The 70,698-nt window shown below is 32.5% G+C and overlaps 7 protein-coding genes and 1 long non-coding RNA gene across 23 annotated transcripts in view; 6 read left to right on the forward strand and 2 right to left on the reverse strand.

Moving 5' to 3' along the window:
- Positions 1–11,021: 11,021 nt before the first annotated feature.
- Positions 11,022–18,124, forward strand: LOC112762532 (CBL-interacting serine/threonine-protein kinase 3). 12 transcript variants are annotated; one of them, XR_011875543.1, is made up of 18 exons: positions 11,176–11,521; positions 11,990–12,118; positions 12,225–12,317; positions 12,602–12,835; positions 13,037–13,099; positions 13,739–13,810; positions 14,091–14,198; positions 14,316–14,396; positions 15,157–15,210; positions 15,313–15,438; positions 15,527–15,616; positions 15,814–15,892; positions 16,084–16,206; positions 16,297–16,407; positions 16,590–16,703; positions 16,797–16,853; positions 17,075–17,149; positions 17,712–18,124. XR_011875543.1 is itself a non-coding variant. In XM_072223337.1 (17 exons), exons 4-17 carry the CDS (start codon positions 12,665–12,667, stop codon positions 17,790–17,792), a joined length of 1,326 nt encoding a protein of 441 aa, XP_072079438.1. In that variant the 5' UTR covers positions 11,072–11,521; positions 11,990–12,118; positions 12,225–12,317; positions 12,602–12,664; the 3' UTR covers positions 17,793–18,124. The 12 variants fall into 12 exon arrangements, 8 of the variants coding, with proteins under 8 accessions (XP_029150183.1, XP_072079441.1, XP_072079438.1 ...); XM_072223337.1 differs by lacking the exon at positions 15,814–15,892 and having other exon boundaries at positions 11,072–11,521; XR_011875544.1 differs by lacking the exon at positions 11,990–12,118 and having other exon boundaries at positions 11,220–11,521.
- Positions 18,125–29,112: 10,988 nt separating this feature from the next.
- On the forward strand, positions 29,113–32,595 carry LOC112764804 (protein TRIGALACTOSYLDIACYLGLYCEROL 2, chloroplastic). Of its 3 annotated transcripts, none has more exons than XM_025810594.3 (7): positions 29,113–29,279; positions 29,447–30,006; positions 30,495–30,824; positions 31,358–31,473; positions 31,661–31,751; positions 31,843–31,969; positions 32,077–32,595. In XM_025810594.3, the coding sequence occupies exons 2-6, from the start codon at positions 29,458–29,460 to the stop codon at positions 31,933–31,935; spliced, it is 1,179 nt and encodes a 392-aa protein (XP_025666379.1). In that variant the 5' UTR covers positions 29,113–29,279; positions 29,447–29,457; the 3' UTR covers positions 31,936–31,969; positions 32,077–32,595. The 3 variants fall into 3 exon arrangements, with proteins under 3 accessions (XP_025666379.1, XP_072079442.1, XP_029150241.1); XM_072223341.1 differs by having other exon boundaries at positions 29,156–29,279; positions 29,434–30,006; XM_029294408.2 differs by having other exon boundaries at positions 29,242–29,325.
- Positions 32,596–33,465: 870 nt separating this feature from the next.
- Positions 33,466–37,381, reverse strand: LOC112766241 (oligoribonuclease). The gene is made up of 8 exons (XM_025812138.2): positions 37,081–37,381; positions 36,129–36,326; positions 35,681–35,757; positions 35,511–35,592; positions 35,223–35,278; positions 34,686–34,778; positions 34,343–34,433; positions 33,466–33,823 (listed from the first exon to the last, which is right to left on the reverse strand). Exons 1-8 carry the CDS (start codon positions 37,199–37,201, stop codon positions 33,705–33,707), a joined length of 837 nt encoding a protein of 278 aa, XP_025667923.1. The 5' UTR covers positions 37,202–37,381; the 3' UTR covers positions 33,466–33,704.
- An 837-nt stretch (positions 37,382–38,218) lies between these two features.
- LOC112766608 (calmodulin) lies at positions 38,219–40,452 on the forward strand. Its single transcript, XM_025812506.3, has 2 exons — positions 38,219–38,561; positions 39,709–40,452. Exons 1-2 carry the CDS (start codon positions 38,486–38,488, stop codon positions 40,080–40,082), a joined length of 450 nt encoding a protein of 149 aa, XP_025668291.1. The 5' UTR covers positions 38,219–38,485; the 3' UTR covers positions 40,083–40,452.
- A 2,260-nt stretch (positions 40,453–42,712) lies between these two features.
- On the forward strand, positions 42,713–44,937 carry LOC112766607 (calmodulin). The gene is made up of 2 exons (XM_025812505.2): positions 42,713–43,187; positions 44,166–44,937. The coding sequence occupies exons 1-2, from the start codon at positions 43,112–43,114 to the stop codon at positions 44,537–44,539; spliced, it is 450 nt and encodes a 149-aa protein (XP_025668290.1). The 5' UTR covers positions 42,713–43,111; the 3' UTR covers positions 44,540–44,937.
- Positions 44,938–46,930: 1,993 nt separating this feature from the next.
- LOC112766609 (uncharacterized) lies at positions 46,931–47,553 on the forward strand. The gene is made up of 2 exons (XR_003184443.3): positions 46,931–47,053; positions 47,167–47,553. It is a non-coding gene; the product is annotated as an uncharacterized lncRNA (long non-coding RNA).
- A 373-nt stretch (positions 47,554–47,926) lies between these two features.
- LOC112766605 (SNF1-related protein kinase regulatory subunit beta-1) lies at positions 47,927–53,265 on the reverse strand. 3 transcript variants are annotated; one of them, XR_011875546.1, is made up of 5 exons: positions 52,622–53,265; positions 49,840–50,018; positions 49,561–49,723; positions 48,460–48,926; positions 47,927–48,378 (listed from the first exon to the last, which is right to left on the reverse strand). XR_011875546.1 is itself a non-coding variant. In XM_025812504.3 (4 exons), the coding sequence occupies exons 1-4, from the start codon at positions 52,814–52,816 to the stop codon at positions 48,609–48,611; spliced, it is 855 nt and encodes a 284-aa protein (XP_025668289.1). In that variant the 5' UTR covers positions 52,817–53,265; the 3' UTR covers positions 47,927–48,608. The 3 variants fall into 3 exon arrangements, 2 of the variants coding, with proteins under 2 accessions (XP_025668289.1, XP_072079443.1); XM_025812504.3 differs by having other exon boundaries at positions 47,927–48,926; XM_072223342.1 differs by lacking the exon at positions 52,622–53,265 and adding an exon at positions 52,104–52,289 and having other exon boundaries at positions 47,927–48,926.
- Positions 53,266–61,807: 8,542 nt separating this feature from the next.
- The window catches only part of LOC112762663 (uncharacterized), a 9,828-nt gene continuing 937 nt past the window's right edge, over positions 61,808–70,698 (forward strand). The window contains exons 1-8 of the mRNA XM_029294217.1: positions 61,808–61,898; positions 63,897–63,971; positions 64,174–64,314; positions 64,675–64,899; positions 65,280–65,718; positions 65,825–66,753; positions 66,943–68,160; positions 68,295–68,892. Of these exons, the coding sequence (XP_029150050.1) occupies positions 61,808–61,898; positions 63,897–63,971; positions 64,174–64,314; positions 64,675–64,899; positions 65,280–65,718; positions 65,825–66,753; positions 66,943–68,160; positions 68,295–68,892 (3,716 nt within the window). The remainder of the gene's footprint in view (positions 61,899–63,896; positions 63,972–64,173; positions 64,315–64,674; positions 64,900–65,279; positions 65,719–65,824; positions 66,754–66,942; positions 68,161–68,294; positions 68,893–70,698) is intronic.

The following is a 70,698-nucleotide window of genomic DNA, read 5'->3' on the forward strand; positions in this document are numbered from 1 at the left end:
GCTCGATAATGTTCCAAAAAAAGACAATGAAACTTTAAACATCCAGCATAGAGAAGATGACGTACATGCTGCAAAAGGGGTTTCGATCTGAACAAGTTGCCATGGTTTAGAGATGACTTATCAGATCCTTTATCACTTCACTGCAGTAGATTTTTGACAGAATTTTCTGGCCAGGTCAATACGATGTTGATGAGAAATTTTGACTCAATACTTGTTTGTCTACTTTAGTAATTCTGATTTTTATGCTCTATTGAACTTTGTTTGAGTTTATGAATTCGGGTGTTCACTTGATTTTTTTGTTACCGTTTATGCTTGAATACAAACTCAAAATGCGCTGATAGTACAAGAGAAAACCTGATTCGTAAATTTATTTTTTGTTGTTGATTTATAATATTTTTTTAATTAATGAATTATTTTTTATGTAACACAAAATTGAAAATTTATTTAATGCATTAAGTTGCAGTGTTTGAAACATGTTTTCAGTAAAAAAATAGCGAGGACTAGAATAGTTTTAACAAGCCAATGTTTAAACAAAAAAAAATTCAAGTTAAAATAATATTGCAGCGGTTAGTAATTAACCGCTGCAAAATAAGTATCTAAGTAATCACCAACTCGACATTTTGCAGCGGTTACAGAAAAAATCGCTGCAAAATAAAGATCATTTTAGCAGCCCCTTCCAAATCCGTCACAAAAACCGCTGCAAAACGAGATCATTTGGTAACCCCCTCTAAATCCGCCACAAGAACCGCTAGTAGATTCTATTAAGCAGCGGTTGAAAAAAACCGCCACTAAATATCTGCCGCTATCTGCCGATTTTCTTGTAGTGGTAACGTATGCATTTAAAATAGACATAATTAAAGTAAAATTATTCATGACGGTTGATTAAAAAAAATACATATTTATAGTAGTAATTAAGTTATAACCATTGTAATTTTGTAATATTATTTGATACTTTTATTTTTTCTGTTAATAATGAGAGCACTACGCCTAATTAAATTGATATAATATAACTCAAATAATATAATATAATAATGTTATGATGTTATTTGATACTACTTTTATTTCTTTCATTAATAATGGGACACTAAGTCTAAATTAACGTAATAAAAATATAAAATATAAAAAATTTATATGATAGGTGTACTGTTTAGGACAATCATTTGGGTTTAGACTTTAGACTAATTAAAGGGCCCACTTTATATATAATCGAGAAAAAATATTGTTAATTATTTAATATTTATAATTTTTTTTATCACACTTCCCTTTTAATATTGAATTATTGATTAATAACATGATTACTTTCTTGATTAAAGAACTTTCCAATCAAAATTATTATTATTATTATTTGCTTTCATAAACAATTTTGAATTGAATTCAAAGTTTGTTATACGTGGCGATTAACAAGTAACAAACACTAATTATTTCAACAATTTGAAACTGTTATTGTTCATCATACGTACAAGGGTACTACTAATACGTACAAATTACGTGGCGTATATAAAATGAACTAATAATGCAGATTAAAATCATGTATGTGATTATTTTTATTTGGATATAATATGGTATATGGTTCCAACAATATTAATTATGCAATATATAGTCGGCAAAAACATGCATCATATAAAATTTAATAAATCCCTTTTCTTTTAGTAAATTAATAACTTGCTTATTTTTAATACACACAAACACACAATATTTTTGAAAAACAAAGTGGTAATCTTATCTTAAATATTATATACCTTGTAATGTAAGATATTAGATGCAGTAAATTTAATTTTTATGTGTTTTTTATTAAAAAAAAATATTAAAAAATATATTAATGTATTAAAAAAATTGAAGTAAACTGTATTATCTTAAAAAAATCTTACAGATACAAATTTATAATTTTTAAATAATAGTAGAAATAAAGAGCTTTTAGTATGAATTATTAATACATATTAAGTAAGCTCATGAATATTGATATTTTTTCTTTGGTTGTCAATAAGATAGACGTTTCTTAAGTAATAGAGGAATTTGTTTAAAATAATATACTCGGTGTAAGAATGATACACGTGTTGGGATAACCTTGCTTAAATGGAATTTGTGTACATGTTTATCTATTTATTGTTAAATTATTTTGTACATTCCAATATTATATTGAACAAAATATATCTTATTTTAAAAATTTCTCTCTATAGCGACAATAAAATATATTAATTAGTGGATATAGGTCAATTTCTTGTTCCACAAACCAAGCAAAAAAAAAATTGTGATGATATTATTTATATTGTTGTTTTCCACTTTTGGGTTTGTATTCTCTTGAAATCAAACCAATAAAATATGGGTTTTTTTTTTTTTTTTGTAAATGTATGTGTGTTTATTTTTACGTTATGCATTGTAAACGTGGGTTATAATATTTTGAATATAATGAAGTTGTGTTAGTCTAGTAGTTAGTTTATTAGTTTATTTAAATAAGTATCGAAAGTTTAAATTGTGCCTTGTGTATGTAGTAACCCACTGACCGACGATAAATTTAAATAAAACTTCAATTTGCGACAGATTAGTCCTTACCCTGCCAGATCGAGGGATATCGTAAAAAAAATTGAATGTCATGCAAGTTTTGTTTGATATTTTTATATTTAATGAACATGAATAGATTTTTGCTTTTAAATCTACATTCAACTAAAAAGTAAGAAATTCTTATATTTGCGTTTAAACTAGTCTGTTAACAAATTATGATTGTAACCTTTTTTTTTTATCAATATTGTCTTTTCTATTTGTTAAAAAATATTTATTATTGTATTTAATTATTTTTTCACCTACTTTATTCTTCTAATGGCAAAAAAAAAAATAAAGAAAATAGCTCAAACATTTTCTTTTATATACTTTAATGTTATTTTGGAAGATTTTTTATTTATCTCTAAATAATGTCATTTTAATAAAAAAGTTTTTCAAATAATTTATTTTGTCATAATCAATTTTAATATCAAATTATCAAATATAAATTATATTAGTATCAACCTAATTTTAATCAAATTTAATTCTACAAAATCAAGTTAGACCAAACTCCTATTTTCAAACTCAAATCTAAACACACTCTATATATATGTATCTTTAATTTGTTATTCCATTGTAGAGTGAAAAGAAAAAAAGGAAAAATAATATATATATGCACTGCTCTTTTCTTGGATTTTTTTTTCTATAATAAAATAAAAAAAAATTAATATTTTCCTAAACATGATTTTTGGACTTTAATTTTTTAAATACGAATTTTTTAGCATTTAAGCAAGTTCGCTGGCGAACTCTATAAAAATTGGCAAGTTTCTAAAATATAGCTTATTTCGGTGTACCTATCTATTTTTAGAGACGATAATAATAATTGTCATTATTAAATATGACTTATTTTTTTTAATTTATAATTAAAAAAATCTTTGAAGAAGTCATGCTTGTTGTCCATGTATTTTTGTGTACTTCTATATATACTGTTTGTAGATATATATACTATTTTTAGATAGTAATATAGATTAAAAATGCGTGTTTCAAAAATTTGAGTGGAGTTCGCCGGAATAAGACAAACTTGACAATTTTCATAGAGTTTACGGGTCCGACGAACTTATCCAAATATAAAAAACAATCATATTTAAAAAATCAAAGTACAAAAATCATGTTTAAAGAAATAATAATTTTTTTTATTTTATTATTGAAAAACCCCCCACTTTCCTTCCTCTTACGAATATTCCTATAGGATATCCTATAATATCACAATCATTAATTTAAAATTTCAAAAAATTTGTAGGTGATAAAATATACTCGTGCAAAATCTTTTTTCTTGTGCATTTTTTTGAATGACAGATATGTGATATTATTTATATCATTTTTTAGTACATTTTTATTATAGCTTTTATATTTTAAATATAAACGTAAATATGATGATAAGAATCAAAGGAATGAATATGTATCATATCGAAAAAAAAAATATAAATTTTGAAATATTTCAAAAAGTGGTATAAAGATATATTTTTTTAATATCATCACCAACAATGCTTGCTGGTTAAAATAAGGGGTAAGTACGATTTTGGTCCCTTAAGTTTAGTGCCAGAATCGAATTCGTCCCTCTTGTTATTTTGCCATTAAAATCGTCCTTAATGTTTTTTTTCGTATTAAAATCGTCCTTTTTAATAAAATTTTTTATTTTATTCCTAAACTACCCCTATTCCTATTTTAATAATAATAATTATAAAATTAAAAAAAAAAACGAAAACACAGCGTTGGGGGGGGGGAAGAAAACGCGTTGGGGAGGGGAGGGAAGGGGAGGGGAAAGGAAGAGGGGGGAGGGGGACGGCGCCGGGAAGCCTCCGTTGTCGCCGCCATGACCTCGTCATCGCCGTGACTTCTGTTTCTGTTTCTGTTTCTCTTGAATTTCTGTTTTTTTGTTTCTGTTTCTGTTTGGGGGTGGAGGAGAGGGGAGGCGGAAAGGGGAAAGGGGAGATGGAGAGGGGGAGGGGACGCGTGGGGTGGGGTGGGGGGGGGGGAGGGAACAGTGGGGGTGGGGGGGAAGGGGACAGTGGAGACGGGGAGGGGGAGGGTACGCGTAGGGGTGGGGTGGGGGAAGGGGACAGTGGAGACGGGGAGGGGAGGGGACGCGTGGGGGTGGAGGGAAAGGGGAATGGGAGGCAGGGAGGGGGAAGGGACAGTGGGGTGGGGAGAAGGGGAAGGGACAGTGGAGACGGGGAGGGGAAGGGACAATGGGAGGCGGGGAGGGACAGTGGGGGTGGGGGAAGGGGAATGGGAGGCGGGGAGAGGGAGGGGAGGGGAAGGGGAAAGGGGAGACGGGGAAGGGGAGGGGGAGGGGACAGTGGGGGTGGGGGAAGGGGGAAGGGGAGGGGACGGTGGGGGAAGGGAGAAGGGGACGGTGGGGTGGGGAGAAGGGGAAGGGTAGAATTGTCATTAAAAAAAATTTTAATTACAAAGGACGAAGTTAAATACAAATGCAACATTAAGGACGATTTTAATTGCAAAATAATAAGAGGGACGAATTCGATTCTGGCACTAAACTTAAGGGACCAAAATCGTACTTACCCCTTAAAATAATATGCAAAAACGTCTTAATTTTTTTATGCACCCATAACAAATATTTTTATATTTCCACTAAATTTATTAACTGTTTTAGAAAACTAGTTTAGTAAAACTTAATCAATGATTAAATCTAACTTTTTTCTGGAAACCAATAAAGTATTCTCTTATTATAAGTAAATTTGTTTAGATATTGAAAATTTTATAAGAAATATTAAATTATTCTTTTACTTTAGTCTATGACAATAATAAAAAAATTTTGTGGTCTATAAATTCAACTTAACAGAATACATAAATTTAATTATAATTATAATTATAATTATTTTATTTTATTTTATTTTATCTTTAATTGTTCTTATTTTATTTTTATTTATTTTTATTTTTCTTAGTCCAATATTCTATATATATTTAGTTGTTCTTATTTCATTTTTGGATTTTGCTAGAAAACTAATTTTTTAACCAATAAAATAGTAGATAATAAATAAATTAAGAAAGAGAAAGAAAAATAAAAAAAAAATATTTTTAGAAAGAAAAAAGGTGGTTTCAATTTTTTATAGTCTTGTAAATTTTTTAAAAAAACGACGACATGTCATGCATGGTCCTAATAGAATAAATCTTTTGTTTATCTGATTAAAAATAATAAAAAATAATTAAAATATATATTATTCTCTTCTAGATTGAACGATAATTTCTTCGGATGAGCACCAAATTTTGAATAGAGACGTGAACAAACCTGATTTTGATTCCGACATGGTCTAATGTTTGTTGTTATCTTCTTCTTCTTCTTCTAAAATTCTTCTAACTAAATCTATGTTCTAAGACACTCTTAGTCACCACAAAAATATCGAAACTGTATTTGTACTTATTACATAAACATTTAATCATATATCACCGTATTAATAAATATATTTAATTTAATTACTTTCTAATAATAAGTAAATATAATAGTACAAAATATCGTTACATTTTTAATGTCATAAAATTTTTTTTATTGACATATCTAGACTTAGAGTTTGTTTGGATGTAAAACATTTTTTTTTTTCGAGTTGTCTTTTTTTAAAAGATCTTATGAAAAAGTAAAAGTAATTTTATGTTTGGGTATTTCATACAAAAAGATCTTTTTATTTATCAATTATGTTTGGATATAACAATATAAAAATACTTTTTTGTTTATTTATTACATGAAAAATATCTTTTTTTAAGAGAAAAAATTTTTTAAAAAAAGATGTAAATTACAATTTCTCAAAAAAAAAATATTTTTTTTTAAATTTTTCTAGTGCTTTTACTTTTACTATTAGAAATTTGTCAAACACGTTAAAAAATAAAAAAATATTTTTTCATTAAAAAAATCTTTTTTTATTAAAATAATAGTGCCCAAACAAGCACTTAACTTTTTCCTTCCCCATATTAAGGAATAACTCCAAAACAATTTTCATATCAAAATTTTCTGGCCTTTGAATATACGCTAGTAATAATAATTAAATCATTATTATTTTTTTTTTTTACCAAAGATAGGAGACTCAAACCCATAACTTCTTAATTAAATATGAAAAGATTATACCATTTGAACTATTACTCATTGACAAATTCATATTAACTTTCATAGCTACAAAACATACATAATTGATAAGATAATTGTTGTGCTCTGCATGTGATTGATAAGGTAATTAATTGATCTGCATGTGCATGTGATATTGATAAGGTAACTCTGAATTCGTAATAAGTTGAGATTCTTCCGTACTAATTTATTTGCAGTTTCAGATTTTGCAGACACACGGTGGAGACTGACACTTAATCACTACTTTTCCTCTCTAACAATTAATTAATATATATTCTGCTACAAATTTGCATGAATGTTTATTAATTAATAAATTTAATCTCATGCACGTGAACACGTGTAAGTAAAACTAGAAACTAAAAGTTGGATAAAATATATATATTTTAAAAAATTTGTAAAATATCTTAAAAATATCTTAAATTTTAATTTATTTTAATTTTGTCTTATAAATTTTAAATTTATATATATATCAAATATATTCTATAACTAAACTTTTAAAAATTTCGATTTAATTCAACAATCACTCTAGAAAGATAATTTTCAATATATAAACAAGTCAAATATAAATTTTTATCATTAATTTTTAATCGTCAAATATTATTGTTAAATTTTTTAAATTTTTTTAAAAGTTAATTAGCTGAAATATATTTGATATAAATAAAAAATTTTTAAGACAAAATTAAAACATCAAATTTAAAAATACTTTTGAAATCGATAAATTTCAAAAATATAAAAAATAATTATTTTTTATTTATATCTTAAAAAATAAATTAAAATTTCAATCATTTTCGGTTTTTATCTTTGCTTTACAAGTTGAAAAGAGCATATAATGAATATATTTTGGACTCACCAAGGATAATGTTGTAAAATAATGTTGCATTGTAAAAGAGCATATAAAACACATATTAAAATATAAATACACATTAAAAATAAATTAAATTATATATATATTATACATAAATACATTGATAACTGATTTTAATAGTTAATTTTAGTATCTAAATTTTTTTTTCCAGTTGACTGATTGAACAAACGTTTCTTTAGTTGACTGCTCATCATTAACATTATTTTAATGGAATCAACAAATCTTCATTAGATTTAGATCTAATTAAAAAAGAAATTAGACATTTTTTATATTAAACTAAAGCTTGACATTGAATACAAATCTCAGTTATAATGAGAGAGAGTAACGAGGACAATTTATTTTGTTAACTGGCTTTACAAACTTGATTAAAGAATTATTGATTTATTTTAACTCAATAATTGAACAAACATTTTTGAAATATTATATATTACATATATATTATATAAATCATTTCTATTTTAAGTCTTTAAATTTCAAATCATTTACTCAATTACAACTACAACTGATGACTTAAGGTCATGTGTTTGATTTTTTTGAAGGTATATTGTGTTTATGATGACAATAAAAAATGAGCGAATTTAATATTTTCAATACAATTATGCATAATTTGTTTTTCATTAAATTAGCTAAATATAAGAAGAGTTAAGATTTTTCATTTTTTTAAAAACAAATTTTTTGATTACAATATGATTATGGGTTTTAAATTCAGAACTTTTTTTGTGTGTTATTTAAAGTTTTCACTATTAAATTATTCTGTAGGTTATAAGAATTTACTTTTGATATATTTAAAATTAATTTTATTAGGGAGCCAATTAGAAATGAAATTAATTATAGTTAATTAATTAAAAAATAGATCTATTACAAAAAAAAATTAAGTGTAAATTTTTTGAATTTTAAAATCAAAAATAGAAAAAATTTAACTTAATTGACTAACATTATAATTAATTTTCTAGATTTTTTTTCAATAATTTTCTTTTATTTTATAATATTAATATGTACTCGATCTTAAGATACATAATAGATAAATTTTAACTATTATTAACATTAATTTAATCTGAACGCACGAATCCCTAGCCAGTACAATAATAGCATATATTCTCCTTAATTGTCATCTTAATATTGAACAATCAATTAAAATCTTATAATTTTTACTCTTTTGAAAATGATAAATATATTTGACTTCATGCATTTTGTTATAAATTATTCAAAAGAAAATGTTTAGAGAATATATTATTATTCGTTTCTATTTTTAGGGTAAGAAATCAAATTTAATTTTGGTTTGTGAAAATTGAATTCAATTCATAGGCCAATTTATTTATATTCGACTCACTAAAAATTTATGAGTTAACTCGAATTTACGAACTGGCTCAAACTAATAAGATCATAATTTATATTTATATAAATAAAAATTTATATCTCATCCTATCAATTATAATTTATGTTTTTATCATACTTAAGTTTGATTTACAAACTTATCAACTCAACTTATCGAACGGTTAACGAATTAAACTCTAATTAATTCATGAGCTGGCTTAATTTATTTTGAACTTTATTAGTCTCTAATATTAAAATTCCATATACAATAGAGTTGATTCTTTCATTTACCATTTGAATAATTGATTGAATTTAATTGGTATAAAAAAGTTTACATTTTAATGTATTTATTTTAGTAGGTGTCTTTAATACACATGTTAACTAAATTCTAATAATTATAGTAAATCTAACACACAATAAGATTGAGTTTATTACTAAATTAATAGACGATCTTTCTTTTCTATTATTTTTTTCTGCCGGCTACTCTGTTTCGTCGTTTTATAACTTTCACGTGTTATTGCCACTCATATCTTAAATTAGTAATAAGTAATTAATTGTTAATTACGTTACGATGTGACATAATTATGGCGTTATTATTAGTATAAGTTTTTGAAGTAAAAGATGAATAATATCGGGTGATAATAATTTAAAGTTATTTTATTTAATTAATTTAATATTATATATTTATTCCAACAATAATTAATAAACACAAACAAAAATAAAAAAATAAGTTATGATTACTTATTATAATATCAAAATTATGTTCTTAATATACTAATTAGACACCATGACAATAGATAAGAACTATTATTAAATAATAATTTAGTTAAATACGTTAAATTATTTAATAATTTTTATTTATTATTTTCACGTAAAAATAATTTTATAGTTTATATAAGTGGTTGCTATAAATAAAGTTCATAAATAATTAATGTTGTTATTGTTATTTTTATTATTATGATAAATTATTCTGTTAGTTTTAGTAATTTTTTAAAATTTATAATTAAATTTTTACTTTTAAAATTTTTTAATTAGTTTTAGTTTTAAACTTTAATTAGATAATTTTTAATAGTCAATATTATAAAAATATGTTCATTAATTTTATATTACTAGCAAATATATTTCAACATATTTTATTAAGTTAGACACTTTACAATGATAATAATATAATTACAAATTTAAAATTAATATAAAAATATAATTAAAAATTTTTAAAACATAAAAATTTAATTATAAATTTAATAAAACTAGATGCACTCAAAAAATAGTTTAATCCTATTATTATTAAAAAACATGGTAAGAAAAATGAAAGAAAGTTAGAAGAGAAGAAGAAGAGGGTCAAAATAAAAGAGCAAATTTTATGAGAGTGATCCTGCAAGAGAATTTGATTTAACAATGAAGGAGCACCACAACAATTAACTGTGAGATCTTGAAAGTTTTGGTTTTTTCAAAATTGAGAATGGGTGGCACCGTTGATTGCTACTGATGTGCATTATTATTACACTTATTATGAAATCAGCGACCACAACTTATTTCTATCCATGGAATGGGACATACCAACCTTAATGATTCTCCAGGACCATCCATGGTAATAACCTATTTTTTATATTCACTGTTACTTAGGATTTGTTTGGGTAATCTTCTAAGAAAAGATCTTTTTTCAAGTTATCTTTTTTAAGAGATCTTATGCATAAGTAAAAGTAATTTTACGTTTGGATATCTCATACAAAAAGATATTTTTATCTATCAATTATGTTTGGGTATAACAATATAAAAGTACTTATTTATTTATTTATTACATGAAAAACATCTTTTTTTTAAGAAAAAAATATATTTTAAAAAAAAGATATAAATTACAGCTTCTCATAAAAGATATTTTTTTTTATTTTTCTAATATTTTTACTTTTATTATTAGAAATTTGCCAAACACGCTAAAAAAATAAAAAAAAATCTTTTTTCAAAAAGATTTTTTTTATCAAAATAATAGCGTCCAAACAAACACTCACACACAGATATTTTTCATATAAAAAATAATAGTTAATATTATGTTAAAATAATTTAGTCAAATATATTCAATTATTTTATAATTTTTAATTATTATTTTTATTTTTTACGTAAATAGTTCTTTTATTAGATAAAAATTTAATTGTAGTTGTCTTTATATGAATTTGATGATTGAAAACTGTTAGATAATTTGATATATTTAATTAAATTATAATCTAACAATTATCAATTATCAATTTTATATACAGATAACTATACATAAATTTTTACTATCTTATTATTATTAGGCAATTCTTTGAAGTTATTCTTTCGAAAATAAAGACTAAATTATCATCTGATGTGTATAACTGCATGATAAATTTAATTATGCAGTTAATAATCTATCACATCATTTTGATCAATCTTCTGGGAATGATTAGTGGTGCAAAAGACATATGTTTTAATGCAAATAGATAACTGTAGATGAGAGTAAACTGCAGCATTAGGTAGTATCTAAAAATTGCAATTTGCTTAGATTTTGTCTGGTTGCATACCAGTTGTTTGATAGTTTGCCTCAGAAAAACCATTTCATAAATCTCTTACACACACACAAACACAAATACACCCTTTGGACATAATCAAAAGCCAAACAAAACTCAAAAACAGTAATCAATTAAGCTACCAAGCTTGGTCTTCATCCTTTTTCACACTGCACAATAATTCAGATATTCTTATCTGCATAGATTGAAGTATATCCTCTCTCTCTCTCTCTCAACTTTTAACTACCTTGTATTATTCTGTCTGTCAACTTTTTCTGAATTTTTTAATTCTCTTTCTTCTCTCTTTCATGTCTATCCATCTATTTTATGAGCGTCAGGCTCTTGTGTATATATATATAGCATGCTGCCATGTGCAGCTTGTGTGGCACTTGAATTTTGTGGTTTTGATCTGGGTTTGCTTTGTTTTTTTCTGTTATCAGCACCCCTTTTGGCCATTTAATACTTCCTTGAAGGGTTTTTCAGTTCAATTTTCCAAAATTGCTGAAAAGTTCCTACCTTCCTTTAATTAATTTCAGGGTGAATTTCTGGGGATTTTTTTTTTGGTTTCCCAGTTTAGAGCTGAAATTAGTTCACTTTGAGCTGAAATTAAGAACTGAGTTGTTTTTTTTCTGTTGAAAAGCTCTGGATCTTTGTGATTTAAAGTGTCTTGCTTTTTAGGTGGGAGGTGGGGTCCTAAGTTCATATAAGTGCCCTTTTTCTCCAACTGATTTGTTTTCCTTGCTGAACCGAAGTCCTTTTTGGAGAACTTTTTTGGTTCTATATGGTGCTGGAAAGCTGATATCTGTGGTAATTTATGATCAATTTTGCATTTTTTTCCCTCCCCTTCTAATTGAGGTTCTTCAATTTTGATTCTCTTCTTTTGGGGATATTAATGGTTTTCTTACAAATCTAGACTGCAAAGTTAGTAGTTGCCAAGAGGGGGTTTTCCATATTCAAGCTGAATTCTGGTTGTAGGTTTATCATTTGCCGGAAGACAAACTTTGAGGTTATTTCTTATCCTAACAATTTCTCTGTTTTTCTCAATATGTGTAACTTAAAATCAAGCATCAATGAGTAAGTTTAAGAAGAATATTTCTGCTGTGCTGCATTTCTGGTCTCAATTAGATCTCTAGGAATGTTGCAGTCCTTGCACCATGCATGCCTTTGATAATTTGCATCTTTGGCTTTGTAAATATTGGTTAAGATCACAAGCAATAGTAACATGTCCTCAATACACATAACATTGAGTTTACTTTTGAGTTAGGAACTGAATTTTGATATGCATTTCAGGTAGGTTCCTTGTAAGTGAGCTGAAGTTCCATTCATCACAAAAGTTTCAAGGGGGCATAGAGGATGAGTCAGCCTAAGATTAAGCGTCGTATCGGTAAATATGAGGTTGGGAGGACCATTGGAGAGGGAACTTTTGCAAAGGTGAAATTTGCAAGGAACTCGGAGACTGGTGATCCTGTGGCTCTCAAGATTCTTGACAAGGAAAAAGTTCTCAAGCACAAGATGGCTGAACAGGTATTGTTTGGAGAATCATTCACTTTGTTGAATAAGTTGGCCTGTTCTCTTACATTTACCCTGCATATTTCTTACAATGTCTACCTTTTCATGAACAAAATTTTTGGTGAAAAAGGTTATAGACTTTGTAGGAAAAGCTTGCTTTAGACCCTCACATTAATGAGGTTAAGTCTCTTAGATGTTTGTAATGTGTTTTTGCAGATCAGGCGCGAGATAGCTACAATGAAGTTAATCCAGCATCCCAATGTTGTTCGACTATACGAGGTCTCTCTCAGAAACATACATGAGAATGATCTTGTCTTCTCTTTAAGTCTAGAATTTTCTAAAATGCACTGACATCAGGTGCTTCCATGCGAGCCAAAGTGGTTAATTTCCGCATCTACTATCTCAAAAGGAAACTACTTTTGCATGCATGGCAGCGCTTGATTTGACGATTATTTTTAGCGTCAGTGCATTGAAATCAAACTTTTCTTATTATACTTTAAGATTCTCAAAGTATCTTGGCAAATTATTTAATGCCATAGGGAGCTTTTGGAGATTCTCTATAAAAATGAACTATATACTTGTTCACTTGAAGTTTTAAAAAATGTTGGATCATATCATTACATGCATAGACTACACTTAAATAATTCTGATGCTGCTGCTTTCTATCCAAGACTAATTGAGATGGAATGAATAAAAATATCTCATTATTCAAAGTACTTCTTTACTTGTACTTTTTTATATTGTTCAATGGAAGGCTGAAAAAATGAGTCCATCTATGTATCCTTAAATATTGTTCTTCCCCACCATTTTTGTCTTCTCTTCCAACTTTCATATTGTGTTTGAGAGCATTAAGACTGCATAACCCTTTATGTCAGGAGTCCAATCCCCTCTAACATTGTGAAACTTTTTTGTTTGCAGGTCATGGGAAGTAAAACAAAAATATATATTGTTTTGGAGTTTGTGACTGGGGGAGAGCTCTTTGACAAAATTGTGAGTAAATAAATTATTCTTGCCTATCAAAGGCTTCATTTCATTTTCAATTGGTTCAAGAACTTTTTGAGAAAAGTAAAACATGGCAACTTTTTGGATCATATTTGTGGTTCATCAATGCTGTAGTGCTTATGATACTGGACTTAGTCCAAGTTATGATACTCTTTCTTTCCTTCAATGAGCATTGTTTTATCGGCATTGTTTCAGACAGGATTCCTTTGGATCTTAGCACCTAAGTTCCATATTTATATACGTTCTAATGGAATCTATTGCTGTGAAGGTAAACCATGGACGAATGAGTGAAAACGAAGCACGAAGATATTTCCAGCAGCTTATAAATGCTGTTGATTATTGCCATAGCAGGGGTGTCTTCCACAGAGACCTGAAGGTAAGGCCCTTTAGCCACACTTGAGGGACATAGAAAACAGTTTAATTGAGCTTGATATTATAAGAAAGTAACTCTGACATATAATTTTTGTATATATTTTTTAACTTCTTCCTGCAGCCTGAAAATCTGCTATTGGATACTCTTGGAAACCTTAAAGTTTCTGATTTTGGGTTGAGTGCACTCTCCCAACAAGTCAGGGTAAGAATGATTAATCGCCTTCTGAATTTTACTTTGTTGTTTATCTTTATTCATTACATTGATCTTGCTTTTGTTAGGTGAATTAGCTGATACAATTATTATCATGTAGAAACATTGTTTTTATATTTTTGGTTTTTTATTTTTATTCTTTTTAATATGTTGAAGGAAAATGTACTAATAATATTTAAATTATACGAGTGTGATTCTGTACTGACCGTTTTCTTCTAGTGGATATAATCATATAATGGTCAATAATTTCGGATTTAGTTCTTGCCAATGTTGTTTGCTGTTGTAATTCGGATCTAGTGATTCTGACAGATGATTAGATAAATGACTCAGTCATAGAATTTGATTTGTGTAGCTTTATGGATGTTTAAAGGATACCGAAGTTGACAATTTTTTGGTCTAGGCTCGGCTGTGCTTCACTCTAGGTATAACTACTTAGGACCTAAGACATGGTATAAATTTTTCTTTTTGAGTCAGACTCAGGAAGCTATTCCCATACTAGATTTAAGCTTTAGGAATATAAAGAATTGTAAACTCAGAAAAATTCTGCTATATTGTTCATAAAATTACACTAACCCTATACAAGTACATGAATACAAAAACTGGATTATTCACATTGGTAACTAAAAAGGCTACACTTCAATTAGTAAGGAATATATAGCCGTGAAAATCAATAATTTGATGATGTAACTATCTATTTTGAACATATTCTTGTAATGTAAACCTATATCTTTAAAAATGTTTGTTATGGCAGGATGATGGACTTCTTCACACTACATGCGGAACACCAAACTATGTTGCTCCAGAGGTACAGAGAAATGTCATGTCATGATAGTTAGTTTATTGCGAAAGATATGCTGAATTTCATGCATCAGAATAATCCTTATAACTATATGTTTGTCTTGCATAGGTCCTTGAAGATAGAGGCTATGATGGGGCAACCGCGGACTTGTGGTCGTGTGGTGTGATTCTCTTTGTGCTGGTTGCAGGTTACTTGCCTTTTGATGACCCAAATCTAATGAACCTGTATAAAAAAGTGAGCACTTTTTAACTGTATTTCACAATTATGTTCGTTTCTACTTTTATCCCCCTCCTCCTTATTACCTTCATTTCTTGATCGACAGATCTCGGCAGCTGAGTTTACTTGCCCGCCATGGCTTTCTTTCAGTGCAAGAAAATTGATCACTCGAATCTTGGATCCTAATCCTGAGACTGTAAGGATCAGCATTTTACTTTATGACTGCTTCTATATGTGTGAAATTTCACTTCTGTTCTCAAATTGGAACTCATTTTACTTGTGAAAGTTTTAACCTGCTATTCTGCCTTGGTTGTTTCCAATGATCACTTGTAACTAATCTTCATCAGCTTGATATAATGATTATTTAAGACATGCTAATGTACCTTTTAAAAGGGTGAGCCTTGGCGCATGCCGCACGGTAAGATTGCTACCTTCTGACCCGGAGTAAGGCTGCATACATCTATCCTTCCAGGTGGGAGCCTCGTGCACTAGGCCGCCCTTCTTTATGAACTTTCTAGAACACATTTATCTAATCCCTGCTCTGCAGAAACGACCGGTGAAAGGAAAAGAATAGGAGCTAATGATTAATCTTACATGTCTGTTTATGTATCAGTACTTGTTAAATTATGTCTGCACACCTAAGTTGCCCTATCTGTATTGCAGCGTATCACTGTTGCTGAGATTTTGGAGGATGAATGGTTTAAGAAAGATTATAAGCCTCCAGTTTTCGAGGAGAAAGGGGAAACCAACCTCGATGATGTCGAAGCTGTCTTCAAAGATTGTGAAGTATGTTGATGAACTAGAGATGCTTTTGTGATTGCTTTTGTGTATGTTCTGGAATGTATTTTGTCTCATAGAGGATTTTACCTTTTTCAGGAACACCATGTAACTGAGAAGAAGGAAGAACAACCAACACCCATGAATGCATTCGAGTTAATCTCCATGTCCAAAGGGTTGAACCTAGAAAACTTGTTTGATATAGAGCAGGTAGAGACTACTTTGCATGATTACTTGATTACCTTGTTTAGGAATTAAGAGGATTATTAGGAAGATGATTAGGAGGATATATCGATTACTCGAGATGAGATATATAATGTTGAAGTTACTTAGTATGCTCATTCCATTAGAGTAGTCCTGTGTTTGCTTTATTCTGATGTCAGTGATTGCAGGGATTTAAAAGAGAAACAAGATTCACATCAAAATCACCAGCTGATGAGATAATAAACAAGATTGAAGAAGCTGCAAAACCTCTTGGCTTTGATGTGCAAAAGAAAAATTACAAGGTAAGCCATAGTTGTGCAACATACTGTATTCATGCTCTAGCTCCTCTTATTTAATGGTAATTTTTGAAATTAACACACCATTATCACCTTCAGATGAGGCTTGAAAATGTTAAAGCTGGAAGGAAGGGAAACCTTAATGTTGCCACAGAGGTATAGTATAGTACAAGTACATGATCCTCAATTTATTTTGACTACTCAGATGAATATGTTTTTATGTGTAGATTATAGTTGAGAACTGTTAGATGACAATTCAGTTAAACATATCAAATCATCTAATAGTTCTTGCCTATGTCTTGGTATGGTGAATATGATAAGATCACAATTTTTGTTAAGATATATTGTGTTAAAAAGTGCTCATAATTGTAAAACAGATATTCCAAGTGGCACCTTCTCTTCACATGGTTGAGGTACGGAAAGCAAAGGGTGATACATTGGAGTTTCATAAGGTATCCTTCATTCTTCCCCTTTTCACTTAATAAATTTACATAATCATTTCTTACATTACTTCCTCCATTCCCTTTTATCGGTCGCTTAATCTTTTCATACAGACTAAACCAAGAATATACCAAAAAGTGACCGTGATAGATTATAGATAGAAGAAACTCGGCCTCCTTTTCACCATGTTACAAACTTACAATTCTATTTAGGTTTAATTATTCTGTTAGTCTTTATAGTTTTACCAAATTTGCAATTAGATCTTTATATATATTTTTTTCTTTTTAAGTGGATTTCTACACTGTTTCTAATTTTGTAATTATGTCATTTTCATGTCAAAAATATTAAAATTAACATAATATTTCTCCTAAAAAACATATGATCAAAGATCTAATTAAACTCTTAATTATAGATGTCTTCAATTGGAGGGGGAAAAAAGTATAAAGACCTAATTACAAATTTGATAAAACTATAAGAACTAACCGAGTAATTAAACTTTTTATTTACTCACTAAAGTAAGAATATACCAAAAAGTGCGAAAAGAAACTGATACTCTTTTTCACCATTGTGCAGTTCTATAAAAACCTGTCAACATGCTTGGACGACGTGGTTTGGAAAACAGAAGAGGATATGCAAAAGAAAGAAGCCAAGTGAAGTGATAGTGATGTCAATTATGAAATCTAAGTGTAATTTAATTGATGTCTAGCTATGATAATGATCTCTTCTTCTGTAGCTTCCACCATATTTAGCAATTTCTTGATTTGTTATTTTGCTTGCCCCACCGGCATAGCTTCTTTTCTTTCTTGTTAGGTTTGTTTTGGACAAATGTACTCACATCACATACATGTTACTGTTGCGTTTCCATGCTATTATTGTTGGAAAGCATGCATGCACAGTTTTTATGTAAGAATGTATCCACCTAGAGCTTGAGCTATATATGTTCATTGAACAAAAAAAAAAAAAAAAACAAAAATTATATAAGAAAATTGGTAGATTGTGTATATATATATATATGAAATATATCTAATCTTCCTCGTCACTTATCCTTTAACTCATGCTTGTGGCCGGGCCTGTGAAGGTGTCGTGGTTTGGGGTGTTGTATGGTATTGAGAGAGGAAAAAGAGAAAAGGAATTATTTTTACTAATAAATAATTACAAGTTTTTAAATAATATCTATTATATTTATTATATATAATGGTCATTAGAGAAGAGTGTGGTGTATAATTTTGTTTTCTAAAATATATTTTATCATGTATAATCCATTAACAATTTAAGCTACTAAATCGTTGTAGGTAACATTGTAACATGATAATGTACCCTATAGCTATTATTAAAAATTGAAGATTACAAATTTGTAACGAGCACTGATTTAGGATAATTTGTTGATTTTGCTTTTGATTTAGGATGTTTGAAACCCTCATGATTTTGCTTTCGATTATTCAAACTCTATAAAATTCACTTCATTCTTCTATTTAAATAAACTTTTCTAAATAAATTTGTCAAATCGAGGAATGAAGTGATCATTTGACAAACACACTAGCAGATGTATATGAATCTATGATGCATGGATACTAATACGGACACGGGATATACAGACACGCGAATTTAAAATTCACAACTAGAAAATGACTTAATACAGATAAATTTACAGACAGATTTGGTCTATATTATAGACGGATTTTTGGTTACCGACGGATTTTGTCCCTCTGTAAAAGGCTCGACGGAAATTATTTACCGACGGATTTTTACCAGTTACCGACGGATTTTCCTTCTGTAAATTCTCCATCCATTTCCTGAAGCCGACGAACTTTCTGACGGATTTTTCGTCGGTAATTTCAGACGAATTTTCCGACGGATTTTTCGTCTGTAAATTACAGACAAATTTTTCGACAGATTTTTCGTCTGTAATTTGAACCTTGAAAAATCATCTCACACTCTGATTACAAACAGAAAATTCGTCTGTAAATTCGTCAGTAAGCTAAAATAGAATTTTTTTTTATTTTTTCAATTACAAAATAAACTTGTTTTCATACAAAATAAATATAAATTTAATACAAATTAGATGTATTCGAATATTTATAATATTACAAAAAATAAACAAATTCATCGTATTATAAAATTAAAAGAAAATTATTATAAACAAACAAGTCAATATAATTCAAAACGTAAACAAAGTGTATTATCAACTATAATCCTCAGTATATTGTTCAACCATACTAAATTTTACATAATTTTACATATATTCCACCTAATCTGTTAATTGCAATTGCAATTGCTTCATGAGTTTCTCTTGAAATAGCTCCAAGAGACATCCCACCAGTGCAGAACCGATGCACAATAGCTAAAGCAGGTTCAACCTTCCCTACAGGTATTGGAGCACGATCACTTTTGAACTCAAGAAGTTCACGAAGAACCTGCAATAAAAAACAGAGATATCAAATAACATTTTGGGTAATAAAATGCAAGATAAAGGCAGAAACTAGGAATTTTATTAGCTTTTCATCAACAAAACGATTTAATAGCAAAAAATTCAAAGTAAGGTAAGTTTTTTTTACCCTCCAGATGTATCAACTACTTCCTGAAACAGAAATACAAAAAGTGTAAGAAAATAAAAGAATGCCAAAATTAATAGTTTCCCAGGAAACATATCCAGTATAGATAAACAGAATCAAAGGAGTGGCTGTTAGTGGTTAAAAAAAGCAAATGAAAAAACCAGAGTTTTACTTAGAAAAAATGCAGCGTGGAATGAATGAGGCAAGAAAGAAACCCTTGGGAAAAGAAATTGAACGAAAACAAGTAGTGACATACCAGGTGAGTAGGGTTGAGTTTGGATTTCAAACAAGATCCAACTTGTAGTTTTTTACACTTCAAGTTCAAAGAAACTCTAGCATTGACTCTGCAAGGACACAAGGACAGAGGCAGTAGGAATTGACTCTGCAAGGCAAATCAAGGAAATGCCATACTAAATGAAATAACAGTATGTTACATTTAAAGAAAAGCTACAGCCATCACAACAATTTGAGGGTTATATATAAAGAAGCATATACTATCGAGAAAGGAAAGGAAAGAATTGTAAAACTCAAAAAAAAAAAAAAAAAATCACCTACGAGACAAGCATGACCTTGCTGCTAGTAAAATACATTCTGTGTGCACAAGTACCTGAACTTTTACAATGCGGTTGCATATTCTCGAAAAATCTTTTCTTCCCTTCCATCCGCGGTATCTCTTTTGAATCTTTAAAGCTGTAGAATGTAGATAATCCTCAAAATGACCCATCTTCTGAACCTTGTTCAAAGAATCAGCAACTTGGTCAAGTGCATCTTCAGAAATATCATTGCTATTCTTGGCTAGTTGTCTTTGACAGAATGATCTTGCTCTAAAGGCTGCTTAGATTGAAGCAGCAGCAGCTGATTTTTGAAAAAGCTACTCATGTTGGATTCAATAGGTCCTGGCTCCTGAACCCAAACAACAAAAGTGAGTCAGTGAAGAAAAACAAAACACATTCTTGTAATGTAATGTATCGTAGAACAAAGGGATAAAAATGAAGGTAAAAGACATCACAGTCATTGTATCAAACATGTGGTGATCATTACCCCAAGTGGTGCCAATACAGAAGGCCTTCTCCTTCTGCACTTCCAAACACTCTTGCCAAATAAATAAATAAACAGGGAGTTTAGAAACGAATTAGAATTAGTATTCATAATTTCATCTGAATCAGAAGTGAAAGCGTGAATCAGCTGAGGTGTTCACCTTGTCGAGATCCTCACGAGAACGAGAGGTTCTCGTAGTTCTTGTACTGCTTCAATCGAGTCTCGCGGTACTTCCGTAGCTGTGCTTAAGCTTCACCCATGGAATCCGTTGTATATCTTTCCCATGGAGCTTCAGTACAGCCACACGCAGGAGGAGACAGAGACCGGCGACGCAGGAGGAAAAACAGAGCGTTACGGGTTTCAGCCATGGAGGAAAGAGCGACGTTTGAAGGCTTACGAGAGAGTGAGCACGACGGAGGCTTTGAGACGGAGGGAGTGTCGATGGAGGGAGCGGCGAAGCAGGGATTGGAAGCGCGACGAAGTTCTGGGATTAGGGTTGGAGACGCGACAAAGCTCTGGGGTTAGGGTTGGATGCGGCAGCGGTGGGAGCTCGTGCGACGCAAGGGACGACGGAGAGAGATCTGTGACGCCAGTGGCGGTGACAGCGGCGAAAGAAGATGGTGCGACGGAGAGAAGAAGCAACTCAGTGACGGAGAGAGGAACAAGCTCATTTGATATGGGTGGAGTGTAAATGGATCGAGAGAACAGGGATAAGTTTAGGGTTAACTCAATATTTCCGACAGAAAATTTTAAATTACAGGCGGATTTTCCGTCTGTAATAATTTAATAAAATGCAGTATTTTGTTTATTTAATTATAGACGGATTCTCTTTTCCGTCTGTAATTTATGCTAATTCATTTTTTTTGTTTTCTGACAAAAAATCCCTCTGAAATTCTGTCTGTATTTCCGTGGGATAAAATCCGTCGGAAATATCCGTCTGTAATAACTAGTTTTCTAGTAATGATTTTTATAAGACATAGAGATACGACATATATATAAATATAAAGTATTTTTTAGATAAATTGAAATGATAGTTTAGTATTTTATTGATAAAAAATATAAATTAATTTTTAATATTTTTTTAATTATATAAAGTATTTAAAGTATATTTTGTTTTAATAATTAATAATATATGCTATTTTTAAACTCATTTTAAGAATACATGTTAAAAATAAGATTGGACATGCTGACATGTGATAGTTTTAGGTGTGTCCAAAACGTGTTCGAAAATATTTTTTTTATTTTTTATTAAGATACGGTTGGATGCAGAAGATACGCGTATCAAATAAATATCAATGTATGTCATGTTGAAAATATATCGAAATAAGCCTCAATGTAGTCCCTGAAGTTGCACTCGAGCCTCATAGTAGTCCCTGAACTTAAAAGTTCCTCAGAGTCATCCCCGACCTTGCACTCCGGGACTCAAAGTTGTCCTTCCGGTAATTTCTGGACACCTGGCGCAACTGGAAAGCTTAGCTGGCAGCGTTGGTGACACGTGGGACTCACAACGACTAGCTGATGTGGCAGAGTAAACTCTTCCGACTCAATTTGGTCCCTCAGGTGAAGTTAAAACCCTAATCCCCAAATTTGAAGGCCACATTGTTCACTCTGCTCTCTTCTCGTCGGTGCTGTGTTCTTCTCTTCTCTCTCTCTGAAGCCCGATGGTTATGGCTAGCACGAGTAATGTAGCTGGGAGCTGGAACAACCCACGATCATTTGGAAGCATCATGAGGAGAATGAAAAGAAATAGAGAAGCTCGTTTGCCAGAATAGTGTGCCTGCGGGTCGAGACCGGTGCTGCGGTGGTCAGGGACGGATTCTAATCCAGGGAGACCGTTCCTGGGTTGCCTAAACTACAATGTAAGTATTATTATTGTTGATTGCTGTATTTATGGATATAAATTTTTCTGATTGAATTTTCTTTGATTTGCAGACTGTGGGTAAGAAATAGTGTGGATTATTTTTGTGGGTTGATAAAGTTTTGGAAGATGTCATGCCATGTGATGATAGAACAAGACATTCAGTTGATGATGAAGAATGGAAGATGAAGATGGCTTGGAAATTTGGTAAATTAGAAGCTAAAATTAGGGTTCTAAAAATGGGGAGAATTTTGATGTTTGTGTTCATGCTGCTGATTGTAATTGGTGTTCTTGTATTAAAGCTGGATAGACAGCAGGGTCAACTGTATCTAGAAAAAAACAAATGACATGCATGTTATATGCATTCCTTGTTCATGTACTTGTTCCTATCCTTTTGTTTGAAAGAAATAGAAATTAAAGTGTTTGATTATATGCATACTTCTGTTCCTGGACTTCTTTTCAATGAAATAGAAATGGACAGGATTTGAACTACTCTTAAGTCTGTAACAGAGGATAATATATAAACAAAAGGCTGAGAAAACTCAATTCAATAAAGTCATAATTCATAATTCATATTGGTAATGTTTGATTCAAAAAAGGCATTATAGAGCCAAAACACCAAGTATATCAAAGTTGTTGACATATTGACCTGATAAAATTCAAATACTAAAATCTCCAACACTGGGACAATGTTTTAGGCATTGTAAATAACATCAGCAAAATAGATACAAAAAAACAGCCTGCTTTCCCTAAACATAATCATCCTAATCTTCATTTTTTGTGTCTGGGTGCCTTGAATCCAGGGTTGGGCACAAACTTCATGAAATTTGCAAGCCTTGTAGCAGTTTCCTGTGTTGCACCTTGCATAGGGTTAGGTGGGGGATTCCTTGCTGTATGACTACTTCCTGGTGGGGTAGCAGCAGGTAGGGTGGTTACTGGTGGATTGCTACTTCCTGAAGGTGGTTTTTCACAATGCTTGGCTAACTTTCTTTTTAGAGGGACCTTTGGCGGCCTAACAGGTGAGGGTAGAACCTATCAGCCAAAAAATGTAACATAGTAAACTAGGTTAGGATGTGAGTATGATAAATTTATGATCATATAAGCTCGTGAACCTGTTGAGAGTCATCAGGTGCTTTCAAGGGTGGTTGACTTTGGTCAAGATTGATTTCGGTTGGGGCTTCTGGGACAGGGGCAGCAAAGTTGGCCTGACCTTCACCACCATTAGCAGCAGTGGGTGGTGCTGCAGCAGCCTCTTCGGCAGCAGCTCTCTTTGGACAGTTCATTCTGGTGTGTTATGCTTCGCCACAACAACAACATCAACCTTTTTTATATATTCTTTTCATCTTTGTCTTCAACTTCTTACTCCCACGTAGCTCCTCATCTGCATCTTTTCTTCTTTTTTTCTTAAGTGGTCCAGGCTTGTTTCTAAATTTTGGTGCTTGTGGTCTGTTATATGGTGACTTTTCCCATAGTGATTGACCTGGAATTGGATTGATATGGAAGATATATGTGTTATTATATGCTTCCATGGTCAACCACTGATGACAATAGTCCTCCGGTCTCTTACCAGCCCTTGCCAGTGCAACACATGCATGCACACATGGCATCCCTAAACAACATTCACATAACAACGAAGACAACAACAGTAAGCCTACAATAAAGGTTGATAATGATAATAAGACTAAAACAATGAATTTAAAAAACATTACCACTCAATTGCCAGAAACCACATGTGCAGAGCCTCTTTCCCAAGTCCACAACCATGTTGGTCGGCTAGCCATGTACTTCAAACTTCTCATAATCTGCGTCACCAGACCACATCAGGACCCAATTTTTTGATTCCTTCCGTATCTTTTTTAACCTGTTGCGCTGTATAGGATGTAGAACTCCAGTGTTCGAATTCAGCTTCACCTTGTTCCTAGCTATCAACCTCATATCATATATTCTGACTTCTTCCAAGAGTGTGATAATAGGCTTAGCTCTAGCATCTTTGATCCTGGAGTTGAAGACTTTACAGGCATTGTTGCAGATGTTATCTATTTTAGGTGCATTACTTAAGAATGTCCGACTCCAAGAGTCTCTAGGCCACTTGTTCAAATACTCCCAGGCTTCCTTATTAACCCTTTCAATCTTTTTTATGATATCAAGGAAGCCATCTTAGCTAGTACACCTTGCACAATCCCAAAGTAGCCTTCTAAGCTGGAGATCCTTCCATTGCTTATTGAAGTTCTTCCACAGGTGCCAAACACAAAATCTGTGATGGACATCTGGAAAAACCTCCTTAACTGCATTTATAAGGCCCTTTTCAAATACCAAAGAAGGGGTCAGATAGTTGTTTTCGGGCAGTAAAACTGTCCCTACACTTATATAAGTGACATCAAAATAGTTCTTAGACTTGTTCAAGTGACATCAAACTAGTCCCTAAACTTATGTAAGTGACATCAAACTAGTCCCTACACAGCACTGTTACAAAACATTATGCAGAACAGAATAAATGAGTAACAATAGATTGATAGAACATTATGCAGCATATAATCAGTCCAGGATTAATTCTGCATATATAGACAGTAGCCCAGTGTATTAACATCATATAGGTAACTACAATAGATAGATTGACACTAAATAACTTAGAACTCTTAAGTCACAACTACTGTATAAATAAGTCACAATTGATTAATTCAGCATATATAGACAGCAGCCCAGTGTATAATCATCATGTTGAAACACACCCAATAGGTAACTAATAAGTAACAACCAGTGACTTGTTATAACTAAGAACTATTAAGTCACAACCAGTGTATAAACATCATTTTAAGTCACAATAGATTAATTCAACATATATAATCAGCAGCCCAGTGTATAAACATCATTTTAAGTGACAACCTATAAATATTGCATACCTTCTGTATATCTGAGATAAAACACAGTTTGTTCTTCTTATAATCCCCCATGTCTTGATGAAGTAATTCCAAGAACCATCTCCAGTTTTCAGTGTTCTCAACAGGGACAATTGCATAGGCAATAACATATATATGGTTGTTTGCATCTTGGCCAATTGCAGACAATATCTGACCACCATGCCGGGTCTTCAGAAAAGCCCCATCCAAGCCTATGAGGGGTCTGCAACCAGCCAGAAATTCTTTTTACATCCCTCCAAACAAACATACATCTTCTCAAAAATTGGATCATCATCAGGGTTGGGCTGAGGTATAATCCCAACTGTGACAGTGGATCCTGGATTGCTCTTCAGCAGTGTCAGCCCATAATCCCTCACCATGCCATATTGGGCAACTGCATCACCGTACACAACAGATCTAGCATCTCCTAAGGCCCTGGTCAGTGAAGACTTGTTTAGTTCCAAATCACATTTAGCCTTAAAATATTGTGCAGCCTCGGAATGTCTCAGATTCGGATATTTTCTTAGCTTCTTCACCAATTTGCAGGCTAGCCACTTCCTATTAGCTAGTCTGTTTTTGGTCTCTCTTGCACAAGTGTGGTCATCCATGAATGTCTTGATCTGCTAGCAATTGTTCTCAGTATTATTAGAGGCATACATAAGCCAGCCACAGCTCTCATCCTTACACACAGCTCTCATCCTCACGTTATCGTTCTTCTTAAACCAAATCCTTCAACCCTCTTGTATGCAATACTCACGCACAGCCTCTTTAAACTCTATTTTTGTAGTGAAAGTCATTCCAACCTCTAGTCTAAGCTCTCCAAACCTCCCTCCTTCTCTAAATGCAGGGAATACGTCATCTGAATCAACTTCCTCTAACTCATCCTCAGAGTTTGGAGGAGTCTTCATTTCTTCCGAGTGCCATGAGTCTCCACCATCAGAATCATTATAAGCATCATCCTGCACATCATGATAAGGAGCAAATGATGATCCAAACTTAGGAATCGGTCCAAAAATGATTTCATCATCCTCAGAATCTGAGTCTGCACAAACAAGATCATCATCTTCAACCATAACAGACTTCTTTCCTTTTGTAAGTTTCTTCCCTGGCCTACTTCTCAATTTTACATTACTCTTTGCTGCTGACCTATCCAGAGGCAAGTCTTCTTCATTGGACACTTCATCACTACCAGGCCTATATGCTTCATCCTCTGCACTATCATCACTGTCATGGCTGTCTGAGGATCCCTCTGAACTAGACAAAGCAACAAAGGCTGTCTTGGGCTATTTTCCTTTACCAGTTGTTCTTGCAATATTTTCAGTAGCAGCAGCTCTTGTCAGTGGCCTCCTTCCACATGCTGTTGCTATTTTTACATTCTTACAGCCTCTCTTTGTTTTAGCCTTCTTGATTTCTTTTCCTTTGGACCAAGGATTCGGAATTGCAGTGGGTTGGGACATTTTTTTTTGTGGGATTTTGGGCTTGCTTTTACTGGGTTGGGCCATTATTTTTGGTGGTGGATTGGGCTTAGGTCCAAGACTTACAGTGGGTTGGAGGGAAATTTTTTCTGCTTTGTTTCGGTTACCAGCAGCCAATGAGGTAGGTGGCTCCTTTGGTTTTGTGGATTCAGTAGTATTATTTGGTTCAGAAGTTGGATTGCATGGTGTTGTGTTGGGAATTGGTTCAGCTGTGGCATTGGTAGTGGGTTTTGGGGTGGGGATAATGGTTGGTATCAGCATCAGCTCCTTGCCAGAAACCACTTGTTCTGCTTCCTCAATATACACAGGCTCAGATACTCAATGTTCATAGTACACATGAATAATCCCCTTGTTCTGCTGAGCCAGGTAACACATCTCCATCAGCTCCTTATCATCTACTATTGCTCTTAAACCAGTTTGCATAGGCCGATTAGGCACCAGCCACCAAGTTTGGCTAACCTTGTCATACCCAATTTTCTTGTGATAGTCTTGGACGAAGAATACATCCAGCGTGTCTGTATCAATGTCCGACAACTCACAAATCTCTCCACCGTTATAACACATACTCCCATCAGCCACTGTGATAAACGACCCTCCATGGTGAAATATAATGGTAATTAACGGATCACCCATCTGCCAATATTTAAAAAAAAATTCATTGATCACACTCATTGTTTGAAATCAGACATCACTGCTAGTAATAGATTGGAAATATGAAAGTATAGAATAATCAATTATTGTCCACTAATAAAAAATGAATAAACATTACTGATGTCACATCAAGAAATCAGATCCAGCTATGCAGAGAAAGTGTGAAATCAAGAACATTATTTTGGTTTAACTAAGGATAGCAGTTCTCTAGACATTAACTTCAATCTTCATGGATCAAACCATTCAAATTTACATACCCTTTCTCACAACTAATCCACTAGTCCAGACCAAATTCATCAAACAACTTGACTATTCCAATAGCTAAGTTAACTTCATTAGCAATTGCAAAACTTACTTTATATTATTCTAACATATGTATGCAAGAATCCATTATGATCACACATTCAGTTTAACTAAACAGCATTACATATTACATTCAGTTTAACTAAACCAACCCGATACAAAGAAAGGCAATTAGGTAAATCAGTCAAATTCAGAATCCATTATCAGAGTTACAAAAAATTTCAACTCCCAAAAGATCTTTACTTCTACTGTGATCATGCAAACTCTGTTTAACAAATTCATTGATCAGAGTCATTGTTCTGAAACACATTAACAGTTTGGAAACTTCTCCACTAAGAGCAGTAAACCCTAACACATAAAGAACACGTTTTCATATCATCAAAACACAAGAAACACTCCTACTCTACAATTTTCTTGGCCAAACCACTACGAAAGCCAGTAGTGATCAAACCCTAGCACAGAGAACAGAACAGAGGCGTTCATACCCACCAATTACAATCGAAAAAAACGGCATGAACTTTTGTGAATATTAGATTAACAACAATATAAAAAAACAGAGGAACCACATTTTTTTTTCATTTTTGGCTTACCTCTTTCAGAGAAACCAGGCTTCCCAACTTTGTGTATGAAGAAGAGGAAAACAGCGATGCTCCAGAGCCAAAGTCTTCCACTGAAATCGGTGCGGTTAATGCAATCGTACATGCGCCATTGGAGATTGAGGGAGGAAGAAGAAGAAACCTCACTTTGTGTTGTGTTTGTTTCGTGTTTAGAGAGGAAAGAGACAATACATTATTGAAACGTTGAGGGAGGGACGTATTCAGCGTGAAACGACATCGTTTCATGTCATTTTGGTGCCACAGCCAAAACGGCGTCGTTTCTGTGAGTCCCACGTGTCACCAACGCTGCCAGCTAAGCTTTCCGATTGCGCCAGGTGTCCAGAAATTACCGGAAGGACAATTTTGAGTCCCGGAATGCAAGTTCGAGGATGACTCTGAGGAACTTTTAAGTTCAGGGACTACTATGAGGCTCGAATGCAACTTTAGAGACTATATTGAGGCTTATCTCAAAATATATCTGACACAATAAATTAAGAAAGTGTTTGTGGTTCATAGGTATGAATGCATTGTTCAATGTTCATGATTCATGTGTGATTTGTGAATAAATAATTGATGGGTTGAACTTTGAAGGGGGAATAAACTCTAGTCAACCAAGTAGTGCTGAGACAAGCACTCACACGAAGAAAGAGATTAACGTGGGCCCAATAGGCCCAAATTCATCACTCGCTCATTCACTCACTCATTCTTTGACTCGTCACTCAGTCATACGTTCATTCCTCTCTCTCTCTCTCTCCTCCGCAACCATCACAGGTTCCTCTCTCTTTCTCTCTGTCGCTCTGAATTTCCCTTACTATTTGTAAATCTCCATTTTCATTGCGATCTATGTTTCTTGTTCAATTCGTAGTTTATTCTCCAATTTCAAGATGATAACAACATTTTCCATGGTTATGGTTTTGATTTCAAGTTTCATTCTGCAGCACCAAAAGTTATGAAGATGGTGGTTGTGAACCCCACACTTGTTCGTGTTTCATCATCATTTCAAGCTTCTTCGCTGATTCCACACCACGGAACTTCCTTGAATTGCGTTCCAATTCTCCCATTTCGACATCGCAAACAGATAATAAACAAGATAAGGGTTACTGCATCTTCTGGTGGTGGTGGTGGTGATGCGCAACAATCATCATCATCTTCTTCTACTTCGGAATCGAAGAACCCGCTTTCGGTCGTTCTGGACATTCCTCGAACAGTTTGGAGGCAAACTCTGCGTCCGTTAGGTGATTTCGGGTTTGGTCATAGGAGCATTTGGGAAGGGGGTGTTGGACTGTTCTTGATCTCAGGTACTGTGCTTTTTGTGCTGAGCTTGGCTTGGTTGAGGAGCTTCCAGATAAGATCTAAGTTCAGAAAGTACACTGCGGTTTTCGAGTTTGCGCAGGCCTGTGGTATATGCACTGGAACACCTGTGAGAATCAGAGGAGTCACCGTTGGCAGTGTCATTCGTGTGAATCCTTCCTTGAAAAGCATTGAGGCAGTTGTTGAGGTGTGAATCATTGTAACAATCTTTCCATTGTTTTAATTGTTGCTTTGGTTGATGTTTGTTGTTTAAGCAATTAGTTTTCTTTCTACTTTTGTAGGTTGAAGATGATATAAAACAATTATGCCAATGTTGTTTTGGTTTGATATCTGTTGCCTTTAGTTGATTCAAATTTTGTAGGTTGAAAATGATAAAAAGGGAATTATTCCATTGTTGCTTTGATTTGATATTTGTTGCCTTAGTTGCTGCCTTCTAGTAATAATGTGAACTAGTTTATGATTTTTATAGGTTGAAAATTATAAAAAGGGAATTATTCCATTGTCGTTTTGGTTTGATATTTGTTGTCTTAGTTGCCGTCTTCTAGTAATAAGTGACTAGATTTCTATTTTTATAGGATAAAGATGATATATAACATTTATGCCAATGCTGCTTTGGTTTGATATTTGTTGTTTTATTTGCCTTCTATTAGTAAGCAATTAGTTTCCAATTTGTAGGTTGAAGATGATAAAACAATTATACCACGCAATTCATTGGTTGAGGTTAACCAATCGGGTCTACTTATGGAAACTATAATTGATATCACTCCCAAGGATCCAATTCCAACACCTTCTGTTGGACCTCTTGATCAATCATGTTCTAAAGAAGGTCTTATTGTGTGTGATCGAGAAAAGATCAAGGGTCATCAAGGAGTAAGCTTGGATGCATTGGTTGGGATCTTTACTCGCCTTGGGAGAGATGTAGAGGAAATTGGTATCGCAAAAAGCTATTCATTGGCTGAACGGGCTCTTTCCATCATTGAAGAAGCAAGACCACTTCTTATTCAGGTGTGATGTAATTTCATGATGCTGGTGTGCTTGAGGTCTCAAAATAAAATTTTCTGACCAGACTGTTGAACCGGACATTTCTTGTCAATTAAAAGTGGATATATGCATGATTATGAACAAAAGATTGGTATCTTCCATTACCCTTTATTGCATTTGCATGTACTTCTGTCATTTGTGTCTTTATCTTAATTTTATTGTCATTGATTATGGTATGATGTAGCAATTAGGACATGATTGTTTATTACAGACTTAGAAATAAACATCATGGAATATAGAAGGAAAGCATGATTCTCATGTTATACCCACTAAGCCTCTTTATATAGCATGGGAGAGTCCTAATTAAAATCAAATCAAGACCGTCGGGGACTTGACTAAGATAATATAGGTGTCTAAACGTGCATCTAAATCTTTCTGATATTCATATATCATCCCTCTGCAGTAGGTCCAGGTGTTTGCGGTTTTTTATTTGTAATACTTCATCAATTCTTGCATTCTCATGCCCAAACTTTCGTTTTGATTTAGTGATGCCTCAGATGCAAGCCATGGCTGAAGATGTTCAACCTTTGTTGGCCGAAGTTCGTGGTAATGGTCTGTTGAAGGAAGTTGAGGGTTTAACCCGAAGCCTTACCCAAGCTACTGATGATTTGAGGTTAAGGCTATTATTGTTCATATATATCTAAACATATAACCATGTAGCACATTGTTACTAGAATGTTTGGATAGACCCTGCATGAGGATACTTCACTGGGATGATAGAACAGTTGTAATTTGTATGATTATTAATGTAAAAACCTTGAACTGTGACAGCTAACAGAAATCACCTCCTCTGTTTGCAGACGGGTCCATTCATCAATTATGACCCCTGAGAACACTGAACTTATCCAAAAGTCCATATACACCCTTATTTTTACCCTGAAGAATATTGAGGTTTGACCCATGATATCTTGAAATTGCTGAGTCTAATTATTGTGAATTTTTACTTAATTCTATTGTTTGCTTTTTGGTTTCATTATTACAGAATATTAGCTCTGATATTCTGGGTTTCACTGGTGATGAGAACACAAGAAAGAATTTGAAACTACTTATCAAGAACCTCAGCAGGCTATTGTGAGATCAATTTTATCTTTTAAGTGGGAATATAACAGGTAATAATACCATAAACAACGTAGGTATTTCTAAGCTGGCATTACCTATGTTTCTTCTTGCACTTAGTTGTTACAAAAATTAAACTTCCTGTTTTCAATATGAGCAGAACAGTTATTTTTTAGTGAGAGAACCAATCGCTTCCTTGGCTTGGAGTCACTTGCTTCATGGTGCAACATGGACTGATTCTTAAATGGTTTCACTTCTCTCCCTGGATTTGATTGGTGATATTTTCAAAATGTTGGCAATCAGCATAATTGCAATTAGTGAAGTTACTTGTTGCAATCTTGTTCAAAATGTTTCATTGGTGATATTTTCAGCTTGTTGGCAATCACCATAATTGCAATTTGAATATTAACAGGATATTTTAGATCACTTAATTTTGACAAGTATGGTATTATAGGAAGTTGTCCATAGGTTACATAGTTGAACTTTTTGTTGTTTGTTTGTTTCCTCCTACTCTTTGTTTCGTAAGTAATGTGGAATGTGGAAATAGGCATTGTGATTGTAAACAGTATAATTTCGTTTGTTTGGGAGGTGCTGGAATTGATTTTCGGCAGGGAATCAATTTTGCGTTACCTCTATCCAAAATCAAGTATGGCCTCTAGATACTAGAGAAGTGCAACTATTTTTAGTTTCTGTCAGTATCATTTTCGAGGAATTACCAAACATAAATCACTATAGAATCAATTATGCACTAAATTTTACCTAGAATCAACTCTACCTCTCTAAGAGTGCGTGGATGGGGTAATTAAAGTGGGGAAAGTGATTTTAGAGAGTATTTAAATTTTTTAATGACAGAATAATGTGTTTGGATATTTTTTAAGGGGAATTCAAAATTAAGAGATTTTAATAAGAAATTTTGGTTATTAAAAATTAAGAATTTTAATTCCTTCCAAAAGAGAAGGAATTTCAATTTCCACTTCTCTCTAAAAATTGAATATAATTTACCTCGACCAAACAAAAAAATTAAAAATAGAAGGAAATTTAATTATATTACTTAATATCTTATATTTGAAATACACTAAAATTTAAGAATATCTAAATTTCAAACACTGTATTTGTCTGTCATGGTATAATGTTTACTATCGTTTACACAAATTTCGTTTGACCACTGTATGCACGGACATTTTTAAGATCTTTCTATTCCTTTTGTCGATCTAATCCTAATCCACCATTTTTACTGGATACTTTATCGACCTTCTCTTTACATATTCAAACCACTTAAAAACGAAATTTTACATCTCTTAAACAATGTTATTTTCATTCGTTATCCTGTCCTTACATGTATGATCACTTATCTATTAAAACATCTTCATTTAATACTCAATTACATACATTGAAATTTACCTGAATGTTTTAACGGTACTTTATTGTTGCATATAATAAGTCTTTTGTTATCTTGACCAACCTGCTTGAATCTTATAATTTACATTATCTTTTATTTTTCTATTGTCTTTAATAATAGAACCAAAATATTTAAATTGATGGACACGAATTGAAATTAAAACATTTCGTTTTTCTCATTTAAATAAATGTACATGAATTGACTTAAAGGAGTTAAAAAAAGGTTACAAGCGTTACTCGTGCAAAATCAATATTATGGGATTATACAACTGTTGCAAAAACATATATTGTATCCACAATCACAAGCCAGTTGTTACATCCCTAAAATCTTGTGAGGTTTACATGTAACACCTCTAAATATTCAAATGGTGCCTTTTGCTTTCAACTTCATCACTTCTTGGACTTGGGCTTGAAGATACTTGCCTTGTAGTATCTAAGCTCCTCAATGCTTTCTCTAATATCATCCATGGCCCTGTGTTTGTTTTCTTTTGAAGGTGCTCTCTTCTGATCTGCACAAGATGGTTCACAAACAAGGAAATCAACAAGGATTTCTTCACAAACCAAGAATCGATGAAAGATATTTTTTTTCTTTTTTTCTTAAATGTTTTCAACAAAAAAAAAAAATGGGCCATATCAATTGATAAATCATAATCACTCAAAGCTTGAAAACAACAACATAGCCTTTTTCTACTAAATGAGATTTTAACTATATGGATCAAACGACGCCATAATGCCTGTCATGGATCATATTTGCATTTAGGTTGAATTGGGTCTTGTATCACATTAGTTGTGAGTTTAGATTTGGAGCCAATTCAATGCATGCTTGGATATACGAGAAAACGAAAGATTCGTGTTCACATCTTAGATTATGCAAACAACGCAGATTATAGCAACTAGAACTGTCCAACAATCTCAAGCATTTAAGTTTTGTTTTTGGTGAATTTGAAGTTTATAAGTTTATTGAACATATTATACAATGCATAAAGATGAAAGAAATTGCATAAAATGCTAATTATATAATTTCTTACCCCTTGGATACCAGCGGATGCAAAGAGCTTTAACGCTACTAACATCAACAAGCACATGAGAGAAGAGAGCAGCTAATTCCGGCATGTATTTCTGCCAACACAAAGAAAATAAGAATCTAGTAAGCACTTGTTATATATATAACATGCAAATAACAAATATATATACTTTCAATAAGGCGTGATCATTGATCAACATACGCAGAAGGTAAAGGGATCGGTTTTCAATTCTATACATAGATTCTAAATTCAAGTATAAGATATAATCACTTACCCAGTAATGTAGTATAGTATAAAAAACAATTCTAACAAATCTTTGTCATGATGGTTATGAAAGAATTTGTACCTTTAGAAATTGAAAATCCACGTAAACCGAGTTTCCTGCCAAGAGAGGGGAGTAGGTGTATGAACCAAGATGTCTTTTAACAAATTCAATAACCTGTAATTTTCCAAGGGATTGAAGATTTACATTACAGAAATGATTTCGATAAAGTTAAGTGCACCAAAACTACTTTTTCAAGTTGCAATTTTTCGACATCAAAACTGTTTGGCAAGTATTTAGTTCCTTGGGGGGAAAATCACATCTATAAGATCAAATTTCTAGGAACAATCATAACATGGGATGAGAAAACACGAAGGCATTCATTATGCTACATCCATCTACCTATAAGATCAACTTTCAGGCTCCAATTGCAACATGGGATAGCACAAGACAAGGCATCCATTTATGATGAGTCGAATTGTGATATTGAGAAGGAAAACAAGTAATTTATGTTTCTTCACCAGCAAATTGAATATATACGAAACCACAGTTCTGATCAACTGGATAAGCATAATTTCTTATAAAATAGAGCTGGTACTATACTTACTAGAAAGTACAAACCTGCTTTTCAGCTTCTCTTTCGCTAATTGTACTTTTAAGCACCTTTTTTGTTAAACCTAAATTTATTGACAAGCATTAGTCAATCCCAAATCTCAATTCACTGGAAAAGAAAAAATAAAGCTAAATAATTGTAAATAGATAGTTACCAATCAACCATACATGAACAATATAGTATCAAATTTCTTCATATTCCCTCACCTAAGGATATCTATCATAGCCATGATCTTCCCTCTCTTCTTTTCTTTTTTCAAATCAAGAAAAATAAAGTTACAAAAGAATTCTACTCACCACTGGCCGCATGATGACTTTGACACCATTCTCCCATTCTGTCAAGGCACTCCTTACTTTGGTGGATGACCAAATCCGGACCCTAAAATCACAGAAAATTGCTTTCATAGACAACTTAATGTAATATAAAACCAACAATCATGAAAATGTGATATGAAATGAGAAACTACCTCCACCGATTTGGTTAAATTTCCATCTGTAATTATACAAGCAATCTCCAGTATTCTATCCACTTCAATATTTAAACCTACACATATAGAGAAGGTTTAATGCTTCAAAAATGAAATGTGTGCATGCACGTGTGTGTGTGTGTGTGTGTGTGGTGGGTGGGAGAGCATCAGGCACTAAATAATAAATACTACGATCTTTGGAAAGCATATCTTTATAGAATATTTACTTTGAAGTTGTCTAAAATTCTAGACTGCTATAAAGAAGGCTATCTTTCGAATTCTACTTTAGACGTAGAGCCATGCTGAAGGCAAATAACTGTAATGCTATGATACCAAAGTATCAATGTGTGTAATATATCACATAATGTTATTAGTTGCCACTGACTAATTTAGCAGTTTATGAACATCAATCACAAATGAAAAATATTCATTCGTTCTACAAGCTTACCGGTCATTTCCAAGTCAATCCAAACAAGAGGCATCTTGTATTCACATAAAGGAGCCGCTACATTGAGTTGGTTTTGTTCATCATCTTTCGCTACTGAAGAGTCAGCATTGTTGCCATTAACTCTCTTATCACTTTTTTGTTTCTCAATTTTTACCAGAGAAGTGTCACCATTGCCATTAACTCTCTCATCGCTATGACCTGCACCAAAGAAGTATATTGCAGCTGTTAGCTCTCACAATTCTAATCAGCAAAACACTCCTACCAAGAAGCAACTGTTGACAAAGTTTAGTAGCTAATACACATAATCTAATTAAAAATATCAAAACAGCATGGCAAATGTCTCAATACAACCGCCTTTTTCTCACTCGACCAAGAAGAGGCTACCAAAACATAATTGTTCGATCATCGGTGCAGCAAAATCCAGCCTTGACTAATGATCTTGTAGGTACTCCAACTTAGTTTCTTTTATACTTCTTACCAAATCAGTCTACTCACTAAACAAAACTCGAATTGGAGCTAATCAGGTGAACACTTTCCTTTTCTTTTACACTAGTGATTTTTATCATGTACAGGAACATTCATATAAACACACATTAATCACACAGAAGAAAAACTCGGCATGTGTTTATATCAGAAATACAGCACAATAAAGCTCAAATTTCTTCACCAAGGACAATAACATGATATCTAATTTGCTCCAAAGTAATCTCAATCAAAACAAAATCTATTACTCTAAAGTTGAAGAATGAGCTTACAAGTCACAAAACATCAACCACCCAATAAATCACAAGCATGAATAACTATCAAAGCTCACTGAGCCTCCCATTAATACCCAGATAAATCACAACAGCAAAAGTGAAACCCTAAATACCAATTTCAGCAGCTGAAAAATTCAATTTTTATCACATAATAATAATAATAATAATAATAATAATAATAATAGAAGTATTACCATGAGTGGCAGTGGAAGGGGAAGGAGGAGGAAGAGGGTTGACATGGCTATCATCAGCGTCAAGTTCTAACACCGAAAAAGAGTTTGCAAGTTTCTCCATTTTTCTTCTTCTGACACTCATTTGCTTCGTTTGCAAGTGCAGAGTGAAAAAAAAACGCACCTTGATTTGGAAAGAAAAAATATCACACGCTCTCCACTCTGCATTCAATTTTGATGGTTTTCTACTTTTATATTTTTGTAAGATACTATTTCTCTAGAAACAATGGAGAAGATAGGTTAATATTGTAAATGATTTAAAATTAAACTCTTAACTAAATGCATAATTTTATATCAGTAATGCTATATGTCACTAATAATTTACACTCATATTTAATTATTTACATAAATTTTTATATATAAATTATATAATTTATATTTATATTTACTAAAATTTATATATATAAATCAACATAACTTATATTTATATTTATTAAAATTTACATACATAAATTAATAAAATTTATTAAATATTTAATTAAAAAAATCATATTATTTTTATTTTTTATTAAATAAAAATATTATATATTCATATCTTAACCTAAAACATAAGCTAAATTCAAGGTAAAAAAAATTCAGACGATAACTATTGAGTAAGAGATTGAACAAAATACTACAAAGTGATAACTCTCTTTTGATGGAATTATAATTAATTTTTACTATCTCTCATTTACCTATTTCAAGAAGAGAGATCTCAACAACTTCTAGAAAAAAAAGAGACGGTTATTCACCACTAATATTGAAACTACTCTAACGGTAGTTATTGGTTCATCACTTATAAATACACTGACACCACTCAGATATACTATATAATTCTTTAAATTCATACTAACTTAAACATAAAAGTGTCTTGTAGATACCATTTCTCATCTCTCCACAAATAATTTAAATGGAGACCACCATAGTAGGCCTAAGTCGAAAATCATTTTTTAGAAGAGCTTCGACCTCACATTTAAATTTAAACTCGACCTTCATGTAACTCTCAAAACATTATATATATATTATATTTTGAATATATATTTTTATTTTAATATATAATTTATATAAATAATTAATTTAATAACTAATTTTTTATAGTTATAGACAAATTTAGAATGGAAATAACGAACAAATTATTGGGTTGACTCAAACCCAACCCAACAGAGACCCCAATACGAAGCTTGTAAGAACTTTAATTTTTACCACATAAAATAAAATAAAATAAATATAAATTGAGCATAATATTATTAATAAATAAATAATAATAATCCTCGTTACATATGATATCATTTTCTCTCACAAACACAGACACATTCATTTTCGTTCCGTTTTCTCTCCCAAACACCTCAAATTTTCTCGCTCCCCAAACACAACCCTTCTTCTTCCTTCAATGGCCGATCAACTCACCGACGAACAGATCTCTGAGTTCAAGGAGGCCTTCAGCCTCTTCGATAAGGACGGCGATGGTATTTTATCTCTCAGATCCCTTTTCTTTTCTTTTTTCTATGATTTTTTTTTGTTTGCACTCTTTTTTTCTTCCGTGTGTTTTAGATCTGATTTTGAATTCAGCTCGTTTTGCATGTGTCGAATTTTCTTTGATTCCGTGTTCTCAGAAATGGTAAAAAATAGAAACGTTTTTTTGTTTGTTGATCTAGGGTTTCTTGTCGTTTGACTTTTCTGCAGTTGATTCTTTCTCCGTGGATTGGGCTGTTACTATGTTTTGCCGTTATGTAATGTGGCATTTGATCCTTGATGTGATGATGTTATGTGTTAATGAGTTTGGATATTGTTGGATCATTGGGATGGTTTAGTAATTAAGCTAGTTGTAATTTATGCATTACTGTTATTCTAATTGTAGCTTGAGATTTGTTTGTTTGATTGATTGATTGTTTTGTTGTTTCATAAATCAAGATTGCATGTGTTTGGAATTGCAAATGTGTGGCCCCCTTTTGTGTTTGTGTAGTACAGTTAAGGAGTATTTTGGTCCCTATTATTTGTCTGTGTAGTTATCAATGTGTGTGATAATAAAATTGAAACTTCGATTTTTTTTTTTGAAATTGTTGTCCTGTAATGCATAGTCAATGACAAGGATGGTTGGCAGAATAGTTAATTAAGGAGGACCACTCATGCATCCGAAGATGAAAACAATGTCAAATCATTCATGTAAGAGATCTGGAATATTGTTAGAAAATAAAATAAAGCTCAGCACTGGTGCTCTCTTAATTAACTGTTAATTAATACATTTATATGTTTATCATGTTGGTTTCTTGATTCTTAATTTGATGCAAAAAAGTTAAAAATGAGCTGAAGTGTTTATGGATAACACTCTTGAATTACTTACATTACTGCCATCGTAACACAGATATGATCTATGAATGGGAACTATGGTGTCATTTGATCTATGTAGCCAACACCCTCTAAGGATAAGGCTTTGCTGTTGTCAATTTCTTGAAACTTTTTTCTTTGAGCAAAGTTGAAGAATGCAATTTGAAAAGAAAAATGAATGTTAGATCTAAGCACCTGTTCTTTAAAGTGAAGAATGCTTTTTCCTTGTATGCTTGAATCCTCTGTATTTGTTTTTTTATGACTAAACTATTTTTTAACATGGTATAGGTTGTATTACTACCAAGGAACTTGGAACCGTGATGCGGTCGCTTGGGCAAAACCCTACTGAGGCAGAACTGCAGGACATGATAAACGAGGTTGATGCTGATGGGAACGGTACCATCGATTTCCCTGAATTCCTCAACCTGATGGCTCGCAAGATGAAGGATACCGATTCTGAGGAGGAGCTTAAGGAAGCCTTCCGTGTATTCGACAAGGATCAGAATGGCTTCATCTCTGCAGCTGAGCTCCGCCATGTCATGACCAACCTCGGTGAGAAGCTGACAGACGAGGAGGTTGACGAGATGATCCGTGAGGCTGATGTTGACGGTGATGGCCAGATCAACTATGAGGAATTTGTCAAAGTCATGATGGCTAAGTGAGAAAAGGCCAATCAAACTACAATTTAAAATTTTATTTAAGAGCATATGAACAGAAAAAGGGACAGGGCAGATAAGTTTTTATGAGAATTCTATTTTCATTAGAGGACATGTTGATTTGGGGTCTTTAGTTTTTATTATTGGTCAGGTTTGTTTGCTTCATTGGTGTACTGTTTATTAGTATTATCCTACTTGTTTGATCTTGCCCTTTGTTTCATTAGTTTGGATTAGGTGTCTCACCATGCAATGCTACTTCACCTTTCATCTTCTTTTTGGGGTTATTATCATGAACCTAGAACAATTGGTTGCATTTGTGCTTTTCACATGATTACTGTTAATATCATCTTATGCTATATCATTGTTTTTGGGATCATTTGATGATGAAAGAAAGCTCTATATAGTTGTTTGATAAAAGAATATCATTCAGAAAGTAAAAGCTAGATATTAAGTGAATTTTTCTATTTTTTAAGTTCAAAGTTTGAAGAATCCAAACCTCTTAAAAGTTAAAACTCACAGCACAACCTACCTTGTAGGTAGGTTGGATCTAGACATGTGTTGCAATTTACTTATAAATTCGAGTTGTACAATGATGCCATCATGGTCTAAAAGCATTTGTGCTGAGTAAAGTGGTCAAAAGAACGAGATTAAAAGAAAGCACTTGGCTTAGCTAGCTTGTGATCTTTGTAAATTAATGCAATTGTCAAAGTGTTTTGGAGATTTAACTACCACTTGGGGTTTTTATTTGGGATCATTTTATCCCTTAGTTTATTATTTTAACTTTAACAAATAAAGTTTCAAATTAAAAATATAATAAATGTGGTTTATCAGGCACTTGGTGTATGATTTGCAATACTTTAAACCAAATGTATCTCTTTATATCTTCTTACACCATGAAACAAATTTCCAGAGTCATGAATTAGTAGGACCCAACAATAACGAGTATCATATTTGGAGGAAGAAATCCTTTTCTCTATGAAGAAGAAAGAACCTTCCCCTTTAAACTATATGGATAGACCATCACCTTTCTTTTATTACAAATTCGATACGTGTATACTAAAACACAGTTATTACATCAGTCATTTATATAGAATATATATTGAAATGTAAAATACATATCGAAAATGAGTTCAACATTACATGTATTTATATATAAATACACAATAACTGATTTGTTAACTGATTTTTTGTCTGTACATAATATTTTTGTTACAAATTTAATAAACTATAAAGATCTAAATAAAAATTTACTTAAAATTATAGGAATTTACTACTAATTAAACCATTAAAAAAACTACTAATAATCTTCCCTTAAAAAAAGCTACAAAATCCACAACCATCTATGTCATTGTCAAGTAAGAGTTGCAAAGAAATGCTTATGGAAATATCAAGGTAATTGATTAATTGTGTCCCAATTCTTTGAAACATCAACCTTTTTAAGACACACTTCGGCTTGAGTGGAAGTTTCTCTACAAAGTTGGTTTAGCAAAGTTGACCATTCTCCCTATACTTACACTCCTTTACTTTATTATATAACTTGTTTGGCTTAGCTCAACAATCATAAAATGAAAAGTATGAAACTTCTCTTTGCCATTCACACAAATCAAATTTGAAACTATATTTTTAAGGAAAAAAATATATATTATTTCTTGTAATTCAAAAAGTAATGAGATTTTACTTAAAACTCTACGCATACTTACAGATTTTTTGCTACTACATAAATATTTAATTTTCTTGACAATATTAAGAAATAAAAGATTATGTATTATTCTATATAATTATTGTGCGTTTTGTTTTGTAAAAGCACATATCAATACAAAAACTAAAACTCAATATTATTGGAAATGCTATTTTTAGCAAAAAAGGTAGTACTGTTTTATTAGGACCGTTATAATAAATTCACAACGTTATTAGAATATTAGGAATAAACTTTTTCATGCACTAATTAATTTTGAAGATGAAGTTGAACATCGTTATTATATATTTAACTAAACTGCTTATATAATACATGTTAATATCTTAATTATTATTTAATAACTTTATGTGAGTAATTATAAAGTTTTAGTTTGTTACTAAATTTACACAAATAATAACTTAATCAATTATATTATGTGTATATAAAAAATTAATTATTTATATAAAATATATATTAAAAATAAATTAAATAACATATATATTCTAAAACTAATTTATTATGCGTACATAGCATTATTATAAATTATTATCAATAATATATTTCTTATTGTTAATTGAATATATAAACATGATTAGTTATGTATAATATTAAAATTAAAGTTTAGTTTGGTAAAAAATTTTAAATAGGTATTTGTGGTTTTTAAAACACGTTTAATAAATAAAAAAAATTATATATTTGTACTTATAATTTTTAAAAAACAGATATGTTTTTGAAAATATTTAAAGTAAAATTTTTTAAAATTAATTTATGTTTATTAAAATTAAAAAAGTCTAATATAATATTATATATTAATTAAATTTTAGATTTAACTCTTATATTTATTTTTATTATAGTAATGTTGTTTGTGTTTATTAAAAATTATAATTTAAAAAAATAAAAATTTTAGAAAAAAATTTAAAATAGCTCCTAACAATTATCTCGAAAAGACAACGAAATTACTGTTCTAAAAAAGTCAATGTTGTTTTTCTTTTTGCACAGGAACTAATTAGTCTCAAAAAAAATATCAGGAGTCGAATTTAGTATTTTTTTTTTTTATATCTTGTTGTCCTTTCAAGATAATTGTCACGGGTACGGTGGAGGATTCAATCATAATTTTATGAAACCAAATGACAATAAGATTCTTTTCTTAAACAGAAAAACAAAAAAAATTACAGAAAAAGGAAGAAATTATTCCAGAAATAGAGAGAGAAAGTGGGAAATTGGAAGTGAAAGGGAGTAAAAGTGTATATAAATAGCATATTTCTCTTCTTTCGTTTTCTAAATAAACGCACTCTTCTTCTCTTCCCTTTTTTCCCTTCACTTTCTCTCAGATTTTCTCGCTCCCCAATCACCTTCTCCAATGGCCGATCAACTCACCGATGAACAGATCTCCGAGTTCAAGGAGGCCTTCAGCCTCTTCGACAAGGACGGCGATGGTCTCTTCTCTCAGATCCCTAATTCCCTTTTCCCTCTTTTCTCTCTGTTTCTTAGATCTAAATCCAATTCTTCTCTTTTTGCATATATCGGTTTTCTGATATTCCTCCTTCTAGAAATGATATTTGTTTTTTGCTTTTTTGCTTGATCTAGGGTTAGGGTTCCTTCTCGTTTGACTTTTAGCTCTTGATTTTTGTGAAGGATTGACATTTTTGCTTTCAATTAGTTTTCAGCATGTATATGTTTTTTTAGCATGTTTTAATGCAGCATGTGATCGTGTTTGTCATGATATTTTGTGGTTAGTGAGTCCCTTTCTAATCATATGATTTTGTAACCGGAGATTTGATCTGTGTTTTTTTTTTCTCTTATAAATTTGCATATTTTGATATCCAGTTCTGGTGCTATGTAAAAATATTTGATTAATCACTAATCCTCTTCTAGATTAGCATTAGTATCTTGTTATAATTGGGTAAATTAGTTTATTTGCGTTTCCATATGCTATTAGTGATGAATGCATCTATTGATTAATGTAGTGGAATGTTGGAGTTGGATTCTTAATTGTGCAAAATAGATGAGAATAACCTCTAGTTGGTGTCAATACTAGGGTTGATATAGCTTTTTTTTTTTTTAATTTAATTCTGATACACTATCGATATAAAATATTTTTACATGCACATCTAATTACATAAGGCCACCACAGAAAGAATATTTACCTTTTACATGAATGGTCATTCAAAAGAATGGATGTGTTTGGAGGATTGTAGAAAATGTTTTACAGCATCAAAATCAAACTTTGTTTAATGCTTTTATTTTCCTTGGACAAAATAGAGAGAGTAGGATTTGAAAAGGAACATTGATTTAGGTCTAGTTATCTGTTCTTTATAGTGGAATAAGTGGATCATGCTTTTTGGTTGTGGAGTTCAATTACTTATATATTTTTTGACAATTGACAACTTAACTAACTTTATACATGTAAACAGGTTGTATTACTACCAAGGAACTTGGTACCGTCATGCGGTCGCTTGGGCAGAACCCCACTGAGGCAGAACTTCAGGACATGATTAATGAGGTTGATGCCGATGGCAACGGTACTATTGATTTCCCCGAGTTCCTTAACCTGATGGCTCGCAAAATGAAGGATACTGACTCAGAGGAGGAGCTGAAGGAAGCCTTCCGGGTGTTTGACAAGGATCAAAATGGTTTCATATCCGCAGCTGAGCTCCGCCATGTCATGACCAACCTCGGCGAGAAGCTCACAGATGAGGAAGTTGACGAGATGATTCGCGAGGCCGATGTTGATGGCGACGGGCAGATCAACTACGAGGAGTTTGTCAAAGTCATGATGGCTAAGTGAGGACCTTAATCAAACCATTATCAAATCAAAATTTGAAAAAATGCATATGAACAGAAAAAAGGGACAGGGCAGATAAGTTGTGATGAGAAATTATCCTATTTTCAAATTAGGACATCAAATTTGGGTTCATATTTAGTTTTTGTTGGTCGGGTTTGTTTGCTTTTATATTATTGGTACTTGCTCATTACTTATCATGCTTGTTTGCTCTGTCCCTTGCTTTCATTAGTTTGGATTAGCTTTGTGTCTCACCATGCATTGGCACTTAACTTTTGGTCCTCTCTTTTTGTCTCTTTCTTTTTTCTCTCTTTGGTTATTATTATTATCATCATCATGAACCTAGAACAATTGTTTGCAATTTGGTGCTTTATAAATGTGGGTGGCTAATAGTGTTAATATCATCTTATGCTATATGATTGTTTCTATGATCATTTTGCATTTCTTAACTTGCCTATTTAGAGAGGAAAGAATATTCTTTATTTCTTTTCTTCATTTGAAATTCATACCCGTCTTGCCGTCTAGACTCTAGAGTATTCTAGTGCAATGCCCCAACTTTTTTAGTAAAATAAATATCTGCACATTTTTTTTATACAACCATTTAACTTAGCAAGCGCCAACTAGGTTATTTCGAACGAGGTTGCTATTTTGGTGGTTAACTTGAATTTGATTGATCAAATTTGTGGTAATAGGATATCGGGTGATTTTTGGTATCCCAGACCCAAACAATTAAAGGTGATTGTTACGGTGTCTAAAAGTGTTTGCTTAACTTACCAAAAAGAGTTAGAAATTAATATTTAATTTTAAAAATATAAAAATAAATAATTATTAAATATTCAAAAGTTGTCATAACAAGTAAGTTAGATATTATAGGCACCATAAAATTCGAGGAAAATTATGTTAGAATGGCACAAGTGGTCAACACAACCCAAAGAAAAAGATTAAAAAAAAACAAGCATTAGCTACTAAACATGGATAATTGAATGCGTAGGCCGTATAGGGTGTTCCCATTTTTTTTATACATGTTCTTTAATTCGATGTTTAAAAAATATACTTGAGTAAAGAATGTAACTAGAGCACAAGAAAAAATATCTATTAGTAAAATGGTAAAATAGGAATATTAAATATTGTTGAATTTACAATTTTATTATGTGTGTATTTTATTATTTAAATTAAAAAAGTTTATATTTTTAATTTTTATTTTATCATTTTTTTTTTTGGAAGAGTTTGTCTTAACGAATATATCTTTTGAATTTTTTAAAATTGAAGATGGGAAATACCTATCTCCGATCCGTTGATTTTGTTTTTGTTCCTGTTTTTTTTATGATTTTTTCCTAGAGATAATTTCTAAAGGCATTATCTCTCGTGGTGACGACTTCATGTTAAGCTCTCTCTCCAAGAAAAAGGAATTCAAGTTTAAATTCATATTTAGCTCTATCCCAAAAAAAAAAAAGTTTGATACCTTCTCGCTTTGTTTTTGCCTTTTTGGTGTCTTATTTGTATCTTCTGCACTGAAACCTTTGGTCGGGGTATGAATCTAGATTCGAATAACACACTAGCATTACTTTTTAATATGATTGAGCATGTTGGAAATTCATGTTTTATGCTGCCTCTTTTATTCTCTTAGTTTTTCTTTTAAATAAACATAACTCATTTTGAGATCTTTCATCTCAAAATGTTTTTCTTTTTAATTTGTTACTACGGCGAAATAGTTGTTATTTTTGTGTAACCGGAAAAATTTTTAGACAAGATTCTTTTTCAAATACTAGAAGTTCTTAAATTCATTTTAGTTAAAAAAAATTAAACATCAACTACTTTAATCTTTTTTATATATAAATTTCTCTAAATCGGTCATATTTAAGAGCATTTTTTATATTTAAGAAAAATAAAGTTAATAATGTCACCTCATGTCACCATATCAAAATTCTTAGTGATAAGCATCATGTACGACCTCTCGCTTTGGATACAAGTATGAACACTCGTTTTGAATCTTCATGCATCATGCTTTGGAGTTACAATGATGTTCATGTTCATGTTTCACGATTAGAATAAAGTCTGTTTTAGTGGGAATCTTTATTTGGTTTCTAGGTACGCGATGCAACTAGTTTGATACATAGGTTTACTTCAAAGTGGGAAACTCGGAATAGAATAAAGCTACCATCATGTCACGAATGATTAAAATTTGGCGTATAAAATATAAATATCACCCCTCTTTTCAAAAGCCTTTTCTTTTAATAAAATAAAATGAGTCAAATATAAGAGAACATCTTAGAAGTTGGGCCTTAGTAAAGTAGTTAATAGAATGTTAGAAAAAGAAAGTAGTCAATAAAGAAATTAACAATAAAAAAGAGTGGTTAACAGAAACCGAGTTTTTTTTTTTTTTTTAAATAAAGGATCATCAAGGAATAAATAAAAATAATTCAAGAGTGGGATGGAGAAGAAAAATATCTATGATTTTTGTTCCAAAGTGAACGGCATCTTAGTCATGCAATCATACCTGTGAGCATCGAAGAATATGGGGTTCGTGGAATAATTATACTTTAATGCACTTCTTTGTTGTTTTGCCATAACGATGGGTTTCACCTTCAATTATTTCATTCAAAACAATGGTTTTTGTTGTGTGCAATATGCAGGAGGCAGAAGAAGAGAGAAGTTCAAGCGAAGAAGAAGAATACTGGTAGCGTGAATAGCAGAGGCTGCTCCAAGAGACGTAGAACCAAAGAACGTGGATGCATCATCCTTTAAACACCAAAAACAAACAAGCGTCTCTCTGCATCTTGTGTTTACTCTGTGATTTCGAACTTTCATGTTTTTGTGTGTTGGCCTTGTGTAATAATAGTAGCAATAACTACCCTCACCCTGTGCTACTCTTAGTCTTTAGCTACGATAGTCAGAATCCGATGATTAGCCAAACATCAATCTGCCTAGTTTTTATGTATATGATTTTCTAATGTGACATGGGACGTGTTGTAACTCCTTGTTATAAAAAAGGATTGTGGTTTTCGAGGTTTTTGGATGAAGAGGAAAATCTAAAGTTCTTAATTAATGAACTCATAATAAATCATGTTTTTTTTTTTTTTTGAGAAAAGGACAAATAGGTTCCTGACCTTTTATCCCGCAGACATTTTCGTTCCTGACCATTGAAAAATACTTTTAAATCCCTGATCTTCACAAAACTTGGACGGATCAGTCCCTGACGGAAACATTTGGACGGAACAGTCCCTGACGGAGGCATTTAGACGGAGGGACTGATCTGTCCAAATATTATGAAGGTCAGGGACTTAAAAATATTTTTCAATAGTCAGAGATGAAAATGTCCGCAGGACAAAAGGTCAGGACCTATTTGTCCTTTTCTCTTTTTTTTTTTTTGGATTCTAGTTAAAGCCAAAAAGATTTCATAATAGTGGCCTTGCTATAGTAAAGACTCGACCCTGCGTCCACAATTGAAAAATATCGTAGCATGTTTGTTCTAGCTTTCATATTACAAAAAGTGGTTACAAAAATTATAGAAGCTAGACTTGAATTTGATCATATAGTCTAGGACTTCCAGAAATCTAAACAATATGCCATTAGGTTGACTTAGAATAACTTTCCCCATGAGCCTTGTAGTTGAACATTTCTTCGTTGGAAGCAAGCATAACCGCATAACCAAACGAAATTTCTCCTCCAGCATTATATTTCAACATCATATTTGAAGAAACCATTTTTAAGTTTCAAGGATGTAGAAGACAAAGGAAAGAAAGAAGGCAAAGTATTGGACGAGGTTACCATAAGGAATGGAGACATCTTAGCAATAAAATAGCCAGCCTTATCAATGAGACTCCCAGTGGAAACCTCATCAAATACTTTACCAAGAAAGAAAGTCAGAATTTGAAAGACTAAAGATTAAGACACATATCAGAATCGAAAAAAGGAGCGCGAGTTACTTTTTTGAAGCATATCTATAGACACAAGACCTTCATATAACACCTTTGGAAGTATTATTCAAACCTTTCACCTTTACAGACTGAAGCTACAAAAGAACAAAAACAAAAAACAAAAAGGAGATTTTATAAAGTACAGCCGGGTCACATATTTACCTCTTGAGTGGTTTGTAAAGGACGACTGTAACATATTTCGACTGGAACCTGTGAGTAAGTCCCAGTGCGACAACAGATTTTGAGGCCAAGTTTTTCTCTATGAAGACATGATTTAGCACAACATGTTGAGGCTTTGACGAGGAACCTATGTCAGAGTTTTCCATACCTAGTACAGTAAGATGCAGCTGTGAAGGAACGGCCATTGGCTCTTTTGCAAAGTCTTCCTCGGCTGGGAACGCTTGACCATAACTGGATTCTGGGGAGGCTGGCGCCTCAAACTCGGACACACCTTCAGGGTTTTCTGGCACATAATCCTGCAGATACAAGGACGTTCACATAAAGACTACTCAAATAACTCAATAGAAGCAAATCGATTTTCATTAAACAGGAAACGGAAATGATACTTCCACAAATCAATTAATGCAGTTATGCTGGGTTTAATGGGAAAGTTATATATAAAAATTCTTCATAATCAGTTTTTCTCATCATGTTGAACATCAACCTTAAATTCCATAGACAAGAAAACAATGAAGGTATAGTCCTATTACATCACTCTAATGCTCACAAAGCCAAAAACCCATGAAAACTGGGTTTCCAAAACTTTTCGAGTCGCTTCCTTAAACCAATAATAGGGTGCATAATTATGTGTTTGTGTATGTTCATTCTTAAATCCACATTAGGCATGCAGCAATAATGAATTATTCTTTTCTTGCCCAGCCCACCTGCCCTCCCACTCCTCACTACACAGAAGGACACTTGCTTGTTATATGTCAAGTTCATCTTATAACAACCTAATTGGAGTGAACGCCCTTACCAAAGAGTAGATCTAGAATAATGCAGAAGGGTCACAGGCACAATTAAGTGTACATGAGGACAGATATCACAGAAAATATGGCATCATAACAAGTTTTTTCAGTTTAACTAAAAGAATGAAAGCAAGATGCATACATTAACATCCAGAAGATTGCAGACGTGCCCCATCTCATCAGCCACATAAGGAAGTTCTGGAATATATCTCTGTTCCCCATCCACAATGAACCTGTAATGATAAATACCTGATGGCAAGACTATAAGAATTGAGTGATCTTTACCAGCTCGTTGCAATGCCTTCCTGCAAGTAATTAAAACTGAGTGTTACCATACATATATTACTATTTCAAATACAGAATATGCACAAATCAAACACTGAAAAGCATCCTTGCTGTCACAGGAGTCATTAAGTCTCACCTAGATGTCCAGTTATCCCAAGATCCCTCCACAGCCACATTATTACCACCATAATTCCATGTAATCATGACAGGGATTCCTTGCTCAGGAGGGTGATTAACAATACCATGAGACTCATTCTGCCACATTTGATTGACAAATGGGGGGCCATTACCCCTTTGGAGTGGAGCTAGAGGAACCTGAAAAACACAGGAAAGAAGCCACAAGTTACAGAAAACAGTTGGCTAATGTCTGGTCACAGACTTCCGAAAAAAACTATTTGATTTCACATTTCCATATCATACTCACAACAATATTATTGGGCAAGACTATAGCATTAATCTATATAAATAATAATAACAAATAAAAACAAGCAACTTCAAACCTAACAAATTTGCCAGCTGAACAAAATTTTGCTACACGAAGCCAAATTTAGCCAGGAAAAATCCCCACCCCAGTTACAAAACAAAATCAAATTGCATGCTAACACATTGATCAGAGATTTTTTGTTTTGATGTTGATAATGAATTAATAATAATGCGCATAAGGTACAGTTGTTTAGGTATCGTTCACTCCTTGTACATAGTGTATACATCACTCCCAACAAGGTTATACTAAAGGCCTATCAATTCTTATCTATTCTCTACCTAACAAAAATTACATAAATCATATATTTCATAAAAACATCAACTTTATTAGGAAATCTTTAATGAGCAGTACTAAAAATGTATTTATAAAGCTTGCTGTATGTAATTCAGTAACATCCATCAGTTATATCACAAAATCTTTCTCCTAATACAGATCCTTAAGTTTGAACTTCTAAATACAAAGGGTGCAGCTTCTTCTGATTATTGTTGCACATGTACACAAGCCATTTTCTTGAGCAATAGTTTGTAAGTAATTACATTTAGATGAAACAATAACTATAAGATACATAAATGGGAATGTCATCTGATGTTCTTGAATTGATAAGACAATATAACCATAGAACTTCACTGGTGTTTTTTAGCAAAACGCAAATGGCTAACACTAACCACTAGGGATTTTGCCAACTTAGACAATGGGCAATCATCTTGTACACAGATTTGAAGCCAAGTATAAGAAAAATAGTAAGCATTACTGGAATTGAGATTATAATGGGATCTAATGCATAAGAAAGCTCATTGTAGAAGGATGGCTCATGATGATACACCTAACCAATGGTGAACTTAACATGCACAAGCACACCCACCCACCTACCCCACCTTCTGGCTTGCAGGTAGGCCCTGAATTGGTATAGGATATACTATTATACTCTGGTAATTCATTTGGATTTGAGCTTAAGGATTGTCCAAATCATTATATAGAAGAGACTTTGACCATATGCCTAGCCAATATGAAACTTAACAATCACATTTATTGAATCTGAATGATTTAAAAGTGGTAGTGTGATTCAAGCCAAACCAAGACTGTTGGAAGGTGGAGAAAATTAAAAATAAGAGTAAATTGTAAGGGGCACTACTGCTCCAACCTTCAATTTTGGAAGACAATTTACATCATGTAAGAAGGAAATTCATTTTCCACATATTGACAATTCTTTTTAATGGACTAGGAAATGATTTTTCCACTGAGCACAGCCCCAATAACCTGAAATGCGCAAAAAATTTTCACAAGATTATACTCTACTTACATAGAGCGAAAATCTTCATATGTAAAACACAAATCCAGTGCAACTGGGAAAAACCTGCCATATATAAAAGGTAAAGATAAAAAGGATCTGCATACATCCGTGTTACAAGAACTACTAGAGAACAACTAAGGATAGCCGCTTGAATGTGTCTCTGTGTGTGTTGTTTGGAGAGGGGGGAGAACTTATTGGCCAGGGTTATTCAATTAATCCTCTAGAGATTCTTGCCAGACACAAGTCCCTTTAAGATCCAGTCATTCAGAACAGCAAAGTTTACACAATTGATCCAGAGGAAGTTATTGAACGCAATTTCCATGGCAGGAAGAATTAACTACGTATCCCAGTATACTAGAAAATCTAGGGGGACAGATCCACAGGTTCAAATGGTGTAATGCTATTCACACAGCTCTCAAATACAAGTAGAACTAGCATGAAAACAAGGCTCCATCAATTCAACTTGAGAAAACATTTTTTTCTAAAAACAACTTAAAAAAAAAATGAGAGAGTGACCACTAAAACTCTGACAGAAATCAGAATCATCTAAATTTGTGAAAGCCATGTTGCATATCATCGGAACTTGAAGAAATGAAGCATTAAATCCAGTAAAAACGTTCTTAACTCGAAGTGAACCAAAATGAGATTTCATCATCACTGCAGGGAACATTCAATATGGTCATACTCATACACCACAATTACGAAAAACAATAAGCCACCTAGATCTGCACCATTGGTCCATTCCTCGTCGTGTTTTTGACACACAACTCGTCTTCCATATTCAGCTCGGTCACCTCGATGCTTTCTCTATCTGCATCGCACTAATAATCGAATGTACATGATCCATGCCAGGAAGAGCCAAATCCATCAACAACATAATTAACAAGATCCGTTCAAAACGGGGGAAAAGATAAAAAAGTAAAAAACAAACAAGCGAATTCTATTTCAACTGAGAAGATTCTTCGGTGCTAAGAAGAACACAACGTCAGTAGTTTTACGAGAAACATCAATCAATAGCACCTAGTTGACCATCCAAAATCGAAGTTCTACAAATATCTAACCATTCCAAATCAAATTCAAGCTAAAACGAACACACGAAAATGGAGAGAGAGAGAGAGAGAGAGAGAGAGAGAGAGAGAGAACCTGAGGTCCGAAGAGGATCGGCGATCTGGAGCGGCGAGGACTCTGAGGCGGGCTATTGGCCATGGAATCGGTGGAGAAGGCGCGAACGGGAGGTCGGGAGTCGGGCGCGTGAGCTCCACGTACGGCGGAGTCAGCGGCGGAGGTGTCGCCGGCGGTGCCAATGGCACCGTCTTCTCTGCCGTTAGCGTTTCCCATTGGAGAAAGAGAAAGGAAGAAACAAAACGTGTGAACGGTTCCACAAAGCCAAACGCAACAGATATTTTCCTTTTTTAAAAAAATAACAATAATTGGCAGAAACGACAGGGGATAGAGAGGGAAAGGGCGTCGTTTATGTATGCTCGGTGAAGGGCGCAATGCGAGGGTGGGAAGGAGAGGAAGAGGGAAGAATAAACGACGGTCGTTTTAATTTTAAATGAGTGGTGAGTTTGTGGAAGAAGAGGAAGAAGAAGAGGTGTTGTTCTTATCGGCTTGTGTGTCTCTGACGCTAATCTTATGCGTTGGTTTTTGGAGTTTTGTTTGGAAGGAGAATGAGATTACAGAAGAGGAAAAATGGAGCCTCTTTCTTCTTTTTAAAAAAAAATATAAAAATAAATTTATTGGGAAAATTTGGTTAATGTAAAATTTATTATTATTGATTTTTATGTACTGCAAATCTGCAATGCAACAAGAATCAAGAAGTGGTGTTTCAGTCACACGCGCGTGCTGAATCGGAATTCGCGCTTATTATCTGCTTCTTCATATTTGCCGTAAAATATAAATCTCTTTTTGTAATTCTTATCTTTATCTATACTACTCAGGGTCTATTTAAAACGCTTTAAAATTTATTTTTTTGAACTGTGATTTATAAAAAGTTATATTAATAGTATTTGATATTATTTTTAAAAAATATTTTTAATTTTTTAAAAAATTATTTAAAATTTTTTGATAAAGTTAAAAAATTTGACTTCTTTCATTTTTAAAAATTATTTTATGGGATAAGTATTATTTTGGTCCCTAATATTGAAGGTCAGAATCGAAACCGTCCTCAACGTAATTTTTTATTTAGAATAATTTTTAATGTTTTTTTCGTAGTAAAATCATCCTTTTAACTTTTTACGGATAAAAATACTCTTTATCACTACCAGCACATTTACCACCACCAGCACCTCTCTTACTTCACCACCACCACCTCCCTTACTCCCATCAAATACTAATAATAAGAATCATAATCAAATTCATAAGCAGAAACAACATCAAATTCAATGAGTATCTAATTCAACAACATCAAATTTAAAATCAACAACATCAAATTCAACAACAAAATCAACACACAAAATTAGAATCAGAAGCAGAAACAAAGTAGAAGCAAATGCAGAAACAAAAGAAAATGCAGATGCAGAAGAAGAAGCAGATGCAAAAGGCAAAGCAGAAGAAGAAGCAAATGCTTATGCAGAAGCAGAATCGGAAGCAGATGCAGAAGAAGAAGCAGATACAGAACCACCGGCAGCTCGTGGGTGACGGAGCGACGGCGGCTGAGCAGATCGGTGGTGGTAGGAACCCAGCTCAGCCTCAGATCCCCCTCTCTCTCTCCTTCGCGCGCTGCCCTCCTCGCGTCGGGCTCCCTTTCACGGCGACGCACTCCACGGCGGCAGAAGCATGCATGAACGACGACGACGTCTTCCTCTATTCACGGTTCTGGCGGCGGCTCGTGGGCGGACCGGCGACGATGTAGGTGTCGCGATGGTGGCGGCGGCTATGGCAGCGGCCTCCTCCCCTCCACCAGCGCTCTCTCTCTTTCTCGGATACCCAAAGCTGGTGGCGACGACACTAGGATTCACGACGACGGCCGCGAGGGCTACCCCCTTCCCCCTCCCTTTCCCCTTTTCCTCCCCCCCCCCCCCCCGCGCATCCTTGACCCTTTCCTTTCTCCCCTCCCTCTCGACGACGACACTGGGATTCACAACGACGGCCGCGGGGGCTACCCCCTTCCCTCTCCCTTTCCCCTTTTCCTTCCCCCCCCCCCCGGCGCATCCTTGACCCTTTCCTTTCTCCCCTCCCTCTCGGATCCTTTTCTTTTTTTTATTTTATAATTTTTTTATTAAGATAGGGGTAATTTAGTAATAAAATAGAAAATTTTATTAAAAAAATGATTTTAATATGAAAAAAACGTTAAGAATGATTCTAAATTAAAAATTACGTTAAGGACGGTTTCGATTCTGACCCTCAACGTTAGGGACCAAAACAATACTTATTCCTTATTTTACCATTCTTATTTATTACACAATTTTAAAATAAATACTTTTACGATAACTTTCGAAATACAAAATAATTTATTTATAAGCTGCTTTTAATATAAATTCTTATGTTTTAAACTCTATTTTCAAAAAAACTTAATTAAGTTGTTTATTTAAATTGGCTTTTATTTCCAAAGTGATACTTGAAATCAAATTGATAAGGATTTAAACATGAGGTCTATATTTTTTTTAAACAAAGATCTTGATTTATTCACCGGAATAGTAAAATTATTTAATATCTTTACCTGAATGATAGTGTAGAACCCTGCAAAAATTTACAGAATATCTGATATTGCTATTGCTAAGGTATTTATAAAGAAAGTGATAATTTTAATGAGTAGTTATTTTTAAAATATGAGGAGAGTTTTTTCACGTGAGAGAGATTATTAAACTTGTAGATATTTTTAAAAATGAATTAAGTCTCAAAGTGGTCTCTGAAGTTACACTCGAGGCTCAACGTGGTATCTAAAGTTAATAATTACTCAACTTTGTCCTCGAAGTTACACTTCGAGATTCATAGTAGTCCCTCAAGAAGTTTCCGTCCATCACTGGTCATCAGAAAGCAGAGGTGGACTGATTCCTGCCATGTTGGCACGCCAACGGTTATTGATGTGGCAAACAAAATTTTTTTGTTTGCAATGTGGTCTCTTTCTCCTTTTAAATCTCTAATTCCCAAGTTTTATTTCCTGAATTTTCTTTCTCATTCTCTTCTTCTTCAACTTCATTCTCTACCCTCACTCTTCCAAACCCAATCATCAATGCAACAACAATGTAAAACACCAATAATTATTTATCAACAAAACCATAGTAAATTATAGTATAAATTTTTCAACTGGTATAGTACCAAAGATAAGAGAAAAAAACATCATTTCATAACCAAGACAAAATAAAATCCAATAAATTTTGTATAATTCTATAGATTACCAATCAATTTATCACACACAATGTTCCAACTCCCTCGAACACTTTCAATCCATCTCCAACGACGGCGATTCAACTCACCACCACCACCACATGGCTGACAACAACGATAACATTGATGAAGTCCCAGCCTTCCTTCCCCTTCACTCGTAGCCAAGGCCAACTTCTCCTGCCGGATTTTCACCCGCTACAGCTCCCCATCCGAGGTCACATTCACCGCCGACAACCCAATGGAACTAGCCCTTGCCAGCAGCGCGCTACTCCAGTCTCAGCTTTCGCGACAGAACTCTTCCGGCATGGTGTTAGAGCCATTTCGGAAGGGACGCGTGGTGACGTTCTGGGACAACTTTGATGACGAGGAGCAGGACGACGTGGGCGGGTCACGTGCAGATGGCAGTAGGACACTATCAGCAAGAGAGGCGGTTGCGGCACAAGAGACAGCAGAGGTGGCTGTTGCAGGGGAGGTTGTTGGAGAGGGAGAGGAAGACAAGGTGGTGCAGCCGGTGATGATGCCACTGATAGACTTGTTTGAGGAGACTGACAAAGAGATGAGGCTTGAAGGATTGAGGTACATTTTGAGTGATGATGAGGAATTTGATGAGGATGGTGATGGCGATGACTTGAAATACAGATTATATAATAGAGGTTATTGAAGATTGGATTTAGAAGAGTGATAGTAGAGAATGGGGTTGAAGAAGAAGAGAATGAGAAAGAGAATTGAGGAAATAAAATTTGGGAATTAAGGATTTAAAAGGAGAAATGGACCATATTGCAAACAAAAAAGTTTCGTTTGCTATGCCAGTAACCATTGGCGTGCCAACATGATAGGAATCAGTCCACCTCAACTTTTCGATGACTAGTGATGGGCGGAAACTGCCTGAGGGACTACTATGAGTTTCGGGTGTAATTTCGAAGACAAAATTGAGTAACTATTAATTTTAGGGACCACTTTAAGCTTCGAGTGTAACTTCAGGAACCATTTTAAAACTTAACTCCTTTAAAAGTAGACAAGTAGTGAAGTGAGAATTTTTTACTTGCACTGCAAGTAGGTGAGTCGCGAGTCATATAACCCATTGCTCCAAACAAGTCAAGTAGATGGAACAATGATCATCTTGAAATTGGATTTGCATGCTTATTAGACTTTTTTAAAATGGTCCAATCTTTACTAAGTTTATGGTCGTGAGTTATTTCGACCAAAATATGAACACTACTTTATATTGTATAATAATGAGAATGAACTATCAATTCGGTCTCTGTCTATTTTTTAAAAATGACAATTTGACTCCCTTAAAATAAAAACAGTCTACTTCAACTCCTGTCTTTTACTTCTGTAATACAATACAGTCTTTACAAGCATTTTTTCGTCAAGTCTAAACAAAAAAGATTAATTTATCATGTTAGCACTCTAACTTAGCATGTTAATTTGCTGATGTGTTCGTTATATATTTAGTTAGACAATAAAATAAAATTTCTGTATATCTCTGCATAGAACCATTATTAATGAGATACAAGATTTTAAAAGATATAGCTTGAGATTTTTAATAGTTAAGCCTGATTAAAGAAAAAAAAATATTTAAAAAACATAGAAATTTATTCCATACTCACTTTTATCAATAGTGTTATACTTATTCAAAATACATATAATTTATTTATAAATAATATAATATCATTAAATTTATATTTATAGTTAAATTTTATAAATAATATAATCAAAGTATGAGTAAAAGTAAAACGAAATAAATAGTTGATTTTTAGTGTTTATGAAATATTTTATTATTGTACTATGAAAATATTTTATTAGTTTATTGCAAAAAGTTTTATTTTTGTGATCATTTTATTATAAATTTTTTTAGTATTTTAGCTGCTAATTATTATGTTAAAAATATGAAATAGTATATAATACACATAAATGTATAACGGATAATTTTTATGTTTATATACTTTTTTTTTTATTTCTAATAATTTTATAAGTCTATTTTAAGTTTTAAAATGAGCTAAAATCATTTCTATATAGAAAACAAATTCAAACAGATCATAAAAAGATCTGTATTAATAATAAATAATATAATTTAATCCAAATATATGTATAAAATGATGATAATTATTACTACTATCTCATAATTAAGCAGAGTTAGTAGATTTTTTTTTTTCTATCCATTTTTTTGTTTAAAATATTTATGAAAAACTCAAGGTTATGATCCAAGCAAAGTTGACCTACTGATAAGGGAAATAAATAAAAAAATTAGCCTAGCTAATAACTTATTTAATTACATTATATCAGTTTGTGAAATCACATCGATTTTTATATTGAAAATTACATTTAACTTGTTTAATATGTAGAGTGTTATTTTGAGGTTTGTGTTAATATATTCGAGATTGAAACTTGCAAGGCGATAAGATTGTCTATTTCTAAAATTGCAAATGGTATTTTATAATTTATATAGTATGAATTAAATTGAAGTGGTGGATCTGACTGTGACAGGTTAGTAGATAATAAACAATTGAAATATACTATTTTAGATCATATTATTATTTTAAAATGGATAGCAGACAAAGTGCTGGATTTGTTAGCTGAACACAGTCTTTAGCGGATAATTTAAATTATTTACAGAATATTTTCATAATCAAAGATGTAATACATTTAATAACAATATATATATTATATAACATCTTAGCAGTCAAATATTACGGCCATAAAACCATTCAATTAATTAAGAATTAAGAAATTATTTCAGATACTAAAATCTCAATTCTCGCTTTGGTCTAACGAGTTTAATAAAAGAACTATTTTTTTAGTTAATTTTTTAAAGGTATTTTTTATTTTAAATTTAAATTTTAAATTCTAGACCCTAAATTTAATTAAAATTCTAAATTTTAAATTTTAAATTTTTTAAAAAATAAAATTTAAATAATATTTTTATAATAAATATTTAATTAATATTAATTAAAAATTATTTTTTATAATTATTCTATTATAATATATATCATGATCAATAGCTACAATAAAAATTATTGTAAATGAAAACCAAACAAAATTTTTGGTTCATTACTTATAATTAAAAAAAATCAGTTATAACTTGATAAGTCAGGCAAAACATAAGATTTTAAGCGTAATCGTACTATATATAGCTCTCTCACATGTTATCACTAACTACTCGAAGAACTAGTTAAAATAGACATTAGGATTACTAGTGTTGTTTCTACTAACTTCGCTCATAAATTGTTAATCGGGCATATTCAAAATGTCTACACCTTTAGTACAATAGTCTATATAAAGTAAAGTAAGGTAAAAGATAAAACATCATCTGAAAACTTAAATACTCACTTATGTCACTCTCACTCACTTCCTTAAATTATTGTTAATTTGAGTATCGAAGTAATATCTGCAAATATCCATTCCATCCGGTGTTCTTTGAAGTTCGGCATATATCTTGTTTATGGAAAAGACAGGATGACGTCTACTATAGAAGCAACGAGATACCTTGGACAGACTCTCTATACAAGAACATTTGACACTCACTATGAGGCTGGTCTTATTCTCACCACACTTTCTTTGTTTCCACTTTCTTTTCCTCTTTTATGCAGAGCATTGATCATGGCCGACGAACATCATCTTTCTACGCGAAACATAGGGACGAGTTGTTGGCTATGGTTGCGACGCTACAAGTTGAAAACCAAAAGATGGTTGAACAGCTAGCCTAACACTAAGATGGTTAGTTGAATGACAAAGACGATGAAAAAAATAACAATGATGGCAATCCGCATGGCATAATGACCATACCTTAGAAGCGAATATTGCAAAAGCGACTCTTCCTAAGACAATCTAACCCTTTTTCCAAAGACATTATGGGTTTCTAGTTGCCTACGAACTTCACTCTCCCAACAGTTCTCAAACCATATGATGGATTTGGTGATCCGAAGTTACATGTCACAAAATTTTGTTCTATGATGTTATTGAATGATGCTTTTGACCCTACTCTCTGACGTTCTTTTCCTAGCTTTTTAGGCGGTGCTACTTTACTCTAACGTTCATCTTTGCCTGTAGATTTTGTTGTTTCAGCAGTTAGGCAACCTGCTTGCCAGTAATTTCATGGCATCCAACATCTATGCCTATGATTTCGACTACTTCATTATAATCAAACAAGACCATCATGAAAGCCTCCAAGATTACATGATGAGGGCCAACAAAATAGCAATGGAGATCTCCAGCCTCAATCCTAACGTTCACCTCCATACTCTTAAAAGTGGTCTTTGCCCTGGCAAGTTATAAGAGACTATTATTGTTACCAAGTCGAAGACTTTTGTAGAATTCTGTGAAAAAGTAGCTGGACAGATAGAAATAGAGGAACTCTGACAAGCTCAGAGGTATGAAAAGCAAGATTCAAATCAGGAAGGAGATAAACATAACAAATCTCAAGGTGACCAAGATAATGAAAAATTGTTCAAACTACCACCTACGACTCATCAAATTATAACACAACTACATTTAACAAGTTATACCTAGATCTTCGTAAAAACTCGGCCTGTGACAACACAGGTCAAGGTTGAGGGTTGTGGTCTCAACCTATAATTTTGAGAAAGTTAGTTATAACTCAATGAGTTAATAAAAACAGAAGATATAAGATTCTCAACATAACCACACCATAGCTCTTTTACACGTCATCACTAGCTGCTTGGAGAATTAGTCAAAACAATTGTAAAGGTTTATGTCAACAATGTTGTGGTCTCCACCACATTCGTTGCTTATAAATTGTTAATCGAGCATATTCAAAACGTCAACATTTTTAACATAATAGTCTATATAAGTAAAGTAAATTTAAAGGTAAACTATTATTTGAAAACTTAATATTCACTTACGTCACTTTTATTCACTTTTTTAAATTATTATTAACTTGAACGTCAAAATATCTTTTACAAAAATTTATCTCATCTAGTATTTTTTAGAGTTTGACATATACTTTATTTATAAAAAAGACAAGATGAAATTTTTCTAAAAATAATTAGATATACTTAGAACAAATTCTCTATACAAAAATAACTTCAATTTAACAATTTATATATATAAATTAAACTAAACAGAATGTGTCTAACCAAAAATAGAAAAATAAATTGAACAGAGTGTTTAAAAGTGAAACAAAAACAGTCTTGCTTGAGATTTTCAAGCATTATTTAGTGGATTTGAACTTTTCATCGTTAAGAAAATTATAAAAAATAAATTGAGAAGTTAGTCACTTCTAATCAACAATGATTTCATTAAAAAGTGGGTCATGCAAAATGATAAAATTAAAACATGATTATTATTTACTAAGATTATTATTTTATAAGTGATTTTTATTTGATTATTTTTAACCCGTTGAGGACTCAAATATAACAACCAGCAAAGTTGTCCTCACAGTGCGATAAGTTGCATAATGTCAGCTTAGGGTTTGAAAGGAAAATACCTTCATGAGTGTTAGGTTAAATCTAACAATTTATCACTTTAAATACACTCATAATAAAAGTTGATAAAAACTAATACTTTTACAAACAAATGAAATATGCTTAAATTAAACTAATAAATAATAATTAACTTAGGTTCATCGGTGATAAATTTATTGAGTAAATGTCCAAAATGGTCCTTGAATTTTAAATTGTTATTCAATTTAGTCCTTGATTTTTAAAAATGACCAACTAAATCCCTGAAATTCAAAAACGTGTATCTCTGTTAGTCGTTCGCAGAAGTGCCGTCTAAACGTTGCTGATGTGGAACGTGAACTGCCATGTGGGCATTCCAGCTATATGCTGATGTGTACCAAGATTGAATTTGATTCAAATTGGTATCTGGAATTGCCTAATAATACCCAAATTAGTCTATTTCAATTATAAAACCCTAATTGTCTTCTCTTCTTCGAACTGTATGTTGTGTCCTTATCTTCTTCGACTCTCTTTCTCTTCTTCGACCTCTCTTCTTCGCCCTAAAATCAAAATTGATTTCTCATTTGTGTGAGTGATGATGGGTGGTGGCGAGAGAAGCCAAAGTAGCTCAAGTAGGAACAACTCTGCAAGCAGACCTTATGGCAACAAAGGAATGCGCAATAGGGGAGGTAAGGTCATGGCTGTGAAGAAAATGTTAAGATGGTTTCACTTTGAGTTTGGATTTACCTGCGTTTTTTACTCTGCAGTATGGAATCCATTGTAATTTTTTCGCTGGGCTGATGGATGTGAAGAACCAGCTAGTTTGTGCAACACCCATTCCACAACAAGTTTTGCATGAGTTAAATTGGAGGATGATAACCTTGGAGAGTGATGTTAAGACCGTGAATATGATGACAATGGTGCTGCTGGCTTTTGTAGTTACTTTTGGTGTTTGTTTAGGTTTTAGCTTGTTGGGGTTTATATTCAATAAATGATGATTATGTTATTAAATTTTAAATTTCTTAAGTGGTTTATAATGTCTTGATGAATATGGAATGAAATGAAACACTAATTTTACATGAGTTCAACTCTTGATGCTGCACTTGTTCTGCTAAAATTGTGTTCAATTAAACCAGAAAGAGATAAATCAAAACATGCAACAAAGCTAATATGAAATTAATTTAACATAACATAACTAATTCCGGAATATGGAACAAGTGTTGTTTGTACTAAAGCACATTGTGCATAACATACTATCACAACCCAAAACATCATAGGCCATAACAACATTCAAAGGCTATGCATACAGGTTTCAAAGGTTACATTACAAAAAGACACATTGTTTAACTATAGCATTCAACTACAATAACATGAACTCAAAAAGCCACTACACTTTGTGTTAGTTAGACATTTTTTCTCGGTGGGTTGAATCCTGGAGTTGGAACAAATTTCAAGAAGGAGGCCAGTTTTTCAGAGGTTGCTGCACTAGCTCCCTGAATAGTCTCTCTTGAAATCTTAGTTGGATGTGGAGCAGTAGTAGCAGTGGATGAAGTTGTTCTCTTGATACTATTTATGACGAAACTAATAAAAATTATTTGTAAATTAACAAATTTCTATATTCTTAATAAACAACAAACGTTTAATTAAAAAAGTTTATTTAAAAATTTTAAATTTGCACTAGCTAATTAGGAAACTCTATTTAAAAATTTAAAATTTAAAATTCTAATACTAATTCCTAATTAAGTGACTTCTTAACCGTTTTGATTTTTAAATTTAAATTTTTTTTATTTGTCACATTTATAAATTTTGTCTGTTTACCTCGTTTACATTGTTATTTTTTAAATTATCTCAGCACAATAATAGAGGTACTCTCATCTTTTTCTCTCTTTTTACTTATAAGTTATTCATTTTCAATCTCTTTATTCAAGAAAATGAAAAAAAAAGATTTTAACTGTAAGTTGAATTTATTGATCGTGAGATTAAACTTATATTTATTTGAAAAAAGATACTTTTGAAAAAAATATATATTATTTTTTGTAAAATATGTTTACGTAACTGAATAAATGAGAATAAAAAGGAAATTAAAGCAGCCAATGAAAATAAAACCTATGCTATTTTACATAGACATAAGAAGACACTAATTTCATATTCAGCATTTCAGAGAGACAGAAAATACATGTTTTTAATGGATGTTTGTGTATGACCATGTCTTTCATCATTTTTGTCTCAGTAAACAAACACCATACATGTACTCCTATGTACTCCCGTGTCTATGTTTTGATGGATATGTATACCAAAAATAAACGTTGCCATATGTGTACTCCTGTGTACTTTATTTTTTTTTAATAATATAAAAAAATTGATAATAAAAATGTATTAGGTATAATGTATATATATTTTTAATGGGTTAAAAAATTTATTTATTTGGTATTTTCAGGTATATATTGAAAGATGCAAGAAGTCTAAAGAGAAGCAAGATTGAAGAGAAAATTGATATTAAAGGACAAAGAAAATACAAAGCGGACCACAATTCAAGGTAGACTTCATACAAAAAAATATTTTGGCCGAATGAAAGCCCATAAAATACAATATTTTCTATATATTATTTAGCTATTGACAAGTAATAAATTATTAATTTACATTATTTTCGTAATATATTACTAAATTTGTTTATGAAAAAATTACAGGAAATTCGAGTGATGATTCCAATAATGTGCATTTTCAATCGGTGTTGTCGAACATTACAAATAGCATCAATACAGGTTGATTTTTGGATAATTTTTTTTGGAACTTACTTATGTGAATGTACATGCACTTTATGTATTTTGATTTTTTTACTTTTTATTCAATTATAAACTTTAACAGAAAATATGTTCAAAAAACTAATATCTCGAGTTATCTTATTAGATAATAACCCACCACCATATCGATCAAGGTCTCCAACTACTAATCTACACTTTGTAGGTGAAAAAGAACGATGTTCCAATATTAGTGATATTAGTAATTCAGGTATCACACGCGAAGCATATGATAGCCCATGTCATCAGACAAGTCAACAACAGCTTCAACAAACATCAAACAATATCGACCAGTTGCAAAGCCAGCGTATGTTAATATATACTTTTATTACTTAAAGACCAAACATTTAACTTTTCAATTGGTCTATTAAAAATAATCTTTGGTATATGCTAAATAATTATTATAGATTCATTGGAGTACTCAAATCGAATTAGATTGCAAAGGGATGCAAGACTGAATAGGAAGACTATGCTACTTCAAAAGAGACATAGTAAGATAAGCATAATAGATTGTAATTATCACAAAGCTAAAATTTTACTTCCTTTATCTTTAATACTACTTTTATATTATATATTCATAACTCAGCTGATTCAAACATTTAACATATATTCATTTTTCTTTTTTTATAATATAAAGTGCTTGATTTATTATCTCTAATGATTACAGGAGTAAGTACATCTAATTCAAATTTAGATACTAAAGAATTAGAAGAAGTGTGCATAGCTGAAAAAGGAAGACACCTGAGACAAAGAAAAACATTCTTGAAGGAATTGGCTATAAATCTTTCAAAAATTTTTGAAGAAGTTGAGGATATTACTGAAAACATGACTATATTAAATGATTCTGTGCAAATTGAATACCCAGCCATATTCGATGTTGCTGAGAATACAGGTAATCTAAGAAGTAGCAATATCAGCACTTTATTATTTACTATTGTTATGCTTTTTATAAACAAAAAATTATCGTTTAGTGTTCAAGTTTTTAAAATTCAAACTAAGATATGGTTATATATTATAATTTTTGTATTTGAACATTGATATATTGTAATTCTTATTGTTTGATTAACGTGCATGTAAAACTTAAACCTTGAGGTTGGCACAATGAAATTGTATTATATGATCTCATCTTTTTAATCTATAAATTACAGTCTTCGGTAATCTTTTATAAATATTATTTTTATACTTAACATGGTGAAAGAAAGATATATTTTTATATAAAGTATTTTTTGCAGATATAACTGAAACATAATTTATTATCTTGGTGATTATTAGATGTGATAGATATTGGTGACCCAGAATTTTTTTGTCGGCATTGCGACGCCATGATGTGGTATGAGGAGAGATCAGAGAAGTCCAAAACAGGATCCAATATTGAGTTCTCAATATGTTGTATGCGAGGGAAGGTACAACTGCCGTTTTTGCAACGTCTACCTCAGCTCTTGCAAGGTCTAATATCTGGAGCAAACCAGAGAAGCAAACACTTTAAGGATAATATAAGAACTTATAATAGCATGTTTTGCTTCACGTCCCTCGGAGGTAAAATAGAGACCTCTATCAATGATGGAAAAGGTCCTCCCCAGTTCATTGTGAGTGGACAAAACTACCACAGAATTGGAAGCTTGGTGCCAATTGAGGGACAAAGACCAAAATTTGCGCAGTTATATATTTATGATACAGAAAATGAGGTCTCAAACAGGATAGAGATTTTCAGGTTTGTATCATGCATTTCAAACTGATTAAAAATTTATTTAGGTAGTTCGTACTTTGATTTTGGTTAATTATGAATACTAATATTTTTCAATTGATGTTTTATACAGTTCAAGAACAAACAACAACAACATTGACCAGTCCTTAGTTCTAGATCTCAAGGACATGATCGATCAACATAATGTTCTTGCTCACACATTTAGGATAGTGAGAAACTACCTGAATCAAGGAGATATCGCAAATATAAGGCTACGGTTGTACCGAAAAAGATCAAAGGACGTAAGAGTCTACAATTTACCATCTTCTAACGAGGTCGCAGCTCTAATAGTAGGAGATTTTGATTCTGGAGATGCAGGACGTGATATTATAGTTCAATTAAAGTCCAGACATCTGCAAAGGATTCATGAGACACACACCGCATTTATTCCTCTTCAGTACCCTATGATGTTTCCTTACGGTGAAGATGGCTACCAAGAAGACATTCCTTTGCGAGAATCTCATAGGGCTGATGAAAATAGAAAGAGACAGCGTGTGAGTTTAAGGGAGTTCATAGCATTTAGAATACAAGAGAGAAAGGTCGAGTATGCAACCATTGTCAATGGTGGAAGATTATTTCAGCAGTTCTTGGTTGATTGCTTTTCTATGATTGAAGCACAAAGGTTGACCTACTATCGAAACAACCAAACCAAGGTGAGGAGTGATATATACAAAGGGATTCAAGATGCAGTTGTTAGGGGTGAGACACGTGCTTCTAAAGCAGGTAAACGTATCATCCTACCTGCGTCCTTCACTGGTGGCATGAGATACATGTTTAATAATTGTCAAGATGCTATGGCAATTTGTAAGAAATATGGATATCCAGACCTCTTCATCACAATGACATGTAATTCAAGTTGGCAAGAGATTGGCAGGGTTAACAATCCAAGGAACTTAAAGGTTGAAGACCGGCCGGATATATCGTGTAGAGTATTCAAAATTAAGCTTGACATGATAATCTCGGATCTTAAGCAAGGAATTCCATTTGGAGTGCTAGATGCAGGTATTGCTCATCATCCAACCTTATTTTTTGAGAAATATTCCTTTAGATTGTTATAAAATAAATGGCAAAATATTTTCTTACTTAACATATTGTTGATTTTTTATTATCACCCTTAATTTATCAAAGCACATACATAAAATAGATAGTTTAAATATAACATATAATTTTTTTTTGTCTTTTTGGTATAAGGGATGTATACGGTAGAATTCCAAAAAAGAGGTCTACCACATGCTCACATTCTTTTATGGTTAAGTGGAGACCATAAGATAACAACGACAACTCAAATTGATCAGTTAATATCTTCAGAGTTGCCAGATCCTGTTCAGCACCCAAAATTGTTTAGAGCTGTATCTACATATATGATTCATGGACCAAGTGGTAGAGCATTTTCAAAATCTTCCTGCATGAAAGATGGGTACTGCACCAAATATTATCCCAAGACATTCAGTAAAACCACAGTTATCGATGATAGTGGATACCCATCATATAGAAGACGAGACACAGGGGTGGTTACTGAGAAGAAGGGAGTCCATATGGATAATAGAAATGTGGTTCCATACAATGCATATCTGCTGATGTCTTATCAAGCGCATGTTAATGTAGAGTACTGCAACAAGTCGAATGCTATCAAATATTTGTTCAAGTACATGAATAAAGGTCCAGACAGGGTAGCAGTTGGAGTTACAAAGGAAGCTTCCAGTGGAGAGGATGCTCAAGTTATTGATGAGATCAAACAATTTTATGATTGCAGATATTTGTCTGCATGTGAGGCTGTGTGGAGAACCTTAGCGTATGATATTCATCAAAGGTGGCCTTCAGTGATGAGATTAACCTTTCATTTGCCTGGAGAGCAAAATATCATCTTTAAAGATGATGACGATCTTGAAGAAATCGTGGAAGAAGAGGAAGGAAAATGTACAATGTTCTTAGTATGGATGGAGGCCAATGTAAAATTTGAAGCAGGTCAAACTTTGACGTATGCTGAGTTTCCAAATCAATTTGTTTATGATAGAGAATCAAGGGAATGGCATCCACGCAAAAGAGGGTATTCTATCGGGAGGTTAAATTATGTTCCACCGGGTACAGGTGATATTTATTATATGAGAATTTTGTTAGCTGTTCAGAGAGGTTGCACAACATATGAGTCTATTAGGACAGTTAATGGAATTACATATTCTAGCTTCCAAGATGCTTGCTATTCCATGGGACTACTGTGCGATGATAGGGAATTCATTGCAGCTATTAATGAGGTAGCTGAACTTGCATCTGGTCATCAATTGAGAAAATTATTTGCGATGCTACTGATATCTAATAGCATTAGCAACCCAGAGCGTGTTTGGAATGCAACTTGGACATTATTAGCTGATGGAATACTATATGAGAGGAGAAAAGCTTTGAAAAACCAAGGTATTTTACTATGTCTTTTTTTTTATATCAAGATTGTATTCTCTTATTATCTTTATTTTTGTTAATAATATTAATAGTTTTATTTTAGAATTACTTATTAAATATTTCATAAAACCACTATGTGCTTTTTCTAGGACTAAACATGACTGATGACGAATTGAAAAACCTCTGCCTTATTGAGATTGAGAAGATACTCAACAACAATGCGAGATCTTTAAGAGACTATCAATTAATGCCATATCCTGAGATGTCTCATGTTCGCCTTATTCAGAATAAGCTAATAAAGGAGGAGTTAGCATATGACACAAATGACTTTACTCATACAAACTTATATACAGAACAAAAGATGACTCATGAGCAAAGGTTAGTATTTGATGAGATACTCAATGCTGTTATTACAGACTCTGGTGGTTTTTACTTCGTTTATGGGCATGGTGGGTGTGGTAAGACATTTATTTGGAATGGACTTTCTTCTGCTATTCGGTCTAGAGGAAAAATCATTTTAAATGTCGCATCCAGTGGAATTGCTTCTTTACTCCTACCTGGTGGCAGAACGGCTCATTCTAGATTTTCAATACCCATTACAATTACTGATGAATCTACTTGCAACATCAAGCATGGCAGTTTGAAGGCTGAGCTGCTCATCCAAAGTAGCTTAATAATTTGGGATGAAGCTCCAATGCTCAATAAAATGTGCTTTGAAGCACTTGATTGGACGCTCAGGGATCTTATGTCAGTTACCGATCAACATAAGACACATCAACTATTTGGTGGTAAGGTTGTTGTTCTAGGAGGTGATTTCAGACAGATACTTCCGGTGATTCCGAAAGGAAGTAGACACGATATATTGGCATCTGCTATTAACTCATCCCATCTGTGGTCATTTTATAAGGTTTTGAAACTGCATACGAATATGAGGCTTCTAATGTCTTCTTCGGATCTAGATGAAGGTGAAATGAAGAGATTTGCTAATTGGATACTTGATGTTGGAAATGAAAATATTGGCTCTGTTGTTGGTGATGAATCAGAAGTTGAAATTCCAAATGATCTATTGATTACAACTACTGATGACCCTCTCTCTCATTTGGTAGACTTTGCATATCCAAATTTGTTGCAAAACATGTCAGATTACAGGTATTTTCAGAGTAGGGCAATTCTTGCACCCACGCTTGAGAGTGTCGAGAAGGTAAACGATTTTGTCTTGACAATCTTTCCAGGGATGGAAAAGGAGTATTTGAGATCTGACACAACATGTCAAGCTGATGAGAATGAAGATATACAACAAGAGTGGTTCACACCAGAGTTCCTAAATGATATCAAATGTTCGGGACTACCAAATCACAAGTTGACTTTGAAGTCAGGAGTCGCTGTAATGCTACTGCGAAACATAGACCAAACTTCAGGTTTATGCAACGGGACAAGATTAATAGTTAACGAACTTGGCAGCAACCTAATTGGAGTGACGGCAGTGGCCGGTAGAAATATTGGAGATAAAGTATACATTCCAAGAATGAACTTGATCCCTTCAGATTCAGGATTGCCATTTAAGTTCCAACGGAGACAATTTCCATTGACAGTATGCTTTGCAATGACCATTAACAAGAGTCAGGGTCAATCATTATCACATGTAGGGCTTTATTTGCTAAAATCAGTGTTCACCCATAGACAACTTTATGTTGCTTTGTCAAGAGTTAAGAGTCGCAGTGGCCTCAGGGTTTTAATTCTAGACGAAGACGGTAATCCAAAGTCATCAACAACAAATGTCGTGTTCAAAGAGGTTTTTAATAATATTTAGGTAAGAATAATATTATTTTTATTTTAATAGCATGTTATGATTTATACTTTTGTACAAATATTTACTATAGATATAACTAATTTATCTATAACTCTTTTTTCAGATTTGAAATGAAATGTGTAACAAGGAGCACAACATCCTATACCAATTGCTTTTCTAATGAAGTTAGTAAGATACTAGGTTATCGATCGATAAATTTTTATTAGCTTTTTATATAAAATTTAGTGTAAAATTAACATGCTATTATTACAGTTATATATGTTCTTATTTTTTTCATGTCTCCCTCCTTATGGTTTAAGAATATTATAAACTTCAAACTCTTCTATTTATATTTTACTTTGAATAAAGATAAAACAACATATTTAACACGTTTATTATATAACGACGATGATAGTGTTATACTAAATTTAAAAAAACATATGATTATAAAATATTATTTTTAATTTAACTTATCAAATTTAAATATAAGCCCGTGCATCGCACGGGTTTAACACTAGTTAGTCAAAACAATTGTAAAGGTTTATGTCAACAATGTTGTGGTCTCCACCACATTCGTTGCTTATAAATTGTTAATCGAGCATATTCAAAACGTCAACATTTTTAACATAATAGTCTATATAAGTAAAGTAAATTTAAAGGTAAACTATTATTTAAAAACTTAATATTCACTTACGTCACTCTTATTCACTTTTTTAAATTATTATTAACTTGAACGTCAAAATATCTTTTACAAAATTTATCTC

The sequence above is a fragment of the Arachis hypogaea genome, chromosome 17 (assembly GCF_003086295.3).
Source record: "Arachis hypogaea cultivar Tifrunner chromosome 17, arahy.Tifrunner.gnm2.J5K5, whole genome shotgun sequence".
Classification (NCBI taxonomy): domain Eukaryota; kingdom Viridiplantae; phylum Streptophyta; class Magnoliopsida; order Fabales; family Fabaceae; genus Arachis; species Arachis hypogaea.

Bases quoted from the DNA above. Each gene is read 5' to 3' on its own strand.
- LOC112762532 (XM_029294350.2), top strand. From the start codon at position 12,665: ATGAGTCAGCCTAAGATTAAGCGTCGTATCGGTAAATATGAGGTTGGG. The intron at 13,100-13,738 runs GTCTCTCTCAGA...TTTTGTTTGCAG, and splicing joins ATGTTGTTCGACTATACGAG to GTCATGGGAAGTAAAACAAA. The intron at 16,704-16,796 runs GTAAGCCATAGT...TATCACCTTCAG, and splicing joins TGCAAAAGAAAAATTACAAG to ATGAGGCTTGAAAATGTTAA.
- LOC112764804 (XM_025810594.3), top strand. From the start codon at position 29,458: ATGAAGATGGTGGTTGTGAACCCCACACTTGTTCGTGTTTCATCATCA. The intron at 30,007-30,494 runs GTGTGAATCATT...TCCAATTTGTAG, and splicing joins GCATTGAGGCAGTTGTTGAG to GTTGAAGATGATAAAACAAT. The intron at 30,825-31,357 runs GTGTGATGTAAT...GTGATGCCTCAG, and splicing joins CAAGACCACTTCTTATTCAG to ATGCAAGCCATGGCTGAAGA.
- LOC112766241 (XM_025812138.2), bottom strand. From the start codon at position 37,201: ATGAGTGTCAGAAGAAGAAAAATGGAGAAACTTGCAAACTCTTTTTCG. The intron at 35,758-36,128 runs GTAAGCTTGTAG...CTATATGTGTAG, and splicing joins GATTGACTTGGAAATGACCG to GTTTAAATATTGAAGTGGAT. The intron at 33,824-34,342 runs GTAAGAAATTAT...CATCTTGTGCAG, and splicing joins CATCCGCTGGTATCCAAGGG to ATCAGAAGAGAGCACCTTCA.
- LOC112766608 (XM_025812506.3), top strand. From the start codon at position 38,486: ATGGCCGATCAACTCACCGACGAACAGATCTCTGAGTTCAAGGAGGCC. The intron at 38,562-39,708 runs GTATTTTATCTC...AACATGGTATAG, and splicing joins CTTCGATAAGGACGGCGATG to GTTGTATTACTACCAAGGAA.
- LOC112766607 (XM_025812505.2), top strand. From the start codon at position 43,112: ATGGCCGATCAACTCACCGATGAACAGATCTCCGAGTTCAAGGAGGCC. The intron at 43,188-44,165 runs GTCTCTTCTCTC...ACATGTAAACAG, and splicing joins CTTCGACAAGGACGGCGATG to GTTGTATTACTACCAAGGAA.
- LOC112766605 (XM_025812504.3), bottom strand. From the start codon at position 52,816: ATGGGAAACGCTAACGGCAGAGAAGACGGTGCCATTGGCACCGCCGGC. The intron at 50,019-52,621 runs GTTCTCTCTCTC...TGTGTTTTTCAG, and splicing joins CGATCCTCTTCGGACCTCAG to GTTCCTCTAGCTCCACTCCA. The intron at 49,724-49,839 runs GTGAGACTTAAT...AATTACTTGCAG, and splicing joins TGGGATAACTGGACATCTAG to GAAGGCATTGCAACGAGCTG.